Source organism: Zea mays, chromosome 5, assembly GCF_902167145.1.
Source record: "Zea mays cultivar B73 chromosome 5, Zm-B73-REFERENCE-NAM-5.0, whole genome shotgun sequence".
NCBI lineage: Eukaryota > Viridiplantae > Streptophyta > Magnoliopsida > Poales > Poaceae > Zea > Zea mays.
The window spans coordinates 8,312,717-8,383,015 of record NC_050100.1 but is presented as its reverse complement, the minus strand read 5'-3'; the positions used below and the strand labels follow the sequence as shown (position 1 = coordinate 8,383,015).

The following is a 70,299-nucleotide window of genomic DNA, read 5'->3' as shown; positions in this document are numbered from 1 at the left end:
TCCGAGAATTCCCGAGGGTGAAGAGTTGGAGTCTGAGTCCCCTGGTGCACCGGACAGGTACTGTTCACTGTCCGGTGCGCCAGACCAGGGGTGCCTTCGGTTGCCCCTTTGCTCCTTTATTGAATCCAAAACTTGGTCTTTTTATTGGCTGAGTGTGAACCTTTTACACCTGTATAATCTATACACTTGGGCAAACTAGTTAGTCCAAAGATTTGTGTTGGGCAATTCAACCACCAAAATTATTTAGGACTTAGGTGTAAGCCTAATTCCCTTTCAATCTCCCCCTTTTTGGTGATTGATGCCAACACAAACCAAAGCAAATATAGAAGTGCATAATTGAACTAGTTTGCATAATGTAAGTGTAAAGGTTGTTTGGAATTTAGCCAATATTACTACTTACAAGATATGCATGGAATGTTCCTTTCTTATATAACATTTTGGACCACGTTTGCACCACATGTTTTGTTTTGCAAATTCCTTTTGTAAATCCATTTCAAAGATCTTTTGCAAATAGTCAAAGGTAAATGAATAAGAGTTTGTAAAGCATTTTCAAGATTTGAAATTTTCTCCCCCTGTTTCAAATGCTTTTCCTTTGACTAAACAAAACTCCCCCTAAAGGATATCCACCTCTTAGTGTTCAAGAGGGTTTTGATATACCATTTTTGAAATACTACTTTCTCCCCCTTTTGAACATAATAGGATACCAATTGATAAATACTTTTGGAAAGCACTAAGTTTTTGAAATTGGTGGTGGTGCGGTCCTTTTGCTTTGGGCTCATTTCTCCCCCTTTTTGGCATGAATCGCCAAAAACGGAATCAATAGAGCCCTCGAAGTGCTATCTTCCTCTTTGGTCATAAATAAATGGGTTAAGATTATACCAAAGGAGAAGTCCTTTTCTTTGATGCTCATTTCTCCCCAAAGAATAGAGAGCTGCTTGGAGTGATGGCGAAGCATGAGTTACGGAGTGGAAGCCTTTGTCTTCGCCGAAGACTCCAATTCCCTTTCAATATACCTATGACTTGGTTTGAAATAGACTTGAAAACACATTAGTCATAGCATATAAAAGAGATATGATCAAAGGTATGCAAATGAGCTATGTGTGCAAGCTAGCAAAAGAAATTTCTAGAATCAAGAATATTGAGCTCATGCCTAAGTCTGGTAAAAGATTGTTCATCAAGAGGCTTGGTAAAGATATCGGCTAATTGATCTTTAGTGTTAATGTAAGAAATCTCGATATCTCCCTTTTGTTGGTGATCCCTAAGAAAATGATACCGAATGGCTATGTGCTTAGTGCGGCTATGCTCGACGGGATTGTCGGCCATTTTGATTGCACTCTCATTATCACATAGCAAAGGGACTTTGGTTAATTTGTAACCGTAGTCCCGCAGGGTTTGCCTCATCCAAAGCAATTGCGCGCAACAATGACCTGCGGCAATGTACTCGGCTTCGGCGGTGGAAAGAGCGACCGAATTTTGCTTCTTTGAAGCCCAAGACACCAAGGATCTTCCCAAGAACTGGCAAGTCCCCGATGTGCTCTTCCTATTGATTTTACACCCCGCCCAATCGGCATCCGAATAACCAATCAAATCAAATGTGGATCCCCGAGGGTACCAAAGCCCAAACTTAGGTCTATAAGCCAAATATCTCAAGATTCGTTTTACGGCCGTAAGGTGTGATTCCTTAGGGTCGGATTGGAATCTTGCACACATGCAAACGGAAAGCATAATGTCCGGTCGAGATGCACATAAATAAAGCAATGAACCAATCATCGACCGGTATACCTTTTGATCCACGGACTTACCTCCCGTGTCGAGGTCGAGATGCCCATTGGTTCCCATGGGTGTCTTGATGGGTTTGGCATCCTTCATCCCAAACTTAGCAAGAATGTCTTGAGTGTACTTCGTTTGGCTAATGAAGGTGCCCTCTTGGAGTTGCTTGACTTGGAATCCTAGAAAATACTTCAACTCCCCCATCATCGACATTTCGAATTTCTGTGTCATGATCCTACTAAACTCTTCACATGTAGACTCGTTAGTAGACCCAAATATAATATCATCAACATAAATTTGGCATACAAACAAGTCATTTTCAAGAGTTTTAGTAAAGAGTGTAGGATCGGCCTTGCCGACTTTGAAGCCATTAGCAATAAGGAAATCTCTTAGGCATTCATACCATGCTCTTGGGGCTTGCTTGAGCCCATAAAGCGCCTTAGAGAGCCTATAAACATGGTTAGGATACTCACTGTCTTCAAAGCCGGGAGGTTGCTCAACATAGACCTCTTCCTTGATTGGTCCGTTGAGGAAGGCACTTTTCACGTCCATTTGATAAAGCTTAAAGCCATGGTAAGTAGCATAGGCTAATAATATGCGAATTGACTCAAGCCTAGCTACGGGTGCATAGGTTTCACCGAAATCCAAACCTTCGACTTGGGAGTATCCTTTGGCCACAAGTCGAGCTTTGTTCCTTGTCACCACACCATGCTCGTCTTGCTTGTTGCGGAAGACCCATTTGGTTCCTACAACATTTTGGTTAGGACGTGGAACTAAGTGCCATACCTTGTTCCTTGTAAAATTGTTGAGCTCCTCTTGCATCGCCACCACCCAATCCGAATCTTGGAGAGCTTCCTCTACCTTGTGCGGCTCAATAGAGGAAACAAAAGAGTAATGTTCACAAAAATGAGCAACCCGAGATCGAGTAGTTACCCCCTTATGAATGTCGCCGAGGATGGTGTCGACGGGGTGATCTCGTTGGATTGCTTGGTGGACTCTTGGGTGTGGCGGCCTTGGCTCTTCCTCATCCTCCTTTTCTTGATCATTTGCATCTCCCCCTTGATCATTGCCATTATCTTGAGGTGGCTCATCTTCTTGATTTTGCCCTTCATCAACTTGAGCCTCATCCTCATTTTGAGTTGGTGGAGATGCTTGCATGGAGGAGGACGGTTGATCTTGTGCATTTGGAGGCTCTTCGGATTCCCTAGGACGCACATCCCCAATGGACATGTTCCTTAGCGCTATGCATGGAGCCTGTTCTTCATCTATCTCATCAAGATCAACTTGCTCTACTTGAGAGCCGTTAGTTTCATCAAACACAACGTCACATGAGACTTCAACTAGTCCAGTGGACTTGTTAAAGACCCTATATGCCCTTGTGTTTGAGTCATAACCAAGTAAAAAGCCTTCTACAGTTTTAGGAGCAAATTTAGATTTTCTACCTCTTTTAACAAGAATAAAGCATTTGCTACCAAAAACTCTAAAATATGAAATGTTGGGCTTTTTACCGGTTAGGAGTTCATATGATGTCTTCTTGAGGATTCGGTGAAGATATAACCGGTTGATGGCGTAGCAGGCAGTGTTGACCGCTTCGGCCCAAAACCGGTCCGGTGTCTTGTACTCATCAAGCATGGTTCTTGCCATGTCCAATAGAGTTCGATTCTTCCTCTCCACTACACCATTTTGTTGAGGTGTGTAGGGAGAAGAGAATTCATGCTTGATGCCCTCTTCCTCAAGAAAGCCTTCAATTTGAGAGTTCTTGAACTCCGTCCCATTGTCGCTTCTTATTTTCTTGATCCTTAAGCCGAACTCATTTTGAGCCCGTCTCAAGAATCCCTTTAAAGTTTCTTGGGTTTGAGATTTTTCCTGTAAAAAGAATACCCAAGTGAAGCGAGAATAATCATCCACTATTACAAGACAATACTTACTCCCGCCGATGCTTATGTAAGCAATCGGGCCGAATAGATCCATGTGGAGTAGCTCAAGCGGCCTGTCGGTCGTCATGATGTTCTTGTGTGGATAATGGACTCCAACTTGCTTCCCCGCCTGGCATGCGCTACAAATCCTGTCTTTCTCAAAATGAACATTTGTTAATCCTAAAATGTGCTCTCCTTTTAGAAGCTTATGAAGATTCTTCATCCCAACATGGGCTAGTCGGCGGTGCCAGAGCCAACCCATGTTAGTCTTAGCAATTAAGCATGTGTCGAGCTCAGCTCTATCAAAATCTACTAAGTATAGCTGACCCTCTAACACACCTTTAAATGCTATTGAATCATCACTTCTTCTAAAGACAGTGACACCTATATCAGTAAAAAGACAGTTGTAGCCCATTTGACATAATTGGGAAACAGAAAGCAAGTTGTAATCTAAGGAATCAACAAGAAAAACATTGGAAATAGAATGGTCAGGAGATATAGCAATTTTACCAAGTCCTTTGACCAAACCTTGATTTCCATCCCCGAATGTGATAGCTCGTTGGGGATCTTGGTTTTTCTCATATGAGGAGAACATTCTTTTCTCCCCAGTCATATGGTTTGTGCACCCGCTGTCGAGTATCCAACTTGAGCCCCCGGATGCATAAACCTACAAAACAAATTTAGTTCTTGACTTTAGGTACCCAAACTGTTTTGGGTCCTTTGGCATTAGAAACAAGAACTTTGGGTACCCAAACACAAGTCTTGGAGCCCTTGTGTTCGCCCCCAACAAATTTGGCAACTACCTTGCCGGATTTGCTAGTAAGCACATAAGATGCATCAAAAGTTTTAAATGAAATGGCATGATCATTTGATGCATTAGGAGTTTTCTTTCTAGGCAACTTGGCACGGGTTGGTTGCCTAGAGCTAGATGTCTCACCCTTATACATAAAAGCATGGTTAGGGCCAGAGTGAGACTTCCTAGAGTGAATTCTCCTAATTTTGCTCTCGGGATAACCGGCAGGGTACAAAATGTAACCCTCGTTATCCTGAGGCATGGGAGCCTTGCCCTTAACAAAGTTAGACAAATTTTTAGGAGGGGCATTAAGTTTGACATTGTCTCCCCTTTGGAAGCCAATGCCATCCTTAATGCCAGGGCGTCTCCCATTATAAAGCATGCTACGAGCAAACTTAAATTTCTCATTCTCTAGGTTGTGCTCGGCAATTTTAGCATCTAGTTTTGCTATATGATCATTTTGTTGTTTAATTAAAGCCATATGATCATGAATAGCATCAATATCAACATTTCTACATCTAGTACAAATAGACACATGCTCAACAATAGATGTAGAGGGTTTGCAAGATTTTAATTCTACAACCTTAGCTTGTAATATGTCATTTTTAGTTCTAAGGTCAGAAATAGTAGCATTGCAAACATCAAGATCTTTAGCCTTAGCAATTAAATTTTCATTCTCTAATCTAAGGCTAGTAAGAGATACATTCAATTCATCAATCTTAGCAAGCAAGTCAACATTATCATCTCTAAGATTGGGAATTGAAACATTACAAACATGTGAATCAACCTTAGCATTTAAGATAGCATTTTCATTTCTAAGGTTGTCAATCATCTCACGACAAGTGCTTAGCTCACTAGATAATTTTTCACATTTCTCTATTTCAAGAGCATAAGCCTTTTTAACCTTAACATGTTTTTTGTTTTCTTTAATTAGACAATCCTCTTGTGAATCCAAAAGGTCATCCTTTTCATGAATAGCACTAACCAATTCATTCAATTTTTCTTTTTGAGCTATGTTAAGTGAAAGGGAATTAGGCTTACACCTAGTTCCTATATAATTTTGGTGGTTGAATTGCCCAACACAAATCTTTGGACTAACTAGTTTGCCCAAGTGTATAGATTATACAGGTGTAAAAGGCTCACACTCAGCCAATAAAAAGACCAAGTTTTGGATTCAATAAAGGAGCAAAGGGGCAACCGAGGGCACCCCTGGTCTGGCGCACCGGACTGTCCGGTGTGCCACCGGACAGTGAACAGTACCTGTCCGGTGCACCAGGGGACTTAGACTCCAACTCTTCACTCTCGGGAATTCTCGGAAGCCGGCGCGCTATAATTCACCGGACTGTCCGGTGTGCACCGGACATGTCCGGTGCTCCAAGGAAGCTCGGCCTCCTGAACTCGCCAGCCTCGGGTTCGCGCGGCAGCCGCTCCGCTATAATTCACCGGACTGTCCGGTGTGCACCGGACTGTCCGGTGTGCCAGCGGAGCAACGGCTCCCTGCGGCGCCAACGGCTCCCTGCGGTGCATTAAATGCGCGCGCAGCGCGCGCAGAAGTCAGAATCGCCCATACCGGTGCACCGGACATCAAACAGTACATGTCCGGTGTGCACCGGACACCCAGGCGGGCCCACAAGTCAGAAGCTCCAACGGTCGGAATCCAACGGCAATGGTGACGTTGCAGAGGCACCGGACTGTCCGGTGTGCACCGGACTGTCCGGTGCGCCATCGAACAGAGGCTGCCAGCAACGGTCACTTTTGGTGGTTGGGGCTATAAATACCCCAACCACCCCACCATTCATTGCATCCAAGTTTTCCAACTTCTAACCACTTACAAGAGCTAGGCATTCAATTCTAGACACATACAAAGAGATCAAATCCTCTCCAATTCCACTCAAGCCTTTAGTGACTAGCGAGAGAGATTTTGCCGTGTTCTTTTGAGCTCTTGCGCTTGGATCGCATTCTTTCTTTCTCTTGTGCTCTTGTGATCAACACTCGACTGTAACCGAGGCAAGAGGCACCAATTGTGTGGTGGCCCTTGCGGGGAAGTTTTGTTCCCGGTTGATTGAGAAGAAGGAAAGCTCACTCGGTCCGAGGGACCGTTTGAGAGAGGGAAGGGTTGAAAGAGACCCGGCCTTTGTGGCCTCCTCAACGGGGAGTAGGTTTGCGAGAACCGAACCTCGGTAAAACAAATCCGCGTGTCACTCTCCTTATTTGCTTGCGATTTGTTTTGCGCCCTCTCTCGCGGACTCGTTGATATTTCTAACGCTAACCCGGCTTGTAGTTGTGATTATTTTTGTAAATTTCAGTTTCGCCCTATTCACCCCCCCTCTAGGCGACTATCAATTGGTATCAGAGCCCGGTGCTTCATTAGAGCCTAACCGCTCGAAGTGATGTCGGGAGATCACGCCAAGAAGGAGATGGAGACCGGCGAAAAGCCCACTACAAGCTACGGGAGCACTTCATCGGAAGAGTCCCGCACCAAAAGGAGGGAGAAGAAGAAGAGCTCCTCCAACAAAGGGAAGGAGAAGAAATCTTCTTCTCACCACAAAGAGAAGAAGGAAAAATCTTCTTCCCACAAGCCGCATCGGAAAGGCGATAAGCACAAGAGGATGAGGAAGGTGGTCTACTACGAGACCGACACTTCATCAACTTCTACCTCCGACTCCGATGCGCCCTCCGTCACTTCTAAGCGCCAAGAGCGCAAGAAGTATAGTAAGATCCCCTACGCTACCCTCGCATTCCTAAACATACACCTTTACTTTCCGTCCCATTAGGCAAACCACCAACTTTTAATGGTGAAGATTATGCTATGTGGAGTAATTTGATGTGATTTCATCTAACCTCTCTCCACAAAAGAATATGGGATGTTGTTGAGTATGGTGTACAGGTACCATCAATAGGGGATGAGGACTATGACACGGACGAAGTGGCCCAAATCGAGCACTTCAACTCCCAAGCCGCAACCATCCTCCTTGCCTCCCTAAGCAAGGAGGAATACAACAAAGTACAAGGATTGAAGAACGCCAAGGAGATTTGGGACCTACTCAAGACGGCGCACGAGGGTGATGAACTCACCAAGATCACCAAGCGGGAAACGATCGAGGGGGAGCTCGGTCGCTTCCGTCTTCGCCAAGGGGAGGAGCCACAAGACATGTACAACCGGCTCAAGACCTTGGTGAACCAAGTGCGCAACCTCGGGAGCACAAAATGGGATGACCACGAAGTGGTTAAGGTTATTCTAAGAGCTCTTATTTTCCTTAACCCCACTCAAGTACAATTAATTCGTGGGAATCCTAGATATCCACTAATGACCCCCGAGGAAGTTATCGGGAATTTTGTGAGTTTTGAATGCATGATTAAGGGCTCCAAGAAGATCAACGAGCTTGACGAGCCTTCCACCTCCGAGGCGCAACCAGTGGCCTTTAAGGCAACGGAGGAGAAGAAGGAGGAGTCTACACCAAGTAGACAACCAATTGACGCCTCCAAGCTCGACAATGAGGAGATGGCCCTAATCATCAAAAGCTTTAGGCAAATCCTCAAGCAACGGAAGGGGAAGGACTACAAACCTCGTTCCAAGAAGGTTTGCTACAAGTGTGGTAAGCCCGGTCACTTCATTGCAAAATGTCCTATGTATAGTGACAGTGACAGGGGCGACGACAAGAAGGGAAGAAGAAAGGAGAAGAAGAAATACTACAAGAAGAAGGGCGGCGATGCCCATGTTTGTCGGGAGTGGGACTCCGACGAAAGCTCAAGCGACTCCTCCGACGACGAGGACGCCGCCAACATCGCCGTCACCAAGGGCCTTCTCTTCCCCAACGTCGGCCACAAGTGTCTCATGGCCAAGGACGGCAAAAAGAAGGTAAAATCAAGGTCCTCCACTAAATATGAAACATCTAGTGATGAGGATGATGACAAAAATGAGGAGGATAACTTGCGCATTCTTTTTGCTAACCTTAACATGGAACAAAAGGAAAAATTAAATGAACTAATTAGTGCCATCCATGAAAAGGATGATCTCTTGGACTCCCAAGAGGACTTCCTAATCAAGGAGAATAAGAAACATGTTAAGGTTAAAAATGCTTATGCTCTAGAAGTAGAAAAATGTAACAAATTATCTAGTGAGCTAAGCATGTGCCATGACACTATTGCCAACCTTAGAAGTGAAAATGCTAAATTAATTGCTAAGGTAGATTCTCATGTTTGCATTGATCCTAGAAATGATAATGTTGATTTACTTGCTAGGATTGATGAGTTAAATGTTTCCATTGCTAGCCTTAGAAATGAGAATGAGAAACTAATTGCTAAGGCTAAGGATTTTGATGTTTGCAATGCTACTATTTCCGACCTTAGAACTAAAAATGATATGTTGCATGCTAAGGTTGTTGAACTAAAATCTTGCAAACCCTCTACATCTAATGTTGAGCATATTTCCATTTGTACTAGATGTAGAGATATTAATGTTGATGCTATCCATGATCACCTAGCCTTAATTAAAAAACAAAATGATCACATAGCTCAACTAAATGCTAAGATTAGAGAGCATGACTTAGAAAATGAAAAATTTAAATTGGCTAGAAGCATGCTCTATAATGGGAGACGTCCTGGCATCAAGGATGGCATTGGCTTCCAAAGGGGAGACAATGTCAAACTTAATGCCCCACCTAAAAATTTGTCTAACTTTGTTAAGGGCAAGGCTCCCATGCCTCAGGATAACGAGGGGTACATTTTGTACCCTGCCGGTTATCCCGAGAGCAAAATTAGGAGAATTCACTCTAGGAAGTCTCACTCTGGCCCTAACCATGCTTTTATGTATAAAGGTGAGACATCTAGCTCTAGGCAACCAACCCGTGCCAAGTTGCCTAGAAAGAAAACTCCTAATGCATCAAATGATCATGCCATTTCATTTAAAACTTTTGATGCATCTTATGTGCTTACTAGCAAATCCGGCAAGGTAGTTGCCAAATTTGTTGGGGGCAAGCACAAGGGTTCCAAGACTTGTGTTTGGGTACCCAAAGTTCTCATTTCTAATGCCAAAGGACCCAAAACCGTTTGGGTACCTAAAACAAAGAACTAAACTTGTTTTGTAGGTTTATGCATCCGGGGGCTCAAGTTGGATACTCGACAGTGGGTGCACAAACCATATGACAGGGGAGAAAAAGATGTTCTCCTCATATGAGAAAAACCAAGATCCCCAACGAGCTATCACATTCGGGGATGGAAATCAAGGTTTGGTCAAAGGTTTGGGTAAAATTGCTATATCACCTGACCATACTATTTCCAATGTTTTTCTTGTAGATTCTTTAGATTACAATTTGCTTTCCGTATCCCAATTATGTAAAATGGGCTACAACTGTCTTTTTACTGATACTGGTGTTACTGTCTTTAGAAGAAGTGGCGATTCAATAGCTTTTAAGGGAGTGTTAGAGGGTCAGCTATACTTGGTAGATTTTGAAAGAGCTGAACTCGACACTTGCTTAGTTGCTAAGACTAACTTGGGTTGGCTTTGGCACCGCCGACTAGCCCATGTTGGAATGAAGAATCTTCACAAGCTTCTAAAGGGAGAGCACATTTTAGGACTAACCAATGTTCATTTTGAGAAAGACAGGATTTGTAGCGCATGCCAAGCAGGGAAGCAAGTTGGCACTCATCATCCACACAAGAACATAATGACGACTGACAGACCACTGGAGCTCCTACACATGGATCTATTCGGCCCGATCGCTTACATAAGCATCGGCGGGAGTAAGTACTGTCTAGTTATTGTGGATGATTATTCTCGCTTCACTTGGGTATTCTTTTTACAGGAAAAATCTCAAACCCAAGAGACTTTAAAAGGATTCTTGAGACGGGCTCAAAATGAGTTCGGCTTAAGGATCAAGAAAATAAGAAGCGACAATGGGACGGAGTTCAAGAACTCTCAAATTGAAAGCTTCCTTGAGGAGGTGGGCATCAAGCATGAGTTCTCTTCTCCCTACACGCCACAACAAAATGGTGTAGTGGAGAGGAAGAATCGAACTCTATTGGACATGGCAAGAACCATGCTTGATGAGTACAAGACACCGGACCGGTTTTGGGCCGAAGCGGTCAACACCGCCTGCTACGCCATCAACCGGTTATATCTTCACCGAATCCTCAAGAAGACATCATATGAACTCCTAACCGGTAAAAAGCCCAATATTTCATATTTTAGAGTTTTTGGTAGCAAATGCTTCATTCTTATTAAAAGAGGTAGAAAATCAAAATTTGCTCCTAAAACTGTAGAAGGCTTTTTACTTGGTTATGACTCAAACACAAGGGCATATAGGGTCTTTAACAAGTCCACTGGACTAGTTGAAGTCTCTTGTGACGTTGTGTTTGATGAAACTAACGGCTCTCAAGTAGAGCAAGTTGATCTTGATGAGATAGGTGAAGAACAGGCTCCATGCATCGCGCTAAGGAACATGTCCATCGGGGATGTGTGTCCTAAGGAATCCGAAGAGCCTCCAAGTACACAAGATCAACCATCCTCCTCCATGCAAGCATCTCCACCAACTCAAAATGAGGATGAGGCTCAAAATGATGAAGAGCAAAATCAAGAAGACGAGCCACCTGAAGATGATAGCAATGATCAAGGGGGAGATACAAATGATCAAGAAAAGGAGGATGAGGAAGAACCAAGACCGCCACACCCAAGAGTCCACCAAGCAATCCAACGAGATCACCCCGTCGACACCATCCTCGGCGACATTCATAAGGGGGTAACTACTCGATCTCGGGTTGCTCATTTTTGTGAACATTACTCTTTTGTTTCCTCTATTGAGCCACACAGGGTAGAGGAAGCTCTCCAAGATTCGGATTGGGTGGTGGCGATGCAAGAGGAGCTCAACAATTTCACGAGGAACGAGGTATGGCATTTAGTTCCACGTCCTAATCAAAATGTTGTAGGAACCAAATGGGTCTTCCACAACAAGCAAGATGAGCATGGTGTGGTGACAAGGAACAAAGCTCGACTCGTGGCCAAAGGGTATTCACAAGTCGAAGGTTTGGATTTTGGTGAAACCTATGCACCCGTAGCTAGGCTTGAGTCAATTCGCATATTATTGGCCTATGCTACTCACCATGGCTTTAAGCTCTATCAAATGGACGTGAAAAGTGCCTTCCTCAATGGACCAATCAAGGAAGAGGTCTATGTTGAGCAACCTCCCGGCTTTGAAGACAGTGAGTACCCTAACCATGTCTATAGGCTCTCTAAGGCGCTTTATGGGCTCAAGCAAGCCCCAAGAGCATGGTATGAATGCCTAAGAGATTTCCTTATTGCAAATGGCTTCAAAGTCGGCAAGGCCGATCCTACACTCTTTACTAAAACTCTTGAAAATGACTTGTTTGTATGCCAAATTTATGTTGATGATATTATATTTGGGTCTACTAACGAGTCTACATGTGAAGAGTTTAGTAGGATCATGACACAGAAATTCGAGATGTCGATGATGGGGGAGTTGAAGTATTTTCTAGGATTCCAAGTCAAGCAACTCCAAGAGGGCACCTTCATTAGCCAAACGAAGTACACTCAAGACATTCTTGCTAAGTTTGGGATGAAGGATGCCAAACCCATCAAGACACCCATGGGAACTAATGGACATCTCGACCTCGACACGGGAGGTAAGTCCGTGGATCAAAAGGTATACCGGTCGATGATTGGTTCATTGCTTTATTTATGTGCATCTCGACCGGACATTATGCTTTCCGTTTGCATGTGTGCAAGATTCCAATCCGACCCTAAGGAATCCCACCTTACGGCCGTAAAACGAATCTTGAGATATTTGGCTTATACCCCTAAGTTTGGGCTTTGGTACCCTCGGGGATCCACATTTGATTTGATTGGTTATTCGGATGCCGATTGGGCGGGGTGCAAAATCAATAGGAAGAGCACATCGGGGACTTGCCAGTTCTTGGGAAGATCCTTGGTGTCTTGGGCTTCAAAGAAGCAAAATTCGGTCGCTCTTTCCACCGCCGAAGCCGAGTACATTGCCGCAGGACATTGTTGCGCGCAATTGCTTTGGATGAGGCAAACTCTGCGGGACTACGGTTACAAATTAACCAAAGTCCCTTTGCTATGTGATAATGAGAGTGCAATTAAAATGGCCGACAATCCCGTCGAGCATAGCCGCACTAAGCACATAGCCATTCGGTATCATTTTCTTAGGGATCACCAACAAAAGGGGGATATCGAGATTTCTTACATTAATACTAAAGATCAATTAGCCGATATCTTTACCAAGCCACTTGATGAACAATCTTTCACCAGACTTAGGCATGAGCTCAATATTCTTGATTCTAGAAATTTCTTTTGCTAGCTTGCACACATAGCTCATTTAAATACCTTTGATCATATCTCTTTTATATGCTATGACTAATGTGTTTTCAAGTCTATTTCAAACCAAGTCATAGGTATATTGAAGGGAATTGGAGTCTTCGGCGAAGAAAAAGGCTTCCACTCCGTAACTCATACTTCGCCATCACTCCGAGCAACTCTCTATTCCTTGGGGAGAAATGAGCATCAAAGAAAAGGATTTCATCCTTGGGGGAGAGAGTAAAAGCTCAAAAGCAAAAGGACCGGACTTCATCTTTGGTATAATCTTAACTCATTTACTTTTGACCAAAGGGGAAGAACTTACTTCGAGGGCTCTAATGATTCCGTTTTTGGCGATTCATGCCAAAAAGGGGGAGAAATGCCCCAAAGCAAAAGGACCGCACCACCACCACCAAATTCAAAAACTTAGTGCTTTCCAAAAGTCTTTATCATTTGGTATCCTATTGTGTTCAAAAGGGGGAGAAAGTAGTATTTCAAAAATGGTATATCAAAACCCTCTTGAACACTAAAGAGGTGGATCTCTTTTAGGGGGAGTTTTGTTTAGTCAAAGGAAAAGCATTTGAAACAGGGGGAGGAAATTTCAAATCTTGAAAATGCTTTTGCAAACTCTTATTTATTTACCTTTGACTATTTGCAAAAGATCTATGAAATGGATTTACAAAAAGAATTTGCAAAAACAAAACATGTGGTGCAAACGTGGTCCAAAATATTAAATAAGAAAGAAACATTCCATGCATATCTTGTAAGTAGTTTTATTGGCTCAATTCCAAGCAACCTTTACACTTACATTATGCAAACTAGTTCAATTATGCACTTCTATATTTGCTTTGGTTTGTGTTGGCATCAATCACCAAAAAGGGGGAGATTGAAAGGGAATTAGGCTTACACCTAGTTCCTATATAATTTTGGTGGTTGAATTGCCCAACACAAATCTTTGGACTAACTAGTTTGCCCAAGTGTATAGATTATACAGGTGTAAAAGGCTCACACTCAGCCAATAAAAAGACCAAGTTTTGGATTCAATAAAGGAGCAAAGGGGCAACCGAGGGCACCCCTGGTCTGGCGCACCGGACTGTCCGGTGTGCCACCGGACAGTGAACAGTACCTGTCCGGTGCACCAGGGGACTTAGACTCCAACTCTTCACTCTCGGGAATTCTCGGAAGCCGGCGCGCTATAATTCACCGGACTGTCCGGTGTGCACCGGACATGTCCGGTGCTCCAAGGAAGCTCGGCCTCCTGAACTCGCCAGCCTCGGGTTCGCGCGGCAGCCGCTCCGCTATAATTCACCGGACTGTCCGGTGTGCACCGGACTGTCCGGTGTGCCAGCGGAGCAACGGCTCCCTGCGGCGCCAACGGCTCCCTGCGGTGCATTAAATGCGCGCGCAGCGCGCGCAGAAGTCAGAATCGCCCATACCGGTGCACCGGACATCAAACAGTACATGTCCGGTGTGCACCGGACACCCAGGCGGGCCCACAAGTCAGAAGCTCCAACGGTCGGAATCCAACGGCAATGGTGACGTTGCAGAGGCACCGGACTGTCCGGTGTGCACCGGACTGTCCGGTGCGCCATCGAACAGAGGCTGCCAGCAACGGTCACTTTTGGTGGTTGGGGCTATAAATACCCCAACCACCCCACCATTCATTGCATCCAAGTTTTCCAACTTCTAACCACTTACAAGAGCTAGGCATTCAATTCTAGACACATACAAAGAGATCAAATCCTCTCCAATTCCACTCAAGCCTTTAGTGACTAGCGAGAGAGATTTTGCCGTGTTCTTTTGAGCTCTTGCGCTTGGATCGCATTCTTTCTTTCTCTTGTGCTCTTGTGATCAACACTCGACTGTAACCGAGGCAAGAGGCACCAATTGTGTGGTGGCCCTTGCGGGGAAGTTTTGTTCCCGGTTGATTGAGAAGAAGGAAAGCTCACTCGGTCCGAGGGACCGTTTGAGAGAGGGAAGGGTTGAAAGAGACCCGGCCTTTGTGGCCTCCTCAACGGGGAGTAGGTTTGCGAGAACCGAACCTCGGTAAAACAAATCCGCGTGTCACTCTCCTTATTTGCTTGCGATTTGTTTTGCGCCCTCTCTCGCGGACTCGTTGATATTTCTAACGCTAACCCGGCTTGTAGTTGTGATTATTTTTGTAAATTTCAGTTTCGCCCTATTCACCCCCCCTCTAGGCGACTATCATTAAGGTTGGCAAAAAGGGAACGCAAATTATCTTCCTCATCACTAGCATTGTCATCACTAGAGGATTCATATTTAGTGGAGGAATTAGATTTAACCTTCTTTTTGCCGTCCTTTGCCATGAGGCACTTGTGGCCGACGTTGGGGAAGAGGAGTCCCTTGGTGACGGCGATGTTGGCGGCGTCCTCGTCGTCGGAGGAGTCGCTTGAGCTCTCGTCGGAATCCCATTCCCGACAAACATGGGCATCGCCGCCCTTCTTCTTGTAGTACCTCTTCTTCTCCTTTCTTCTCCCCTTCTTGTCGTCGCCTCGGTCACTGTCACTAGATATAGGACATTTAGCAATAAAATGACCAGGCTTACCACATTTGTAGCAAACCTTCTTGGAGCGGGACTTGTAGTCTTTCCCCCTCCTTTGCTTGAGGATTTGGCGGAAACTCTTGATGACGAGCGCCATTTCCTCATTGTCAAGTTTGGAGGCGTCGATTGGTTGTCGACTTGGTGTAGCCTCCTCCTTTTTCTCCTCCGTTGCCTTGAATGCAACGGGTTGGGCTTCGGATGTGGTGGCATCGTCAAGCTCGTTGATCTTCCTCGAGCCTTCGATCATGCACTCAAAACTTACAAAATTCCCGATAACTTCCTCGGGGGTCATTTTGGTATATCTAGGATTGCCACGGATTAATTGAACTTGAGTAGGGTTAAGGAAAATAAGTGATCTTAGAATAACCTTAACCACCTCGTGGTCATCCCACTTTACGCTCCCGAGGTTGCGCGCTTGGTTCACCAAGGTCTTGAGCCGATTGTACATGTGTTGTGGCTCCTCCCCTTTGCGAAGCCGGAACCGACCGAGCTCCCCCTCAATCGTTTCCCGCTTGGTGATCTTGGTGAGCTCATCACCTTCATGCGCGGTCTTGAGTAAATCCCAAATCTCCTTGGCGCTCTTCAACCCTTGTACTTTGTTATACTCCTCTCTACTTAGCGAGGCGAGGAGTATTGTTGTAGCTTGAGAGTTGAAGTGCTCGATTTAGGCCACCTCATCCTCATCATAATCCTCATCCCCTACGGATGGTACCTGCGCACCAAACTCAACAACATCCCATATGCTTTTGTGGAGCGAGGTTAGATGAAATCGCATTAAATCGCTCCACCTAGCGTAATCTTCACCATCAAAAGTTGGTGGTTTGCCTAAAGGGACAGAAAGTAAAGGTGTATGTTTGGAAATGCGAGGGTAGCGTAGGGGGATCTTACTATACTTCTTGCGCTCTTGGCGCTTAGAAGTGACGGAGGGCGCATCGGAGTCGGAGGTCGATGTTGATGAAGTGCCGGTCTCGTAGTAGACCACCTTCCTCATCCTTTTGTGCTTGTCTCCTTTCCGATGCGGCTTGTGAGAAGAAGATTTTTCCTTCTTCTCTTTGTGGTGAGAAGAGGAAGACTTTTTCTCCTTCCGTTTGGAGGAGTCCTTCTTCTTCTCCTTCCTCTTGGTGCGGGACTCTTCCGATGAAGTGCTCCCGTGGCTTGTAGTGGGCTTTTCGCCGGTCTCCATCTCCTTCTTGGCGTGATCTCCCGACATCACTTCGAGCGGTTAGGCTCTAATGAAGCACCGGGCTCTGATACCAATTGATAGTCGCCTAGAGGGGGGGTGAATAGGGCGAAACTGAAATTTACAAATATAAACACAACTACAAGCCGGGTTAGCGTTAGAAATATAAACGAGTCCGCGAGAGAGGGCGCAAAACAAATCCCAAGCGAATAAGCAAGTGAGACACGGAGATTTGTTTTACCGAGGTTCGGTTCTTGCAAACCTACTCCCCGTTGAGGAGGCCACAAAGGCCGGGTCTCTTTCAACCCTTCCCTCTCTCAAACGGTCCCTCGGACCGAGTGAGCTTCTCTTCTCAAATCAAAGCCGGGAACAAAACTTCCCCGCAAGGGCCACCACACAATTGGTGCCTCTTGCCTTGATTACAATGGAGTTGTGATCTCAAGAACAAGTGAGAAAGAAAAGAAGCAATCCAAGCGCAAGAGCTCAAATGAACATGGCAAATCACTCTCACTAGTCACTAGGGCTTTGTGTGGAATTGGAGAGGATTTGATCTCTTTAGGGCTTGTTCGGTTAGCTCTCAATCCATGTGGATTGAGCGGGATTGGATGGGTTTGAATCCCAAACAACTCAAACTTCTTCACAATTTTTTCCAATCCCATCCAATCCATGTGTATTGGGAATAACCGAACAAGCCCTTAGTGTGTCTAGAATTGAATGCTAGAGCTCTTGTAGTAGTTGAGAAGTGGAAAACTTGGATGCAATGAATGGTGGGGTGGTTGGGGTATTTATAGCCCCAACCACCAAACTTGACCGTTGGCTGGAGGCGTCTGCTCGATGGCGCACCGGACAGTCCGGTGCACACCGGACAGTCCGGTGCCCCTGCCACGTCAACACTGCCGTTGGATTCTGACCGTTGGAGCTTCTGACTTGTGGGCCCGCCTGGGTGTCCGGTGCACACCGGACATGTACTGTTTGATGTCCGGTGCACCGGTATGGGCATGTCTGACGTCTGCGCGCGCTGCGCGCGCATTAAATGCACCGCAGGGAGCCGTTGGCGCCGAAGAGAGCCGTTGCTCCGCTGGTACACCGGACAGTCCGGTGCACACCGGACAGTCCGGTGAATTTTAGCGGAGCGGCTGCCACGCGAACCCGAGGCTGGCGAGTTCCGGAGACCGCGCTTCCTTGGAGCACCGGACATGTCCGGTGCACACCGGACAGTCCGGTGAATTATAGCGCGCCGGCTTCCGAGAATTCCCGAGGGTGAAGAGTTGGAGTCTGAGTCCCCTGGTGCACCGGACAGGTACTGTTCACTGTCCGGTGGCACACCGGACAGTCCGGTGCGCCAGACCAGGGGTGCCTTCGGTTGCCCCTTTGCTCCTTTATTGAATCCAAAACTTGGTCTTTTTATTGGCTGAGTGTGAACCTTTTACACCTGTATAATCTATACACTTGGGCAAACTAGTTAGTCCAAAGATTTGTGTTGGGCAATTCAACCACCAAAATTATTTAGGACTTAGGTGTAAGCCTAATTCCCTTTCAGTCCCCGTTCCGGCGGGGGGTCACGATCCACAGCTCGAGCAAGTCCGCGGGGCGCAGGCCAGGCTCGACGAGGGAGCAGGAGCGCTCGAGTCGATCCGCCGGGACGTCGGGCAGGTATGGGCGGGCCAACCCCCGGCCGGAGAAATACGTCACCTGCCCCAGGGTTTCCAGCACCGCGTCGCCAACGACGTCAGGGTCAGGCCGCCACCCGCATCCAGCGGGGTCGGTCAGAACCTGACAGCCGCAGCGATGCTCCTCCGCGCGATGCCGGAGCCATCAACCACCGAGGGTCGGCGAATCCAGGGAGGGCTCAAGAATCTTCTGGAAGGCGCTGCGGCCCGACGGGCCGAGAGCTCCGCCTCCCGAAGGCAGGGATACCCCTCGGAACCTCATGCCGCGACTTCCCGATTCATGCGGGAAGCCTCGGTCTACACCGGGCGCACGCGCAACACCGCGCCTGTGGCCCCGGGCCACCTCGGCAACGAGCACCATCGTCGCGACCGTCGGGCCCACCTCGACAAAAGGGTGCGCCGAGGCTACCACCCCAGGCGTGGGGGACGCTACGACAGCGGGGAGGATCGGAGTCCCTCGCCCGAACCACCCGGTCCACAGGCCTTCAGTCGGGCCATCCGACGGGCGCCGTTCCCGGCCCGGTTCCGACCCCTGACTACTATCACAAAGTACTCGGGGGAAACGAGATCGGAACTGTGGCTCGCGGACTACCGCCTGGCCTGCCAACTGGGTGGAACGGACGACGACAACCTCATCATCCGCAACCTCCCCCTGTTCCTCTCCGACACTGCTCGCGCATGGTTGGAGCACCTGCCTCCGGGGCAGATCTCCAACTGGGATGATTTGGTCCAAGCCTTCGCCGGCAATTTCCAGGGCACGTATGTGCGCCCCGGGAATTCCTGGGACCTTCGAAGCTGCCGGCAACAGCCGGGAGAGTCTCTTCGGGACTACATCCGGCGATTCTCGAAGCAGCGCACCAAGCTGCCCAACATTACCGACTCAGATGTCATCGGCGCGTTCCTTGTCGGCACCACCTGCCGCGATCTGGTGAGCAAGTTGGGTCGCAAGACCCCCACTAGGGCGAGCGAGCTGATGGACATCGCCACCAAGTTCGCCTCTGGCCAGGAGGCGGTCGAGGCCATCTTCCGAAAGGACAAGCAGCCCCAGGGCCGCCCGTCGGAAGAGGCTCCCGAGGCGTCTACTCCGCGCGGCGCCAAGAAGAAAGGCAAGAAGAAGTCGCAAGCGAAACGCGACGCCGCCGACGCGGACCTTGTCGCTGCCGCCGAGTACAAGAACCCTCGGAAGCCCCCCGGAGGTGCTAACCTCTTCGACAAGATGCTCAAGGAGCCGTGCCCCTACCATCAGGGGCCCGTCAAGCACACCCTCGAGGAGTGCGTCATGCTTCGGCGCCACTTCCACAAGGCCGGGCCACCCGCAGAGGGTGGCAGGGCCCGCGATGACGACAAAAAGGAAGATCACCAAGCAGGAGAGTTCCCTGAGGTCCGCGTCTGCTTCATGATCTACGGAGGGCATGCGGCGAATGCCTCGGCTCGGCATCGCAAGCAAGAGCGCCGGGAGGTCTGCTCGGTGAAGGTGGCGGCGCCAGTCTACCTAGACTCGTCCGACAAGCCCATCACCTTCGACCAAGCTGACCACCCCGACCACGTGCCGAGCCCGGGGAAATACCCGCTCGTCGTCGACCCCATCATCGGCGACGTCAGGCTCACCAAGGTCCTGATGGATGGGGGCAGCTGCCTCAACATCATCTACACCGAGACCCTCAGGCTCCTGCACGTCGATCTGTCCTCCGTCCGAGCAGGCGCTGCGCCCTTCCACGGGATCATTCCTGGGAAGCGCGTCCAGCCCCTCGGATGGCTCGACCTTCCCGTCTGCTTCGGAACGCCCTCCAACTTCCGAAGGGAGACTTTGACGTTCGAGGTGGTCGGGTTCCGAGGAACCTACCACGCGGTATTGGGGAGGCCATGCTACGCGAAGTTCATGGCCGTCCCCAACTACACCTACCTGAAGCTCAAGATGCCGGGCCCCAACGGGGTCATCGACGTCGGCCCCACGTACAAACACGCGTTCGAATGCGACGTGGAGTGCGTGGAGTACGCCGAGGCCCTCGCCGAGTCCGAGGCCCTCATCGCCGACCTGGAGAACCTATCCAAAGAGATGCCAGACGTGAAGCGACATGCCGGCAACTTCGAGCCAGCGGAGACGGTTAAGGTCGTCCCTCTCGACCCCAGTGGCGACACCTCCAAGCAGATCCGGATCGGTTCCGGGCTCGACCCCAAATAGGAAGCAGTGCTCGTCGACTTTCTCCGCGCAAACGCCGACGTCTTTGCGTGGAGTCCCTCGGACATGCCCGGCATACCGAGGGATGTCGCCGAGCACTCGCTGGATATTCGGGCCGGAGCCCGACCCGTCAGGCAGCCTCTGCGCCGATTCGACGAGGAGAAGCGCAGAGTGATAGGCGAGGAGATCCACAAGCTAATGGCAGCAGGATTCATCAAAGAGGTATTCCATCCCGAATGGCTTGCCAACCCTGTGCTTGTGAGAAAGAAAGGGGGGAAATGGCGGATGTGTGTAGACTACACTGGTCTCAACAAAGCATGTCCAAAGGTTCCCTACCCTCTACCTCGCATCGATCAGATCGTGGATTCCACTGCTGGGTGTGAAACCCTATCCTTCCTCGATGCCTACTCAGGGTATCATCAAATCCGGATGAAAGAGTCCGACCAGCTCGCGACTTCTTTCATCACGCCCTTCGGCATGTACTGCTATGTCACCATGCCGTTCGGTTTGAGGAACGCGGGTGCGACGTACCAGCGGTGCATGAACCATGTGTTCGGCGAACACATCGGTCGCACGGTCGAGGCTTACGTCGATGACATCGTAGTCAAGACAAGGAAAGCTTCCGACCTCCTCTCCGACCTTGAAGTGACATTCCGGTGTCTCAAGGCAAAAGGCGTCAAGCTCAATCCCGAGAAGTGTGTCTTCGGGGTGCCCCGGGGCATGCTCTTGGGGTTCATCGTCTCCGAGCGGGGTATTGAAGCCAACCCGGAGAAGATCGCAGCCATCACCAGCATGGGGCCCATCAAGGACTTAAAAGGTGTACAGAGGGTCATGGGATGTCTCGCGGCCCTGAGCCGCTTCATCTCACGCCTCGGCGAAAGAGGTCTGCCTCTGTACCGCCTGTTAAGGAAGGCCGAGTGTTTCGCTTGGACCCCTGAGGCCGAGGAAGCTCTCGGGAACCTGAAGGCGCTTCTTACAAAGGCGCCTATCATGGTACCCCCAGCTGATGGAGAAGCCCTCTTGGTCTACGTCGCCGCGACCACTCAGGTGGTTAGCGCCGCGATTGTGGTCGAGAGGCAAGAAGAGGGGCATGCATTGCCCGTTCAGAGGCCAGTTTACTTCGTCAGCGAGGTACTATCCGAAACCAAGATTCGCTACCCACAAGTTCAGAAGCTGCTGTATGCAGTGATCCTGACGAGGCGGAAGTTGCGACACTACTTCGAGTCTCACCCGGTAACTGTGGTGTCATCCTTCCCCCTGGGGGAGATCATCCAGTGCCGAGAGGCCTCGGGCAGGATTGCGAAGTGGGCGGTGGAAATCATGGGCGAGACAATCTCGTTCGCCCCTCGGAAGGCCATCAAGTCCCAGGTATTGGCGGACTTCGTAGCCGAATGGGTCGACACCCAGCTGCCGACGGCTCCGATCCAACCGGAGCTCTGGACCATGTTTTTCGACGGGTCGCTGATGAAGACGGGAGCCGGCGCGGGCCTGCTCTTCATCTCGCCCCTCGGGAAACACCTACGCTACGTGTTGCGCCTCCATTTCCCGGCGTTCAACAATGTGGCTGAGTACGAGGCTCTGGTCAACGGGTTGCGGATCGCCATCGAGCTAGGGGTCAGACGCCTCGATGCCCGCGGTGACTCGCAGCTCGTCATCGACCAAGTCATGAAGAACTCTCACTGCCGCGACCCGAAGATGGAGGCCTACTGCGATGAGGTTCGGCGCCTGGAAGACAAGTTCTACGGGCTCGAGCTTAACCACATCGCTCGGCGCTACAACGAGACTGCGGACGAGCTGGCAAAAATAGCCTCGGGGCGAACGACGGTTCCCCCGGACGTCTTCTCCCAGGATCTGCACCAACCCTCCGTCAAGATCAACGACACGCCCGAGCCCGTGTTCCATCTGGCTAGCTCCGCCAGATAGGCAATGATGGCGCCCCGCTAGCCCTGTGACGACGGCGGCTCTCAGCACCCTTACGGAAGCAGGGGGACGTCAGCAAGGACCCAACCGCTCCGACAGCTGTCCCTCCGCCAGGCTCCGTTGCTCCTCCGACAGCCACGACATCACACCAGCAGGGTGCCAAGACCTCTCCGGCTGCCACATTGGCATGTACTTAGGGCGCTAGCTCTCCCCCCCGCTAGACACGTAGCACTCTGCTACACCCCCATTGTACACCTGGATCCTCTCCTTACGCCTATAAAAGGAAGGACCAGGGCCTTCTTAGAGAAGGTTGGCCGTGCGGGGACGAGGACGGGGCAGACGCTCTCTTGGGGCCGCTCGCTTCCCTCACCCGCGTGGACGCTTGTAACCCCCTACTGCAAGCGCACCCGACCTGGGCGCGGGACGAACACGAAGGCCGCGGGATTTCCACCTCTCTCACGCCCGTCTCCGGCCACCTCGCTTCCCCCCTTCGCGCTCGCCCACACGCTCGACCCATCTGGGCTGGGGCACGCGGCACTCACTCGTCGGCTTAGGGACCCCCGGTCTCGAAACGCCGACAGCATGCAAGCATGCAGGCCATCTAATAGGGATTTTTCTTTTCCCTTTTTTTCTCAGCTCGTACGACTCATTCTTTTTCTCTGCGCATGCACGTTTGTGTGTGGTAGTGCGGGTCAGCGGATGCATGCATGCAGCGTAGCCACAGGAAGAGAGAGTGGTGGGACCCACGTATGGCTGTTTTGACCGGTGGGGCAGAAAACCAATAGCAGGGACGCGGCACTAACTTCCGTCGCCTCCTATTCCTAGGCTTGCACTTTTTTTGGTGAGTTGTTACTAAATGCGCTTGCTCTGCTGGAGCTCGTGGCGTCGTCGATCAGCATTCAAATCTGGATGCCTAGCTAGCGCGGCCTGACCATCTTCTGGTGAGAGCTAGCTACCACGGGTGCGGGTGTTTCTGGCACAGACGCAGCACCATGACGAAGACAACAAGTTGGTGGCGCACAGATCACACCAGTGGATCAAGAAAACATACCACTCGATTGCGTAGAGGAGAATCGAAGGCTATCGCGTAGGACAGTTCGGCTAGGCCAAGGACCTGCCGACATGACGAAGAGTTGATGCAGATCTGATCTCGCAGCAACGTTGAGGTAGAGCGTGCTGATAACGTGTTAAGAACTACGTTACCACGGATCACCAGATCTGCTGCCTTCCCTCCCGTCAGCAGTAGAAGCGCAAGAAGATGTAGAGAACCCGTCTCCCTTCTCATAAGCACGACAGAGAAAACACACGAGACACTGGATATAGGGTTGGGCCTCTGACCTCTTTCTCTTCTCTGTATTATGAGGGGTGTACAGGTTCCTTATATAGAGACGTGAGACCCCTCGGGAGCAAAGCGGATATTTGCCTACATAACCCTAACTAGGGTTACTTAATAGATAGATCGTGCGCTGTGTCCCTGTGTGTCGGTGCTGGTGGAACGAACGAACGAACCGCACCCATCGCTCGTCCGCAGTTTGTTGCGCACCCACCGCCTACTAGCTAGTTTCGTCGTCTTCATATGAGTGTGACCCTAATACTCATTCAACCAGTGCCTAATAATTTGCGTGGTATTCTTTGCTTCCAATTTATATCGAGGTGCTTCGATGCAAAGACACGTTCTTCTCTCGCATGCCCTCGCTACCCTAAGGCTGTTCTCAATAGAAGTTTTATAGAAGTTTCATAAATATTTAATGATATGCCACGTCAGTATTTTAGATGACATGACATAACATTTAACATGAATGAGTTTTATGGAATGAAATTAGTTTCATAGGAATGAAACCATGTCAACCGTTTCCAAGGCCTTGAAAACTGTGTGATACCTTCATTGAGAGTGGTTCATTTCATCTTGACATAATTTACTAACATATATTGATCATTTAGTTGCAGCATTTAATTAGTATGTTAATCTATAAATTAGTGAAATGAAATTTTGTATTGAGAAATATTGTTTCATCTTTTTATTTCATGACACTCTTGATGATGTGGCATTGTTGGAAAGAGTGCTATGAAATCCGCATGCACAATCTCATTTAATATAGAGTCTCTTAGGAGTACCTGGGGGCTAATTAAAAAATACAAGTGACAGACATTTTACGAATAGTCTGTCTCTACACGATTCTCGATACATATTGACATATTATCTCTTAATTGCATTTAGGGTAAATATAGTGACGTTTAATGTAGAGGCTCTTGAGGTGTTTAAAGTTGCTATTTGCAAAAAAAAATCGTGGAGTCGTCACTCCACGAAGAGACGCCTCTGGCTCGTAACCCAAGTACCACCCTTTCCACTTTGCTAATTTGTCGTCTGTTCTATTGATCCGATGTTGTACAAACGTATTTACTTCTGTATTTATTAATATACTACATTTATAGATACTTTATCGTATAATAGAGTCTCTTAGTTGTTTTTTTGTGTTTGGAGAACCGTTTTGGTGTCTCTCCACTATACATGCCCTTAGAGCATGGCTGTCTCAAATAATTAGTTGATGTGGAGCCGAGAGAATAATAAAAATAGTAATTTATCTCACACTAGTATTTCGTCTCACACGTAATACACTTAGTTTTTTTGGAATAAGTGAAAATCTCCTATCTATTTGCTTGTCGCTAGCTATTCTCGTTTTCTCAACATTTTCTATCCACATAGGAAAGAGACTAAATGTAGCTAGTGAAATAGCTAGCCATCGGAGACACTCTTATGGTCTAGTATCTCAAGTTTGTATCACGTGGTCTCTTAATTATCTTTTATACTTAAAAAATCGAACCGCTATGTCTAATGGTTGTATATGCCCTAATTAAGCTTCGTGTCGCAGTTCGATCGGCCGGACGCTATCGTATCGATCGTGCATGCCTTTTTTTCCCACGGCTAATCTTGTCACGACACTTGGGGATCCTACCTAAACACACCATCTCGGCACACTTCCAAAAGGAAAACAATACCCCCAGAGAGAGAGAAAAAAATGCGAGGCCTGTGAGTGGACCGCAGGTACGTGTCGGCGCGACGGCGCGTGACGGGAACGGAACCTGGTTGGCTCGTCAATTGCCCGGGTGGGCCATCATCGGAAGACGGCGGCCGGGATCGGGGTCGGGGTCGGCCGGTCGGGGTCGGGGCGCCGGGCACGACCGCGATTGCGCGCCGCCTGCGCGCGCGTGCCAGGGACGACGACGCACGGCGGCCCAAGCGCGGCCCACGTGGCGGTTGGCGCAGCGAGGAGGCGATGGCCCCGCACGCGCCTCGACGTACGGAACTGCACCCTCCCCGGTACCCGCCCTGCCCCGGGGCCGGACCCACACACCTCCTTTCTTTTTCTCCAGCAGCAAACATTTTGAGGGGTATAGCCGTATAGGCGTATAGCGAAGAACAAGGCTGCTGAATTGTCTCTTAGAACAGATTCTAACTAAGCGCATGTCTGTTTCCCTCCTATGAGAACTAATTTATGGCTAGTTTGGAAACCATATTTTTTACAAGATTTTCATTTTCTAAAGATAAATTAGTTTATTTTATATTGTGAAAATAAGAATCCCTTGGTAAAAGAGATTTCTCAAACTACCTCTTAGTAAATCTATTTTTCCAATGGTTTTTTTATTTTCCCAATATAAAATAAACTAATTTCACTCGGGAAAAAACAGAAATCTCTTGAAAAAATGGAGTTTCCAAACTAGTCCTAAATCACTATACCACAACACCAAATTAGTGTCTGACGACCGTCGCTATAAATAGAGAATTAGCATCAAATTGTTAGTCGGTATACATGGCCACAGATGGTGAGTCGGCATATGTCTCAATTCCAACCGAGTGTTAGTCGTTATATTTATATGTGAATAATGTCGCGTTGTCAGTCGGCAATTCATACATATAACATTGCACTGTCAGTCGCCATAAAAAATATGTGCAATTTAGGCCGGTTGGCGCACAAAGCCCAAAACCCTATTACTTCCCGAGCAGCGGCGACCAAAACATCCAGCCGCCGCGCGCAGTCTCCTCCCAGACCCATCTGCGCGCCGTCGTCTCCTCCCCAGTCGGCCGGCCGCGCGCAGTCTCCTCCCCAGCCCATCCGCGCGCCGTCGTCTCCTCCCCAGTCGCCCGGCCGCGCGCAGTCTCCTCCCCAGCCCATCCGCGCGCCGTCGTCTCCTCCCCAGCCGGCCGGCCGCGCGTCGTCCCGTCCCCAGCCACGCGCGCGCACTCCGCCGTCCCGTCTGGTACTTTGCGGCCAAGTTCTTCGGGCCCAAGCGCCCACCCGCGGACCCCGGGATGCTCATGTATGTTCAACCTCTTCCAGAAGGGCGAGCCAATGGTGAGAACGCCCTCGGCCATCTTGCGAGATTTCGGTTCGAAGACGCGTCTTAGGTCGATCGCGGTTTGCTCGTCAGTGGGTTTAGGTTCTGTAGTGCGGGTAGTTTGGTTTTGTTTGCTCTGATGTTAAGGTAATTTTAGGATTTAATTGTTTGACCTTTCCTTTGGTTGTTGTGATCCGGAAGCTGTAGTTGTTTGGTGTACGGTGCTGTTCGTAAGAGGAATTGACTGCTTAGCGGATGCTTAAGCGTTTGTTTTTACTTGTTCGGGTGCAAGGGAGATACTTTCAGGCCTAGTGATGACCTCGTACTGGTGTTCTGCATCATCAACATTCCTTTTATTGTGAGAAAAAAGGATAGCGCTTTGAGTGTGTTAATTGGATATCAGGAGGCTAAGCTGATTTTTGCTAATGATTTTTTTTAGAAATAGTATAAACCCTAGAAGTTTTGTGAACTTTGGTCATGACATGCTGCTGCTGAATTCAACAAGTTGTGTGAACATGTAGGTACAGTGCTATTGGTGACTTTGTGTTTTGAATTTTTGTAGTGTTTAAGATAGGGTTTTGACTTTTGAATAATCTATTTGGGATGGAGGAGGGGTTGTTCGTTATGTTTATGCTGGAATGGAAATATCTCCTAGTTGTTTAGATTAATTTTGCTAATGAGGATGCACTTATTTGGCACGAGGCAAACATACCATATGCAGTCTGGGGACCTACCAGTACTAGAACACGGTCATTAACATACTATCCGTCAGAGGTAGGCTACTAACTACAGTACATTAAACATTATTTCATGCATTTATGGTCTATTTCTTTTGAATTTTGTGTATGTACTGTTACAGGCTCTCAAGCATAATGGCTCTTTGTATGCTCATGTTTACTTCGCCCGTTCGGGTTATCCTGTGGACCCTACAGATCCAAAATATGAGCAGAAATCTTCGTTTGGGAGGACCCATCGTATGTATTATTTTTTTTTCCAACATGATCTTGCTTTATATGATCTCTCATACTTATTGGTTAAGCAATACGAAAATAAATTAGTTAACTCATGAAATCCACCTAGTTTCCTTGGAATAACTTGATGCTATAGGACATTCACTGACTGAACCAGAAAAAAATTGCAGGGCTGAAAATTACACTGCTGTTAACCAACATGCCTATGCATTCACCAATATTCTATTTTCATCAGGGACCACAGGTAAGATGATGTTTGATAATTTTGTCAGTTCTGAGATGTCTCGCCCATATGCAATTATTAGGTATACAGTTGCATACTGCAAACTGGCCAATGGCAGATCCAATTTATGATAACAAGTTGATCAATTAGTGCATTTAAAAATATTTTTGTACAGAAAATTCTGACAGTTCTCCATATTCAGGGGAGCCCAAAGCAATTCCATGGACACATATAACACCCCTAAAGGCAGCTGCCGATGGATGGTGTCACATGGATATTCGTAAGTATAGGCTCATTACCTGATATGTGTGTAGGTTCTGAAAGGCTAAAAATACCCAATGGCATCATTTGGTTCAACTGTGCTAATGATACATACTTTGCTTTTACTATAACTGTATAACAGCAACATCCAAATTTCATGTGATGGTCGACGAGGAGCTCAGTTTTAGAAGTTTTGGACTAAATGGTGAAGCACTCGCATCACTTTCTGATATCTCTGTGGTTGAAGTCAGGACGAAAGCTCGTGGGAGACCAAATTCATATTGCAAGATAATAAAGGCTTGATCTTAGCACTGAGTTTCTTTAATCTTGATTTATTCATGGTTAGTGCATCTGAGTTCTTTTGACAATTGCATAGGGATCTAAATGCTTACATCTGGGGATAGATGACAAGAGGGAAGTTGTCGGCACTACTGGTAAATGTTCTATTTTCTCCTTGAAACAGAGTAGTGCCTGTATATTTGTAATAGTACATAGTGTTAGATGGTAACAGTCTATTCAAGTCCCTGGTTGTGACTGTTAGTTATATATTTATGATGTTATGAGGGCTAGTTATCAGGCCTTTCAATTTTGCAGTCGTTGTTCGGGAGCTTTTTTACAATCAACCAGTACGGAGGAAACAAATGCAATCTAGGTATGTGATAATTGTTGCTACTGTTTGTGTGCAGAGATGTCTTTGTATTCACAGCTTTGCTCAATATATTATTTGATTGATATGTAGCTGTATAATATCTTTTTAGTGAGAAAAGAGAACTACATCATGTGAAGAAGTGTGTCCTTCAAATTGCGCTTATTCATCCACAGATTTCACTCAGACTGCTTGATAATGACAGGTTATCTACTGTGCTACGCTTGATGTATTAATTTCTACATTTATTACAAATTTACTTTTATGTCACATATTGACATGCCTGTTTTATTAACACAGCGAAGATGAGCTGCTATACACAGAATTTTCTTCATCCCCTTTGCCTCTTATATCAAAAACTTTTGGGGATGATATCTCCAGATGTCTCCATGAGATAACTGCCTCTGACCAGGGCTGGACTCTTTCAGGTCATATATCTGGGCCTGCAGATGTGTTTTGTACGAAGGTAAAATTGTTGTTTAAGCTATTTCCTGTTGAAGCTGAAGTTTGATGATGTGTTTTCAGCTAGTTCAATTCTCCTTTTCAGGATGCCCAATACTTGTGTATCCTCCTCGCCAACCCACTGTTATATACTTGCTATTTGCTATCTTCAAATTCTTGGAGACATCCTTGACTTTTCAAAGATATCAACTCAAGATTTGTGAATAGGAACCCGATTTATAATATGATTTTCAAATATATCAGCTCATCGAGTGATGGAATATGATTTTTTGAATTCACCTTTTGTCTTTTTTTAAACAACATATCTTATTTTCATACCAGAGCATAGCATGGATTCCCGTGTGTGGAATATTAGTGCAATTTTGATATCATTGACATCAAACATTTATGTTAGGAGCCTAACATTATGTCCTACTGCGTTCATGTACTGCTTGCAAATTCTGACACTTCATATCTGGATTCCATGGATATCGTCAAGACCTTTTTGATCTCTTTTGACTGCATGACCACATAAATCAGGAACCTCATAGTATTTCAATTAAAATTAGCTTATACTTGTTTATGCGTTCAACTATTGTATATTTAGCTTAATCATGGAGCAATGGTGGTATCTATTCTATAGTTTATTTTGGAATGGATTTCTAAGTAGTCTACTAATGATTTGGGTTTTAATTTTGTCAGGAGGGAGGTCCTAGAGGTAGTAAGTCACTTGTTTACTCGATGATGACAATAGCAAGCAGATCGCGGTGGTGCCTATGGATGCTACAACAAGAAAGATCAAAAGTTCTTTTGGATGGGTGCAGCTACATATTTTGTTTTGTATTTTTTCCAAAAGAGAAATTTGCAAGTGAACTTAAAATTGTGAAACCAACATGTGGTTGTACTAGCTAGTATCTCTGAGCTTTCACAAGCCAAACTTAGTGTTGTTGTTGCTTATTTTGATCTTTATTACAACAAAAGCAAACTTGTGAACTTTATGTATGAATGCAGTATAATTGTTATTGTCATGAATGAAAACATGAGCTATATATGTCAACATGAGCTATGTATGAATGCAGTACACTTGCTATGTATGAATGCAGTACAATTGTTATCTGATGTTGATGATAATTGGAAATTGCTAGTAATATATTTTTTTAGGCTCATATAGTCGTAGCGTTTGATTGTTAGTCGGTAAAAATACATATATCGCATCAGACAGTGTGTCGGTATAAGTTTTAACAGACTGTCCGTCGGGATAAATATGTTAGTCGGTATATCTTTTTAACGTCTAACGGTCCGTCGGTATAAACATGTCTGTCGCTATACGTTTATGCCGACGCCACTTACAGCGTCAGAAAGTGTTAGTCGGTATAACTCTATAGCGACTGATAGTACGTTGCTATAACGGTTTATACCGACTGTAAGTAAGTCGTTATTGCTAGGTTGTGGTATAGTGAATTGAATTATGGTAGAATGATAAAGGGTAAAATATCACTTTGAGATCATAAACAAGCTAAAATATGCTACCCGATAGTTCGATGCTATCTTATTTCAGCTTATTTGTGGTCTTAAAATGATATTTTATTCTTTCATCATTCCATATAATCCAGCTTATATAATTTAGTAAGTAAATAAACAAGACCTAAATATGGCTTTTCCTACTAGTAATGCAGAAGTTACAAAACCTAGGGAAACCTTTTGATTTCTCTAAAGGAGCGTGTATAAATCAGCATAATCGAAACAGGACATGTTTTATGGAAAGGCGTTGCATAATCGATCTGAGATTATATGTCATGCTTGTAGGTTTATGTGGTTTGGGACATGTCTAACTTAAGGGTGCATTTGGTTTATTAGCTGTAAACTGTCTACTGTGAGAAAAAAGTGAAACACGTTTGGTTCAAAGTGTTGTGAGTTGTGCACTTTAAACAAACTGTATATTGTTTATATGCATTCTGTTTAGCTATATATCTTAATCAATATATCTAATTTAAAACCGATTTTACATTTGTGTTTCTAATATTTTTTAATTCCATTTGTAATAACTTTTATTAAATATTTGTAGTTTATTTATTATAACATTTAATTATTTTAATTCTATTTTAGTTTCAGTTAATTATGTCTATTTATTAATATAACGAACTTTGATAAACAATAAAAGCAGGGTCCAAACTACTTCTAAATTTATACTACCTAAAAACTGTTTTTTTTTCAGAGTAACTGCGGAAAAGATGAACCACTTTAGTTCAACTTCCTTAACTCCTGTAGTTCAACTTCTGCTTTTTCAAAACACAAGCAGGTTTCAAAAACAGAACCAAATACATCCTAAGGACGACAAGAAGATACTGATTAGGCCCTGTTTGGGAACAAAGTTTTTGAAAACCACAGTTTTTGAAATACTATACTATACTTTAGTTATGACAATACCGTAGTTTATAATACCGCAGTTTTGAAAACTGAGGTGCAGAGCTAAGTTTAGAATGCCTTAAAACAACTATAGTATTTGCAATACTTCAGTTTTGAAAACAGAGATTTTACCCAGCTTGCCAAACACCATTATGTATATAATACTGCAGTATTTGAGAATACTGCAGTATTCTTCCAAAACTGCAGAAAAACTTTGTTCCCAAACACCCCCTTAATGGTAAGATAGCTATCAAGCTTTTTACCAAGCCACGCCAAAAGTCTTGGTGAAGATCGACTTGCTCCAGAGTGCTAACGAATGATGGTTAGGGTCGTCCTGCGATTTGATCTGTATAATGATCATAGCTTTTGGTTCTTGTTGTAGTTTCTTTTAATTAGTTTGGCGTCTATTCTGTTCTGATGATGTAAGGTGTGCCATTCTCTCGTGGCTTATTAGTGTGATAATCTTTTTTTTTTCTCTGAGCAAGCTTTAGTGTATCTCGATCTGCTGCCTGAAGTCTCTTAATGCTGCTGTATTTCCGTTATCCTATAAGTGTTGTACCTCCAATCCCCTTTTTTCTAAATCTAAATAAACCTTAAGAACTGATTTGGTAATCATGATCACAAGAGGATTTTTATGGGGAAGAAATTCCCTTGGTATTCTAATATGAATAATAAGAAAATTCTTCCTCGTAGATTCTCTCGTGTGATCGTTGGTTACTAAACGAGAAAATACCCTATCAATTTATGAGAAGAGTTATGGGCCAACCGGTGGACCTACGAGAGATGTATGTTTCTCATGCATATTTATCATGTATTGTCTCATATTAATATTATTTATTGTAATATACTTTATTTATGACCTCAACATGCAAGTTCTTCTTATAGTGCTCTCGCTTCTATATTATTAACAACATTATTTTGAATACCAAATAAATATACTATTTTGGTGCTGGCGAAGACATAGATCGTCTATCTGTTCCGGTGTACCCGTTCTTTTCTATATAGTACTCTACCCGTTCTTCCACATATCAAGTGAGGTCGTATACACCATCAAAACAATACATAGTACTCTACCCGTTCTTTTTTATTTATCAACATTTAATTTAAAAATGAACTAGTGAACGACAAATATTCGAGAATAGATGTGATATTTATTATTGGACAGTAACCGATGATATACTAGCTAGTGTGATAAATGAGATATCTAGGCAAAAGATATGGCATAGATGGAGAACCATACAATAAGATGTGAGCTGTGCATTCTTTACCTTTAATTTAGACTTATAGTTTATTTCCTTAGTACAATTAATTTTATGTCTAAAAACTACACCGCCACGCAATGGTATGTGCAGCTAGACAACTAATAATAATACTACATCTGTTTTCGAATATTTATCGTTCACTAGTTTATTTTTACAATAAAACGCGATAAATAAAAAAAGAAGGGAGGAGAGTACAATATCGCTTCGCTCAAGTTATTGTGGGCTAAAATTTTGTGTGTCTTCTTATGGGTGCATGCAACATCAGCACAGGCCAAAAGAACTCATAACATGTGCCAACCTGGATAATTTTACCTACTCGCAGAATGAGACACCTATACGAAGGATACGCTAAAATTTAATTTCACATAGTGATATGTGGAACCGAATAATTTTAAGATTTAATTTATAGCTAAGCATATTGTGCTGGCATAATTATGAACTGGACACTCTTCCCATTCGATATACAGAATCTGTCTTTAGCAGAATTATTAATTGCAGCCAAAATTCGCAGCAGCAGCAGGAGCAGCAGCACACTACGGGCCTGTTTGGTTCAGCTTTTTTCTGACCAGCTTTTCTAAAAATCTGGCTGTGGGAAGAATCTAGCTGTGAGAAGAATCTGAGTATCATTACGATTACGTGTGGAGAAAGATAAAGTTGTTCATAGGGCTCAGGATCTAGAAAGTGATGGATTCTTACTATTACAATGACTCAACCGATTATGTGTTTATGTTGATTTTAGATGGTTTTTGACTCAACGAATTTTATAGAAGCTGGCTGAAAAGCTGAGCGTTTGACAGTCCGCAACAGCTTTTGGTGGCCAGAAGCTGCCAGAAGCCGAAACAAACAAGGCCTACAGATAGCAGATAGCACTGGCTCACGCACAACGCACTATCCAGCGCACCAGCGAGGTGGGTGGGGGTGGTGGTGCGAGTGCGAGTCCAACGCTCACGAGAAGCACGAAGAGAGCTGCGGGCCCCACAAGACCGCCACTGTCCATTGCGGCTGGCCTCTGACACAGCTCACACAGTCACACCTTTGACGAAACGGCAGCCAGCCCAGCCCAGCCCCACCACCACGGCACCGGCACCAGCACCAGCACCACCCTCCCGAACAAGAAAAAAAAGTTCCGAGACGAGGAAAAAGTCCAAGCGCAGGACAGGGACGGGCGCGATGGGCGGCCGAGATGGCCGCTGGCCCCACTGCCCCCGCAGCAGTATTCCTGGCACGCCCGGCCCGAGGAAGGAATACGAGAGGGACTGGCTTGCGCTGCGGGCTGCCGGCTGCGGCGCCCCCGTGGCCCCATCCCCCGGCTCGGCGCCCCGCTAAGTCGCTACTCGTACCCGTTTTTGTTTGTTAGTTTGTTTATATTATATATAAAATAAAAATATAAATCGTCGCTAACTCCACTCTGCCGAGCGCCGGGTCTCGCAGACGGACCACGGTCCACGGGTTGTAAAACCAACCAGGCTACCAGCCGAGGGCGAGTGCGTCGCTTTCCTCCTCCAGGCCTCCACCCTCGCTCTCGCTCGCTCGTCGTCACCACCACACCAGCGAGGCGCGGCGCGGCGGGCTTCGCTCGTCGAGGTTTGCGACCTTCTCCTGCTCCTTCCCTGGTTCTGCATCTGCATGCGCGCACGTTGCTCTCCCTCCCCTGCCGATTTGGTGCCGAGCTCTATCTAGCCTCGTGCTCATGGACGGGGTCCGGGCGCGAGGCAGCCGATTGCTTGGTGGCCTAGGGTTTCCCGTCCTCGATATTTTTCAGTGGTTGTAAGAGCCGCGGCGGGGGTGGCGGCGGCGGCGATGGCTCCTGGGCCATCCGCCAGCGGCGTCGTCGCGTGTAGGTTTTTAGGTGTTTGTTTGGGTTGGCTAGGCTTGTCATGTTGCCTAGTTTTAGCACTGATCTGGGCCATTCAAGCGCCACATGTTCCCGTGCTCGAATGCCCAATTTTAGCTTACCCGCCCCGCCGGTCGCCGAAATGCCGCCTTTCATGCGCCTCATCATTGCGGGAATCTGCCGAGCCGAGCTGCTACTACTTGTGTCATTGTTGTTATTCAGGCTGCAAGTCTAGGGTGGCTTGCTAGTCTTTTATGGCATGGAGTATGATTAGAGCCACCGGCGCGTATCAGCCTGTGTGTACGGAACGGAACGCTCGTGCTGGTCACCGCGAGAAATTGCTCTGTGCTGCTCAGCAGCTCAGGCAGTGGCTGATTTCAGTTAGTGGTTGCTTCGTTGCAGAGAGGCGCGCCGTCCATGGAGGCGATGGAGGAGGCCAACAGGACGGCAGTGGAGAGCTGCCACCGGGTGCTGGCGCTCCTCTCCAACCCGCACGGCCAGCTCGTCCCCAGCAGGGAGCTCGTGGCCACCACCGGGGAGGCCGTAGCCAGGTTCGGCTCCCTGGCGGCCAAGCTCTCCAGCTCCAACGGCAATGGCCTGCAGGGCCACGCTAGGGTCAGGAAGACCAAGAAGCCCCTGCCCATCTTCTACAGCAACCTCTTCCTCGAGAGCAGCTCTGCGGTGGCCGCCGCCGCGACTGTGGCCAAGACGCCCAGTCCGAGCCCGACCACTGGCCTCCAGCTGTTCCCGAGGTACCACCAGATGGAGGGCTCGTCGTGTAAGGATCCTGTCAGGATCCCTGCGCAGTTCCCCAAGAGGTTGCTGCTGGAGAACCTGGCTGCCGGTCTGGAGGGGTCGTCGCCGCCTGCCCCTCCGGTCCGGATGGTGCAGCCGGTGTCCGTTGCGCCTCCCGCAGGGATGCCCACCCCGGCATTGCCCGCCGCACACCTCCATTTCATCCAGCAGCAGCAGAGCTACCAGAGGTTTCAGCTCATGCAGCAGATGAAGATTCAGAGCGAGATGGTTAAGAGGAGCAATCTTGGTGAGCAGGGTGGTAGCTTAAGTGGCGGCGGGGGCGGTGGTAAGGGTGTGAACCTCAAGTTTGACAGCTCCAATTGCACGGCGTCATCGTCTCGCTCGTTCCTTTCGTCTCTGAGCATGGAAGGAAGTCTTGCGAGCTTGGATGGAAGCCGGGCCAGCAGGCCGTTCCAGCTAGTTAGTGGCTCTCAGACATCTAGCACACCGGAGCTGGGCCTGGTGCAAAGGAGAAGGTGTGCTGGGAAGGAGGATGGGAGTGGTCAGTGCGCAACCGGGAGCCGGTGCCATTGTTCAAAGAAAAGGTTGGAATTCTAGGTTATAGACTGAATAGCTGAGTACTAGCATTATAGTTTTCTTATTTGTTTTCTCAAAATCACCTTCTGTATGTAACTGTAGGAAGCTAAGGATAAGGAGGTCCATCAAAGTCCCTGCAGTAAGCAACAAGGTTGCAGACATCCCAGCTGATGAGTTCTCGTGGAGGAAGTATGGGCAGAAGCCAATCAAGGGATCCCCACATCCTAGGTACTAAATACTTTGCCATCTGTGACTCTTAATCTTTTGGGTGAATTTGAAATGTTTCTTACCAGAGTACTATGTGTGATCTGTATTTAATGACATCTGCTTGGCAATGCTACGGTATCCCCTTTACTCCATAGGAGGTAATAGCTCAAATAAATTCAAGCCCTTGTTTTTATTTTATTTTATATATTTTAAATTAATTAATCCATTGGCTTAATAATTTAGAAAATAAATATTGTCGAATCCCCAAATCATGGAGACAGTCAGACAGAAGCCACGGCCCACGGCTGCCCCTTCCTTTTTCCTGGTCCGTGGATAATCAGGAGAACAAGAAGCAGTTGTATTTATTAACACCGTAGCCCTATATATATTGAATTAAGAAAATGTTTATTGATAAATGTCTCAAGACCTTTTCCACTCATATTTAAAATTTCTACACACATAATTATTTTAAATCTCTATAAACGATTGTATTAAAATGGTTAAATAGTGAGCAAAAGTCGAGTGAGAAACATGTCATGCTAACTAATAAACACCATTAAACAAGTATATAATTAAAACATTATGTCACTTACACATGCAAATCAAGTACACGTCATGTTGGCACTGATGCGAATCACGCCCATGCAAATTCAAATGTATTAAGTCACATGTAAAGTTATTACATGCTAATAAAAAATATATCAAGTCCAAAGGTACTAAAGAAAAAATATCATATCTATCAGGGCACGCTTGCTTAGAGATGGCAATGGGTACCCGCTACCCGAAACCCGGTGGGTTTTTGCTCTATTAAGGTATGAGTTTGGGTCAATTTCTCTACCCATGGGTTTGTTAATGGGTTCAAATAGAAACCCAACGGGTACGTGGGCATGGGTTTGTTCTTCCACTACCCATACCCGCAAACCCATGAGTTTTTAAAACCCGCCTTAAAATCACCATTCCTTATAAATATGTCTCATAATATTATTAATTGAATATGTTCTAATTGAAATAAACTTCATGTAACAAATTTTAAGCTAAAATTAGTTATCACTTGTTCCTTTTATCTTAGCTTATTAATGTATTGATTGTTATTTACATGATGAATTATTTTTTATGTTGATGTTAGTGGGTATGGGAAACCCGTTGGGTACCCAAAACCCGCATGGGTATGGGTTTGGGCAAAATTTTATACCCGTCATGGGTATGAGTTTTTTAGCGAGCGTATTTTTCCTTCGCGGGTATGGGTTTGGGCAAATAATACCCAGCGGGTTTATACCCGTTGCCATCTCTACGCGGCTTGCTGCATGCATGTCAAATCTAGGGAAAATAATTTTTATGTATAAAACTTTCCTAATTCATCATACTTTACAAAATAAATAAATACATATTTCACCTAGGTGACCATAACCGTTCGATCAAAATAAATGAACGGCTCACAGTCATTTGGATGTATCGTAGCAAAGCTCTATCTGCTTATAACGTCACTAATTTATAGTGCGGTTGTACCCACTGATTTCATGCTATCTTATTTAAATACGACCACCAGTGCTGTTGAGCTCAGGTAAGTATCTCTCCCTTTTCATGTTCTGGAGTGCATGATCTCCCATGAAGGAGGCACCACAAAGGATTGTACTGATATGAAAAATATGAACAAGCATCCTCCCTAGTCTTATGCTGCTTATAGCATTGGGTCGTTTGGCTTCTAACCTAAGTTCTCAGTTTTGTTTCCTACTATTTTACAATAAGCATACTGACTACTGAGCATACATTTGGTTACAAACCTGTTGTAATTCTGGTAGCATGCCTGTTGCAATCCAAGAAAGGTCACAACTGGCAACCCCTTTTGGAGCACAGTTCACTCTCCTGTACCTTTGTCAAAATATGCAGATCACAGATACTCACAAAGCTCACCGGCCTTGCAGGGGTTACTACAAGTGTAGCAGCGTGAGAGGCTGCCCCGCGAGGAAGCACGTCGAGAGGTGCGTGGACGACCCTTCGATGCTGATCGTTACCTACGAGGGTGACCACAACCACAGCCGAGTTCTAGCCCAGCCAGCCTGATCTCTCTGGCTATCGATTATTCAAGATCGCTTCCGTAGTAGTCACCCTCCCTCTCTAGAGAAGGGAGGACAGCAACAGCAACAATGAGAGCCTAGTGTCTGTACATAAGTTCTGCTTCTAACAGTTGGAGGAGTGATTCGGTTAGCTAGCTCTTTCAGAAGAATCAGTGGTGACAGAAGGGAACTTATCGCGTCGATGGATGGAAGAAAGGGAGAGAGAGAGTTCCTCATCAGATACTCATACTCTATTTTTGTAGCTTCGGTTTATCTCTCTTTTTTGTTCATCCTGTGCTAGGGCCCATCCTGTGGGTTGTATGTCTGGGAATGGTGTTGGGGGGGATTGGATCGGAGAAGAAGGCATGTGGCAGGAAATTGCCTGTAAAAGTGGCTACACCTAGGAACAGAATGTACTATCGTCTTCAGCAGTGGTACAGCCTTGTTGACGCAGTGGTTTTTGTTTGGTCTGTCGCGTGTTGTTTGTTAGCGCGAGTGTGACGCTGCGATGCATGGTGTTGCCGGCTCTGTTCGTGCAGCAAGCCATTTGTACTGGCACGTGCACGTCTGAGTGTCTGACGATTTGAGAGGCCGGTTCCCTGCGGCTGTCTGAATTCTGACGATGCTTTTGGCAGTTTGACATCTTCATGTCGCGCGTTCAGACGTTCTGATTGTGGACTTGGTGGGATCAGAAAGGGTTCACGGGACTGCTACTTCTCTGTTGATGGTTCTTGATAGGAGCTCTCTTTTTTTGACGTCCCGCACGCGTGACATGAATACATGATAGACATGTCCTGTGTGATTGATAGGCTAGTTTAAGTAGAACATATATTACCATTTATTAGTTATGAAAATAAAATACAAATGTCAACAGATTACACATTCTCATCCACATCATCTACAAATAGCCACGAAGCTCACGATCTACCAGATCTCGCTTAATGACAACTCTGGAAGAAGATGATGAGGGATCAAGTAAGACTGACGTAGTATTAGCATGGCTGTGTTTAGGCTTCCATGACACAAGACGGATCAGCGTGCCATCAACAATCATATCCTTCGGTGCGTGGTTTGTCCGTAAGCCTCGTCGCTCTTTACGTTGTTTGCGTTGTTTGGCTGTATCAACTCGTGTGGTGTGGCCCCAGGTGATGCATGAGCATGACCGATGTTCCCCAGCCTAACCAACAACGTCGTGTCGCTGACTAAATTTAACTAACTTAGTTTTTAGAAAAAAGTATATTAACACGTACAAACTCACAATTGCCCTATAAACATACACTCCATAGAATATTTAATAAAACTAATTATATGTATTTTATTACATAAATCTTGTTATACAATAGAAAAGTTAGACTTGCCAAGCAAAGTTAAAGCAAAACATCATACAAAACATGTAGAATGTATAGCAGTCTAGTCCCTGCATATCATAAAAATATCACTGAGATTCGCGTTGGTCAAACATTCTTAAATTTAACTAGGCTCATTAGTAGAGAGTAGTTATGTATGTTTAAATACGTTTATTACAAAAATATACGCTACAATTATACAATGTTAATAATTAAATACCGTAGATATCAATATTTTCTAATATATAATTATCAAAATTTAAATTTTTTTTATCTTATCAGAAATTAAGTAGGAATGTCACTTAAATTTTTTTATGGGACACATAGGATACATAACTTATATGGTGGCCTTTTCCCCTTTATTATATATATGCATGATTAGTTAGAAGCAAAGCGTTGGAAATAGTGTGTATATACCGTATGTTTACCGGTTGTCTCTACAAATGTGTAACCTCTTAATTGGTAATGGTGAACTGCTGAGAAAAATTACCGAGATCTTTGGGTTTGTGAAGACGTGGAGGAATTGAATGGTGCCCTCTTGATTTGCTTATGTTTCTTCGTTATAAAAATTGGATCGCTTCAGAGAGATGATATCAACTCCAAACGACGATACGAATGGAGCTAGTAATATATTGTTGCCTTCCTCGTCCCCACGTGTATATCTGGCTGCATGTAGCATGCATATATAAGGGCACCATGACGTACGAATTCCATCTTGTTTGGTAGCACGGGCGTGTTTAGATTCTTTAGGCCTTGTTTGTGGTAGACTAGTTGGGTGCACGTGCGTTGCAACGGCATACAATAGCTCTTGAGTTTTATGTCTATAATCAAATAGATGATAATAAATTTAAACCATACGCCTGTATTGTATGGATTTAGTAATTATTTAAAACAAATTTTAACTTGGGACAGATGGAGTAGTCGTTAAACACTGAGCAGACAAATGCAATAATGACAGATTATTCACAAAACTTTAAGGATCTAAGATGAATCTTATTAAATGTGTGGTTCTAATTAACTTGTTACGTAACAAAATCAACTAAACCTAATTAAATAACAACCAAAATGAGTACTCAAATAAATACACAAACAAATTTTACATAACTAAGCAACAAAAAGTTACAAAACAACTGTAGCCAAAGAAGGCTAATATAAAAAGTTGTACAACTTCTAGTTTTAAAGAACAAGCCAAGAAAACATACCACACCACATATTGTAATGAAAATAGCATAGACTGCAACAGTGAAGGTGGATCAAAGAAAGTAACTATTTTTTTGGAAATCTATTTTAGTAGGTTTCTTTCTGACATACAATGTAGTTCTTCATCATTTGGAAAATTGTTCGGCTGGTAAGAACAACACTAATTATCACATTAAAGCTAGGTTTTGTCATGACAAAATCAGAAGCAATCCTGGTTGCATCAATGACATCAACAACTGGTATACTAATATCAACTTTCTTTGGAGCACGGGCATCATTTACTCCATCACCAAGTAACAATATGGTAAGGAAAAATAACATGTGTCAGTAACAAATAATAACTAAAATATTACAGACTTAACTGCTGAGTACTATGGTCAAATGAACAATAGGGCTAAGCTACCAATGATCATGTCATGAGAAATATGACATCCATACATAGACCATGGAGGCACCAAATCAAATGAAAAATGATGACAAACGACCACATATGGACATGTGGCCTTCCTCGGTAGCATGCTATAACTGTTTGACAAGATAGGCGCGCTTCGCCATGCTTATATTCAAGGCGTGTTGATCCAGGTGAACTACTTGACAATAGCAATAAAGTTGTCGACATTTTTATCTAGCATCTCCATAGTTGTAAATAAAGTTGTCAACATTTTAATGATAAACCATGCCCCAAAAAAGGAAAGCTGAGAGAATTTTCTCTGCAAAATACAACTAAATTTCTAAATCATTCCGGTTAAGGGATGTGTAAAACCACAAAAACTGAAACCATAAAGAGATATCTCCCTAGAAAACTAATCTCTTGAATATAGAAAGCATAAATTGTGTTATCTAAAAAGATTCCATTAGTTGTATGCAGACACAACTAATTATTTGAAGCTAACACAACCAATAGACATCTAGGGAGGAGCAAACAGTTTTGGCATTGCCAATGTCCAGTGCACAGAACATTGTAGTTGTGTTGAGTGCAACTGCAACTACATAGTATGTTGTATGCTAGCAGGCAGCAAACTAATAGTGTCATTCATACAAATCTATTGTTATACTAACAATCTTATGAGACACTGTGTTCAGAAAAACGAACTTTTAACTGAACAGGATGAAAAGTGACTGGCTACAGCTTACAATTGGTAACCTGAGCTTAAACCAAAAGCAAAGGCAAGTGGGAGTCTAGTGGATAACGAATGGTACCTGATTCAGAAGAGAAAATGCACTCTGTACAGGATAATGATCATCCATGAATGCAACTGCACAAAGCCCATTTCTATTGTGGGAGTGGACCTTGTATTCTGAAATGAAAAGAGATTGTACGTCACAACAGCGAGTGGAAATGAATAGCAAAAAAGTATTCAATATCTCTAAAGCAAACAGGGCCAGCCATAATGTTATGGTCGCCTAGCAGCTACTGCAAGATGCAAGCGCAATTGGTTCAAGCGTTGCTCGAATTTTCTTCAGATGACCAAAAACAACTTCAGCAATAGTAAGATCAGTTGCACACATTAGATGAACCAACAGACAACATTATTTTCCTCACACGCAGCACAAACAATCTCACTACTCTTTGATGGCCATCAAAACACCTGCGGATCTATAGCCGAAGGTTGCCCGTGGACAATTTAGTACGAACCATAGATCTTATAGAGATCCGAAAGCCGATCAGATCTGAGGTTACCTTCGTGCTGGACGGACTGCCGTTGGCCTGGCTGGGTGCGTTGAGCGACGGTGCGGGCAACGAAAACGATGAACTCGCGGGCGGCGCTGCGCTGGAAGTAGCCGAAGTGGCTGACGTCCATAGTGTTCGCGAGCACCAAATCACAGACTAATATACGTGTATTTGAAACCTGTGCAGGCATCTGCGAGCCATATAGACTGTGTAGTCTTAAATTTGTATTATAAATTTATCTAAGCTCCTTTAACACTTAATTAATTCTTGTTTCAAAAGATTCATTAGTCAAAGTCCGAGGCACAAAAATGATGATTCTAGCAGATGAATGTACTCTAAACCTCTCACATGAACACTGAAGCAAGCTGAAACACAAGCATATGCAAAAGCTACATGTCTCAGATACTATATACCTGATTTTTGCCCATTCACATTCTGAATCAGAGTTCTCTCTGGTTATCCATAGAGCGAAGAAAAAATATTTCCCTCTTATAATGGCTACCTATTGCTTGCACACATACTTGTCTTCTATTATTAGTCTATATAATAAACAGTAGGAGGCTACCCCTCATGTTTCCTTAAAAAATACGTAGTGAATTGTGAAACAAGCAGACCACAAACCTTTTGCAGAATCTTCTACAATCTCAAGGCGCTTCATCCAGCTAGTTATATTTTCATTATCAGCTCCCGTAGAATACCAAAAGTTCACCCTTATCTGTATATGTTTTCTCTATGACCATGGATGTTGTCATCTAACACTTCATGTTGTTGCCCAGGTTGATCATTGATAATTAATCACATTTGAGAGCTAAACTGGAGATATCTGGCATACACCAAATCAATAGTTCAACCAAATATAAGCTGTCAAGAAAAAAGGAAACATAAATTAGCAATAAAATAAAGAGCTAAATTTAATACAAGGTATCGAAAATATCAGGTACATGTTTCTCAAAAAAATTGAAAAGCAATGCAAATCTTTAGTCTATAAATGATTTTATGCCACATACTCATGAGACATATCAATCCCATCATTGAACAAAAAAAGAAAATTTTCAGCAGCAACAGGTGTAAACAATGATCTTTATTTTGTGCTTTTCTAGCTTTTTTCCTCACAAACATTTCTAGAGCTAGTTTGCCAATCAACCACACACACATGTGTACGATATTAGTGAAGTAAAGAAAACAATAATAGCATATCACCCACCACCCTCCCTCTTGATTCTAGAACATCCTCCTTTGTATCTCAGTAATGTTTTCAGCCAAATTTATTTTATCTCAAATAATCAAGCAAGCACAGAATTGACCATGGGATGGGTTGTCGCATGTCAGAGGGAACAAGGGAAGGATGATAGCTTGGCCATGTCATGTTAGCATAGTATAGGCAGTACATCACAAGCATAATAATAGAGATGGTAGATGAGCAAAGTGTTTCCTATATCCCCTCATGCAGATATAATTGTAGAAATGCCAATGACAGGGCATCTTGTCTTTCTCCCGAGCACGGCAAAGAGTCTTCTAAGGTGTTGCTGTAGAAAAAAGGGTGCCAGGCCTTTCCAGAAAATAGAGTTTGATCTATAGACAGAATCAATACAAGACCACACTGGAGTACTCGCTATGTAGAGGTCCGTTGCCAGCCTCCTACCCACCGATAGCCAGGATATGATGATGGTATTGCAGAATTCTACACCACACTTTCCATTCTAGTAGTTCAGTAGCTTGAGATCAGAATTCTAGAACTAACATGTTCCTCAGTTCAGCCTACCTGCAGCTGTTGTGCTCTTATTCATTCATCCACCAGAGCCCAGGAACTAACCAATGGCTCTATGCCTCTATAACTGGCATCACACGTGGAGCCTCCTTCACATACTCCATGGTTGAAAGGAATGTTTGTGGTGGCTGAAAATAAGATAAATCAAACCTGAGTATCCAGAGAATTTAGGATAAGTCTTATGTAGTGCTAATTTGCACCATTTGATCTTACAGGGGACACAAAACCAGAAGTGGAGCTTGGTTGTCGATGGCCCACAAATTGACCCTGTGAACACAAGGCGGTAGTACTGCACGGCCTAGGCGGTGAGCCCCATCGCGGCGGACACCACCAACACGACACACGTGGAGCAGCGCCAGGCTCGACGACCACCGCAACGCCTTGCCCAGTTCCGACGCCGGGAGAGACAAGAGGAGACGCTGCGGACGTGACAGGAGAAGCGGGAAAGATTGGTGGCGAGCGCGGGACTGCACGAGACATCTCTAGCGGCTACCGCCATGACAAGAGATGGATTGGATGCCCCTGCCAATTCGGTTGCGGTGGTCGCTGGTTCCTCCACCGCGGCAGCTGGTTCCTTCGAGGCAGCTGCCTTGCCTGAGAGTGTTCTTCGACCAGAGGGCCGCCCAAAGATGGCTGACATCGGCGTCGCCGTGTATGGAGTGCTGGTTGGTGGCTTGAGGCCTAGGGTTTTGTGAAATTGATGAGTAGCGCGATGATGGCTCGAAGGAAGGATAGCTCGCGGGACTGGAGGTAGCGACAGATCTGTTGAGGATGGTGGGCGGGGGGCGAGGACTGATATGGGGGGGTGCAGGCGCGTTGTCCGATTTAGGAGTAGGAGAAATGGCCGACCTAGGGGGAAGAGAACCAGGTGGTGCCAACCGCCACACACGTCGGGGGACTCCATCGCCACTGCGGTGCAGAGGAGTGGAGGGAACCCAGAGAGGTGGAGGCGCCATTGGGTGTGTGTTGATGAGGATCTGCCGTCGCGGTTGGGGGTTGCACGAGCGTGGGCGAGGAGCAGCGCATCGGGCGGCACCGCAACCAATCCCATCCGTGTCACCATCGATTCCGCTGGGAGGAATGGGAGATGAGGAGGTGGGAGGAGAGGCGGCGACCATGTCGTGGTGGAGCGGTGTAGGCTGGTCTAGGAGGCGAGGACACATGGAGCAGAGGCGGATGGGGAGACGGTGAGGGCGCAAAGCGTAGAGACAGAGGAAGGGAGTGGACACGGGGTGAGAGAGGGGAAGGACGACGCTTGACTCGGCGGCTCGGGGGCGAGGGCATCGCAGACGGAAGACAGAGGCGAGGCGGGGGCACGGAGGTGTGGACGCACTTGTTAGCTTCTTAATAGAGTAGTATAGATTAGACCAAATGATTATGATGTCAACACGATTTGGGATCCGTGTACCAACGGGTGCTTTGCCACGAAGCAAATCCAGTTTCCTCCCCACAAATAGAGCCCGCCCAGCGACGGGCGGATCGTGGACGTGGCCCGTTTCGTAAAGCCAAGGACTCAAATCTCCTCAACCAGAACCAGCGAAGCGTGCGTGGACGCGTCCTATTCTTCTTCCCTCCCCGACCTTTCCCCAACTTCTCCCTCCTTCAAATCCGATCTCCCCGCAAGGCCGCAATCATGCGCAACTCCACCGCCGCCCAGCCCTCTACTCCCTCCTCCGCCCCCGTCATGTCCGGCTCAGGCCCCGCTTACGTGGCGCCGGCCTCTTCCACCCCCGTCGGCGGCGGATACACCTACCCGGCGCCGGCCTCCTCCGGGGGCAGCGCCGGCTACGCCAGGATCCCGACCTACCCCGCGCCCCCGTCGTCGTACCCCGCCACCAACCCTCCCACGCCGCAGGTCTCCACCAACGCCCCGGTCCAGGACCCCACGGCGCCGCCGTCTCCGCTGGCCAAGGCGGGCGAGCTCGTCGCGCGGCTCCGCGAGCAGGGCCAGGCGCTGATGGCGGCGCGCCGGCCCTGGGCCGAGGTCTTCCGCGCGGCGGCCTTCTCCAGGCCACCGTCGCTCGGGGAGGCGCTCGCCCGGACGCGCCGCAACGCCGCCTACTTCCGCGCCAACTACGCGCTGGCCGTGCTCGCCGCCGTGGCGGCCTCGCTGCTCTGGCACCCCGGCACGCTGCTCGCGCTCGTCCTCCTCTGCGCCGCCTGGTTCTTCCTCTACTTCGCGCGGGCGCGGGTGAACCAGCCGCTCAGGGTCCTGGGGACGGAGTTCGACGACGGGACCGTGCTCGCCGCGCTCTGCGGGGTCACCGTCGTCGCCTTGCTCTTCACCAGCGTCGGCTGGAACGTCGTGGGCTCCGTCATGGTCGGGGGCGCGCTGGTCGGCGCGCACGCCGCGCTCAGGACCACCGACGACCTCTTCCTCACGGAGCAGGAGGCCGCCGGGGACGGGCTGGTGGCAGCCGGGCCCATCTTGCCCACCTATGTCCGCATCGTTTGATTCATTCGCGCAGCTGGGCGGTGTCATTCATCAATCTTGATGTTATTGCTTGCAGACAGTAGCAATTTTCCTTGTAATTACCATCACGATGATGTCTGATATTGGTTGTGGGTGTGTAAAGATCTATATTTGTTCAGAAAGACAACTGCGATATCGCGCACATTCTAGTTTCGATGCTTCAAGATCTGACTTGCATAGATCCGTCCTTCTACTACCCTGCAGTGCATGTCCAGCACCTTGGACCTTCACTGTATCTCTATGAAGTATCATGTCATGGCCTCACTGGTAAACTTGTGTTCTCGTCTGTAGTTCTGTGCAGTTATTCGTCATGCTGTTATTCGTTCTTATGTACTGTAGCAGTTAGTTGTGTCATCGGACATTTTGCTTGCTGTGACGGTTATCTATTTCTGAGCAGCAATTACAAGTCAAATCTCCGAGTTCGTTCCTTCTGCATAATTCCAGAGGCGAAAGGGTGGTGGGATTCCATTTTCAAATGCTATTCACTTTTTGTAAACAGTTTTACAGGCAAAAGGCTGATTCAATACTGGCTGATCATCTCTCTATACTATAGCCTCTAATGCATCAACGCTCTGATATTTCGATCTACTAGCAGCAATACGTACGTACTATTGTCCTGGTTTTGCTGAATTTCTCTATCCTGCACAAACGAACAGCTTGTCGTCAGGGCAACAGTTGTTTCATAGGCTAACATCTAACCCAGCAAATCTCAGCTGCGACGGCATCACTAAAAACTTGGTTAACTGAGGTGTTTAAATCCACTAAAAGCTGGTTTTGGTAGCTAACTAGTACGCTTATGGTATCCGGGCTTCAACAACAGATGGTCAAAGTCAACACCGCTGCGTCGGCTTTGCTTGGCACAAGGAAAAGTCAGAACAAAAGCCGCCTCGCTTGTATACATAAAATGAGTAAAAGAAAAGTCTGAAATGAGTAAAAGAAAACTGTTTTATCATACACGGCTAAACTGGTTGGGGATGGAGGACCGAGGACAAGAGCGGACGACGGACGGAAGAGTGCAGCTCAGGCTCCACAGCGGAGCGGAGCCACCCTTGCAAGCTGATCAGGAGGGCTCCGGAGGCACCGCGACGGTGCCGGGCGCCAAATAAGGGTGGCGGCGGCGACGGAAGCCCAGCTCTATGACGAACTCCTTGGCTGGCGCACCCACCAATGCCTCCACGGGCTCTGCCGGCTGTCTACGATGCCACAGTTCCATCAGCCCATGCAGCGTGCTCGAGGGGCAGATTGGCTCGCCGTGGCAGATGATCTCCACCTGCAGTTGGTTTACAGGGATCAGAGAATAGGACGGGATCAATCGGAATCCCTGTCGTCTACACCAGAATCACTAGTGCCTTCTTCTTTGCATGAACTCGAAGCACTAGTGCAAAGAAGAACAGGAAAGATACTAAGGGGTTCAAGTATATGGACGTCATCAGTCCATGGTTACTCTCTAGGTCTCTAGGAGATTTCCAACTGAAATTGATACGCAGAAGGAACGCGAAATAGATGACAAAAAAGACTAATTTGCAGTTGCAGGGGACAGGACAACACAATCCGTCGGGCGGTCGGGCCTGTTCGAGTTTTGCAGCATTGGCAGGGGCGGCCCAGTACAAGCGAGCGAATAGGCCCAGCCGCGTCTCCGCCTCCACTCCGCCAGCCGCCAGCCAGTAGCCGCGTGCCCGCGTCGCGTCCAGCCGCCGCTCGCCCGCTCCGCTCACCGTCTCTGCCTCCTCTCGCGCAGATCCGCCCCTGGCCAAGACCATCGCGTCCCTCTTCCTGGACTCCGGGGAGTCGTCCTTCGCCAACTCCTCGGCGCGGACGACGCGCCACGTGGACTGCGCGTCCGACAGCCAGTCCACCGAGTCCGAGGCCCCGGCGGCCGACGACTTCGCGGACGCCATCGTCCGGGGGCTCCGCTCCGACGACCGCCTCCTCTTCGAGCCCCACGGGCCCTCCAGCTCCATCCTCGAGAGGAAGCCTCCGGCGGCGCCTGCCCTGCGGCCGCGAGCGGCGGCGTCCTCCTCTCGTCCTTCGTTGACGGCGTCGCGGTGGCGTTCGACTCCGCCGACCCGTCAGATGGTGATGGTGTCAGGCGGCGGGGGTAACGCGTGGGCGAAGGAGATGACCCTCCGCCGCAGGATAGCCAGCATGTGCGCTCCACACCCTTAAGCAATCTCTCTGAGAAAAGGGATTCTTTTCTATCAAGCTGCTAACGTCCATTATTTGTATGGATTTGGGTTCAGATTCAACAAGACGCAGGAACACTTCCCTACTCTGAAGGACTACAACGATTATCTGGAAGAAGTTGAGGATATGAGTGAGTTGTTTCCCATGTTCGTTAATCTATTATTCTTGAATTATACAGTTGGGAAAAAACTTAGCAGGTTTGAATTTTCTTGTCAAGCTTTCAACCTGATCGAAGGGATAGATGTCGAGGAGATTGAAGCAAAAATTGCAAGATACCAACAGGAAAATGCGGAGCAGATATACTTGTCCAGAGCTAAAAGGGTGTGTTTTGTCATGATCCGTGTTATAGTCTTATGGAGTACCAAAATTCCTGTTGAAATGTTTTACTCTAACATTTGACATACCCATATATCTGATTGAGAAAATTTATCTTCCATGTAATAATAGTGTGTTCCTTTGTAGGCAGAAGATCTTGCGGCAGCACTTAAAGCAAGCAGGATGAACCCCGTAAAGGCCGAGGCCAATGATACGGTCAGTAGATATCTTCGAGATATATGTTTCCTTAGTAAATTAACTGTGAAGGTTATAAAATATGGGTTTTCTTTAGCTTAGAAATCCGATAGTCTGATAGCTGGTTGTGTAAGTACACGAGCAATCCCATCATGCTGGTGTTACTGGTAAGTTACTTGCATCGGAAATATTTGGCACTAGTATTTAGCATGTCAACCAGGCAAACTTCTAGTAAACATCATGAGGATATGGTAGTGATGAAATGCTGAATCATGAAGTGACAGCTTTCAGATTTATCACCTTGACATCTTATCAACATGTTCTATTGGAAATTGTGATCATAATCACAGTATTGGATGTGGATGTATGCTTTGCACTAGAAAATAAAATTAATTATGCAGGAGTGGTGATTTAGTGGTCAAAGGGGCAATTGAGTTTTAGGGTACGCAAGAATTTGCTATATATATAGAATTCTAGATGCATAACAGAATGGATGTAGCGAAAAAGTCAAAGCGGCTTAGAATTTGGAACGAGAGGGAGTACTATTTTTTTCTTGAGATGTTGATGCATTGATGCTGTGTTGGTGTAAATGCCAACACTTGGTGCTCTTGCAATCTGTAACAGGCTGCTGGGAGTTCTCAGGGTATTAGTGGCGGGGCAGGAGTTCAGGGCCAGTATGCACCTGCCGCTGTTCTTGGGGGAGTGGCTCAGCCCCGCCCCACAGGTATGGCGCCCCAACTAATCGGCAGTGGGTCGGATCCCCTGCAAGGAGACGACGAGGAGACCAGGAGACTACGCGCAGAGCGAGCAGCACGGGCTGGCGGATGGACTGCTGAATTGAGCAAGAGAAGAGCGCTTGAGGAGGCGTTTAGCGCCATATTCATCTAGGATTAGATCAAAAGGCAACACATGGTCTGCATTGGCATTGGTAAAACCTGCACTAGTTCTGCAGGGCAAAGAATAAGAACTACTCAATCAGATGCCGCCATGCAAAAGTTAAAATGTGTCTCTATCCATGGCAGGGCTACTCTAAAACTAACTAAATATATTACTAGTGGTCTTTCACATTTGCATGGTTGGTCTTATTGTGACCGGCAAGTCAGTAAGTGGGCAGCCGAGCCTTTTGTTCTGGTACTAGCAAAAATGGAAGTGTAGCGACATCTGAGTAATCACCTCGTTTTCATTAGCTAGATCCAGCTTCTTCATGATGTACCTCTGTACAGAAGAAATCTGCAAACTGCGGTCTCTGAAACAAAGACAAAAAATTAAACCAGTGAAAAGAAATAAATGTCAGGGAACAGAACACGCCTTAGTACTGAGGGAAAAAAATCTCAGTGCACACATAACAAGTTAAGAATGGTCCAAAGAAGTTCATAACATATCTGCGCCCCGGTACGTTGAACAAATATACCAGAGCTCAAACTAATCAGGAGATGCGGAGATGGTAACATTACTACGGCCATGTACATTGAACAGCCTGGAGCAGACTGATTGGGCAAAGAATTGGACAACTCTAAACTATGAACAAGAGCTTCCGAGCATGATAACAGTCAAATGAAATTACAGGACTAAATGGAACTCACTTGATTCTCATGTAACTCTTTGATAACTGAGGCAGTTGTGGATCTTCTTTCCTGAAAACCAGTTAGCGTTTTGACTAAAAACTCAAAAATGACATATGGTTATCATCACAATCATTAGTTCATTATGAATACTTAAAAAACGACTTTCCTCAGCTTCTAAGAATGCAACAGTTCATTATGAATACTTACTGGTTAGGCAAAGAAATTAACAAGAACCACACCGGAGTAGTTATTGGATCACGCACATCGCTTGCAGAACCAAGCAAACATTGGTACGAATCATCGTCTGCTGTTGTTTTGTCTTTCAATGGTGAAGATTCTGGAGAACTGCCGTTATCTTTCTCTTTAAGATTTGAGTTATTTGAATGTTCTCTCACAGTTGTCCCAGGAATAACCACTTTGTTGTCTGCCTCTGCTTTCCTTGTAGGGAGTTCGTCCTCTTTCTTTTTTATTTGCTCTTCATTGACAGCATGGATTTTGGGAGTTGACCTAGGTATTTTTGAATACTTACGGAGCTCATCCTTGTCAGCTGTCGTGCCATTCTTTCTATTTTCAGAAGATGGTTTACTTGAAACATCTACATCTGTATTTTGCTGTTTTGCGGCATAATGATGTGTCAGAACAAGCCATTTTTAAAAGAGACACGTAACTTTGACATGAAATAATGTGATGGTACTGATATCAGATTGTTCATCATATTTACCTGTTTTCTGTTTGCTGATGTTGCTGCCCTGGTCGACTGTTTTGCCGAAGTTTTCCTGGTCTTCTTTAGATCTTGATTTTCAGTTTTGTTTGCAGCTGATGCTACATTGGTAGATTGTGATGCACAACTTTTATCAGTCTTCTGATCTCGATTTTCAAATTTAGTTGGTAATTGCATGGTTCCATTATTGATGGGAGAAGCTGCACTAGAAGCTACTGTCTTTCTTTTAGCTTTGGTTCTCTTTCCAGTCAAACCAGTCCGCTTTACTACGCTCCTTGGAGTGTCAACCACCAAGGAAGAAAGGGACCTTTGTTTTCTCTTTGCTGGCAATGTTGTTAGAGACTTTGGAGAATCAGCATTTATCTTTTTAATTGGAAATACCTTATTCCTGATATCTTGAAGGTTGTGGTCAGGCCTTCAAACAAGAAAATGATCATGGTTAGGTAGCACCAATTCATAGTTGATCAGTCGATGCACTAGACATATATAAGAAGCTGCAGCGCTATGGCCAAAAATTCTGTTTCACTCAATAAAAAAGGGGGCACTTGAGACAAAAAAAATATTCGAAAAAAACTACAGTGCAAAACATAGGCAGTGAGCATGAGCATAAGAAATGGTTTTCAATCAGATATTATATGCCAACAACAGAGCATGTCATAGTCAAACTATTAATAGAACACGGACTAAACACTGCTTCAATAAATGTTATATGCGAATATGCGATTTAAAAGGAAACAACACTGTAGAAGAAAAGTTAACCTTTATACTCCAAGTACTCTAAACGTTAAACCTAAAAGTCCAAGCTATAGTTATGACAGAGCTCACTTGTCTGAAACTCTGAATTGCATGTATCCTAGGCAAAAAGAACTACATATGAGCTTTATCCATTACGATATTCTCTGTAATACTTTCTCTGCACTTTGACCATCCCTCGATCTTGGTGCCATTACTGGCCGAATTTGTCAGAGAAGTTTTCGAGATACGAAGTTTTACTATTCATTTGCAATAGCATGATGCATAGGACTTCACATCATACTAATGCTTCATCTTAATGGTTGTGCTTGTACAAGAAGTTAAAAGCAGAAAGCATTGCCAGAATGGGGTAAGGAGAAAGGAGAAACTATGTTTTACAGAAGAAACTCACAAGTTAGAAAACTAGTTCACCTGAGTTTCTCTTCAGGATCGCAGCCAAGATCAATGTTGCAGACTGGGCAACAGTCAGCGTCGTCATCATTTATTTTCTCCACAATGCAGTCCCGGCAAACTGTCAGAGACATAGTAATAGGAGAAATTCTAATAAGACAAACCAGATTCAGAAAGAGGTTTAAAGCAACTGATAGCGGTAGCAACACGTGAACTTCTTTCACAGTAACTAGTAACTTGCAATGTTTGTCACAAACTCTGCAAACTCCTGCCTATAATGTTGTGGCAAACCACAGATTACAAGAAGCTGCTAGCACAACGCAGCAAGGATTTCAGCAACATAGAGGAATCAAAGAGAGCAAAACACAACACGATGCAGGTTAAGCAGCCGAAACGACGATTGCCGTGCGGCGACTAGCTCCTGCCCAGTGAAGTGTTTCCTTTGGTCTCTGGTTGCTACTACAAATCTAGAATATGTGCTGTAATGTGTTCCACCATGGTTCACATCTATGATACATTCATGGTGCAGCAGCATTGCCTGACTTAATATATTCAATGAAACCAAGAAATGTTTTATCGATCAAAGAATGCTGCAGAACTGCAGATCAAACCATATAGCATGAACACTGCAACTAATTTCCTTATACAAGTCCCAACTCTTCAACAAATAAATACTACGGACTAGAAGGCAGTGATCACAGCATCCAACTGAGATCCAATTCCCATTCTATCAATAATAAGCATGAGTACTCCAGCTGATCGGAGACCACGTTTCTAATCAGAAGCAGGCCAGAATGGCACCCTTCTTAAACTTCCCGACCGTTAACGAACAGACAGGAAGCTTCTAGAATGCCTCGATGCATGACACCCATACATTCTGCAACAAGTGCCACCGCTTTACAGCCTTTTCCCATGGCACTAAAAGCTCAGCGGTCCGCAAGCGTTCGTCCATGCACCGAAACTTGTTCGATCACCCCGTCAGGGATCGTGAATGGGAGACAGAACCACGAGGATGTGTGCCACCGGCGGTCACCGCCGAGGGTATGCTCAGGGCCAAGATAACTTGCGGCACGCTTCCGGCGTCCCAACGGTTGTTCCGAGTCAAGACAGCGAATAGCCTGCAGCGGCGTTGATGAAACCTGGGAGCCGCCTGAGTGCCGCTGCTTCGCAGCATTGCCAACTCGGCAGACAGGCATGGGAAGAACCGAGCACACTGGAACGAGGTAAGGTACACAGCGGTGGCGAGAAACCGAACGCTGGGAGCCGCCTGAGTGCCGCTGCTTCGCAGCATTGCCAACTCGGCAGACAGGCATGTCAAGAACCGAGCACACTGGAACGAGGTAAGGTACACAGCGGTGGCGAGAAACCGAACGCGGGCGCGCCGTAGACGGGAGCTCGGGGCCGTCCCGGGTAGCTCCCGCGGCAGCTGGCGCGTAGCTCAGCGCCTCAGCGTCGACAAAGCAGACGCGGTTCAGGAGAAAGCCCGCGCCTTTTGGACCTCGTGCAGATCAAGGGGGGCGCAACGGGACACCTCGGGATCGTCAACAACGAGCAGAGAGAACACTAGATGCACCGTGGCGACGTGGGAAGAAGAACCATCACCGGGAGCGCTGGGCACGAAACCCCGGCTCCCGATGAGCTCCTACTCTCCAATGGGCAACGGCAACGCCGGCCACGGGGAAGCAAACGCGAACGCGGCGGAAGGTGACCACCACCACGTACGAGATGGACGCGCGCGACGAAAGGCACGACCACAATCCACGCGAAAGGCGGCGCGTTCGCCACCCTCCTGGGACCAAAGAACTCGCATCGGACGCCAGCCCGATCGCCGGGAGAATCTGAACGAGAGAACAAGAAGAATCTGACACCAAAGCGAAGGACGCAAACGCGCGGAGATGAGCTCCCGCGAGTCCGCGACCACGAGGGGGCGGCGCGGGTGGGGAAACCATGCCGGCCTCCAGCGCGGACGCGGATAGAGAGCTCGAACGAACGAACGAACGGGACAGAGACGGCCAGGAAGGGAGAGAGGAGAGGGAACTTACATGTGTGGAGGCACAGGGCTACGGCGGTGGCCTCCCTGAGAAGTCCCCGGCAGAGCGGGCACGTCATGCACGCGGCAAGCGCCTCCCGCCGCACGCGGGCCAACCGCCTCGCGGCCCTCATCCCTTAGGCTCGTCCTGGGCGGCCGCCGAGCAGCAGCTCCTCCCTCCTCCTCTTCCTCCTCCGGACCCGTGGGATGCACGGGTTCGGCTGCGTCGGAGCCTCGGCCTCAGGAAGACGCGGCGCGGGGAGGCGTATCTGAGGACAATCCACGGACGTGCGGCGGTGTTGGTGGCTTCTCTGCTGCGGAATCGGACAGCGGCGGCGGCGGAGCTCCGGCGAGGCGCGGGGTGCGCGAAGGAGAACGGGCTGAAGAGTCGTGTGTATAAATAGAGGGGTAGCCGTGGATTTCGTGTGGGCGTCGCCGGGTGCCCGTAGCGCAGCGGCGCAGCCCCAGGCCCCACGGGCCAGTCGTCCAGGAGCTAGCTCTGTCACGCGCCACGTAGGAAGACATATGTTGGGCACTTTTTTTTCCTCCATGCGAGAAAACGATCTCACTCACCGCCTTTAGCAACCATGTTTCTCAAAATCATAGTTTTATAATACTATGTTTTATAATTATCATGACAATACCGTAGTTTTATCAGCTCCAAAAATATCATGTTTTAAAAAAACATTGTTTTAAATACAACATTATAAATTATGATATCAGTTAAAAGCTAATCGTGCCATGAAAACTTTGAGTTGAAGTGGAGTTTTCAATACTCCAAAAATATCATATTAACTAGTTTATCATAATTTTTAAAACATAATTTTTAAAATTGCAACCAGACACCTCATCACATAAAATACTACGGTATTATTCAAAACCATTGTATCGCATTGAAATTGTAAAATATACTTCACTTCCAAACATTCTCGAAAATTTTCAGCTAACTCGCCGTCACACCTAACAAATTTCTCCTTTAACCCCCTCGGTTCAGAATTTGAGTTTCTAAACTAACTTTTAACATAACATGGTTCAAGGGGTACTTCATCCGTTTTTATTTGTAGTTTTATACGCCATGTTAGCTTTGTTGTTAGTCAAGCTACTACTACTATTATTGACCACCTCCACCTGTTAAAAAAATCCTTGTGGAAATATAATATGTAAATTATAAATTATGAAAGTAGTTTTATATTATCTAATAAAGATAGAAAAAACAGAGGAAGTAATAATAAATTCTGATGTGCCAGAAAATGGGTACTAGAATGTATAAAACAACTAGTTCCCTCTAGGGATGGCAATGGGTACCCGAAACCCGATGAGTAAAAACCCTATTAGGGCACGGGTATGACGGATTTTGATACACATGGGTATTTTATTGGGTCATTTGTTATGCCCATCGGGTACGGTGGGCGTGGGTATGTTCTCTGTTGCCCCCATACCCGCTACCCGATAGGGAACCCGCTAATATATGACACGTGGGTCCGGATTTATATGTCTCATATAAAATGAATTTGCTCTCGCTATTTGCTAACCCTAAGAATCAATGCTATGTTTTGTGTGATTTGAAGGCATGACGTTGCCATTTAATGTTGAATATTGTTGAACCTGTGATAAAATTATGTTGGGTTCGATACATTTGTTATGCTGGTACTTATTATTGCGATTCAAATGATCATGTCTATCATAATGTTAATGGGTATGAGTATGACGTAATTTTGTACCATGATGGGTAGTGGGTATGAATATGGGTCAATTTTTCCTAGTGGGTATGAATATGGCTTCGTGTGCCCACTGGGTACCTTACCCACTGGCATCCCTAGTTCCCTCGCATGGGTATAGTAGATAGATTATCCAACGTCCTGCACGTAGCTTTCGCTCCCCTTGCTCACAAAACACACCAATTTCATGGTGGCATTTCCTTTTGGACACCTTCTACGTTTGAGTTGGCGGCAATCGTATACGTACGCTGGCAGTTTCATTTTTCTTTTCTTTTACCAAGACCTGATAAACCGCCGCCGGTGAGGTTTCACGTGACTACAGTAGCATTGTGGCAGCTCTCCTTTCTTCATGCCTTTTCTTCCGTGGATGGAGGTCGGAGGAGAGCAGGTTGTTTCAGTTTCAACTCAGTCTTGTGTCTCGGACTCGGGGTTGCTCTGTACCTCGACGTCAGCCTGCCGGTGATGTTACTCATGTTTTCTATCTAAAACATTATTTTATACTTACTGTATCAATGCTAAGAATGTGAGCTGAATTTTTTAGGTCACCACAAGTACGGTCTGAAAATAGAAGCTCCAAACAGTGTCCATCATGAAATGATATAGACGGTACTAGCACGACCTAAAGTCAGACATAGAATGGGCCTCAAATTTCGGGCTACCGGACCCTGGCTCAGCCCGCAGCGTGGAAAAGGCTTGGACCGGTCTAGCCCGATATAGCCCACAATGTTTAATTCCTTTAATTTGGTAATGTATGAGCTTTATGTGATTGTAATATTTAAGTTTTATATGGTCCAAAAATATGAGGCATGTCTGGGTTTGTATGTCTCGATGAAGGCTCGACGTGCTTTAGAGCTAGATTAGATCACTGTTTATATTCTTTGAACTGACACATCTTTTTTTTTGGGGATTCTCTGCCTAAAATCTGTTTGGCCCGAAGTACCATGGGTCTCGGCCGTGCCGCTTAGCTCGGTCCAATTCTTAGCACTAGACTCTAGTATTGGTAAGCTGGTGCATAATTACTAGGGCCGGAAAAAAAGAAGCGCTACAGCAGCAGGCAATATGTCGTGCTGCTCTGGCGTCTGGGTACTGAGCAGTGACCATGGGCCATGGCCACATCTGATTGCGCGCACCCGCGGCCTGTAGCTGCGTCCGAAAAGCAGCTTTCTGAAACCGCTAGCCCTAGATGATGGGGCGGCTTTGGTTTCTTCTGATAAATATTACTCCCTCCGTTTCTTTTTAGTTGTCGCTGGATAGTTAATTTTTGCACTATCTAGCGACAACTAAAACGAAACGGAGGAAGTAGTATATAGTAAGTATTAAGAAATAGATGCACAAGGAGCCCTCGCCCCTGGGTCGCATCAGGTCTTTGGTTTTAGTGGGGATAAAAAAGAACGTGTCAGCTCCCGTCGCTTTATGATGATGTCAATGGAAGAAGATAGGAGACAGCTTTTAGCTTTTATTTTAATGGCTAGTTTGAAAAAAATCTATTTTTTAAGAAAAATGAATTAATTTTCGATAAAAATGGAAATTCATTAGAAAAACAGGGTTCCCAAACTAGCTCTAAAGAACAGAATTGGTAGGAGTTAGCCGAGTAATTTGAGAGGATGATTTCGGGTAGTACTTCAAAAATCTGCTACAGTATGAGATTACTCTAGTTTGGCTCACAACACAGGCCACTGACGAAACGAAATGTGTATGAGGGCTCCTTCGGTTAAGACTGTCTCCAGTAGTATCCCCTAAATTTCATCCTCTAAAGAAATATTCTCTGTCATTTACAGAACACTCTAAAAAAATTTTACCCTCTAAATTTTCTTCATCTCCAGCAACGTTCTCTAAATTTCGTCCTCTATATCCATAGTATAACAGAATCCATAAACTACAATATTTATTCAATGTTTTTCTTTTATTTCACTAGGAATAATCGTACAAAGACGTAATTAATTTTATTTTCTCAGTATCTACTCCAACCCACTAGAACGAGTGAGGACCATCATCTAACATCGTGCCAGAGAAGAAAAGGCGAATGAAAAAAAGAACAGAGTAGCGCTACACCGGCTTGAGCACATCGTCGAGCACCATCTGCGTGTCATCCTCGGCATCGCCTGCGTTGCCTGCTACACGAGAGCTGATTCAAACTTCGGCTGCTACACGAGTTCGAGGATGGAGCAGAGGATGGAAGCTTCAGCATGACCTCGACGGCGAGCGGCGGTGCCTGTATGGCCTTGGGCATCCCCGACGGCGCTGTGCCTGCGGGCAGGGAAGAACAACATGACGAGCGCGTTCCATACCGCCTTGAGCTCGTGTTCGGCGACTCGACGAAGTGCACGGTCGCTGAAAGGGAATTAGGCTTACACCTATTTCCTAAATGATTTTGGTGGTTGAATTGCCCAACACAAATAATTGGACTAACTAGTTTGCTCTAGATTATATGATCTACAGGTGCCAAAGGTTCATCTACAACTATACTAAATCGACTGTCCGGAATACCGTAGATTATTCCGGACAGGAGAAGCTTTTTGGAAAAACATACCAAGCGCGGACCGTCCGGGCCCTTACGGCGGACCGTCCGCAACACCAGGATGACCCTCGGACAGAACCAATGCAAAAATCCAAGTCTGCACTACGGACAGTCCGGAGGAAAAGCAAGGACCATCCGTGACCTCGCGCGGACCGTCCGGCCTCAGGCGCGGACCGTCCGGTAGGTGAGGAACCGAAAAACCCGAAGGTGACGGGTTCGGAAAAATGAATTATAGCGTCCTCGCGGACCGTCCGGGTGCACGACCGGACCGTCCGCGACTGGCTTTATCTGACATCTGACGACGCATTAAATGTAATATAGTCGTTGATATAGCCGTTACTGCTGACCGTTGCGTTTTCAGTCGTTGATCTACAGGCGCGGACCGTCCGGACCAGGCGGGCGGACCGTCCGCGGTCGGCAGAATGGAGCAATGGCTAGGAAGTAGTTGGTGGCTATAAATACAACCCCAACCACCTCCATTTATAAGTGCAATCAACCCCAAGTAAGGGTTTTGGTGATTTAATGACAAAACAAATAAGGGTACTAACAGTTTTTGTTCTCAGTGTTTGATTAGAAGGAAACAGGAACTTAAGGAAGCAACAAGGACTTCATGCAACGGACGTATAAAATTTATGTAAAATCTTGTGTTGCATGATGTAATTCTCCCTTGTTCTTTTCCGCACAGGTACATGTGTTTGCTATAGCTCAACTCCTCTAATTCAAAAGCTATTTTTGAAAACCAAAAATTACTTTAACATTATTTGGTTGACCATGGTTTGGGTTGAGAAACCTAGAGTGTTCTTGCTGAAAAGCAGCTGAACTTCAACTGCAGCTGAGCTTTCCAGCTGAACTTAACTTCAGCTGTGATGAGCTTCTTCAGCTGCAGCTGAGCTTTTCAGCTGAGCTGGACTTCAGCTGAGTTGAACTTTCAACTCCAGCTGAACTTCAACTTCAGCTATGGACCTCTCTGACCATACCCAGCTGAACTTGCCCCCGGGCAGCTGAGCTGGGGTTTTCTCTCCAAAACTCTCTGGTCTAGACCAGCTAAACTGGTCCTGGGGGGCAGCTCAACTGGTCTCTGACCCTCTGACTTCTGATCTGCAGTCTGCCAGTTAGACTGGCAGTCAGGTCGCCAGGGGTGTCAGGGGGCGGTTCAACCGCCCTAGGGGGCGGTTCAACCGGTCCTGGCCTGTCTGACCCGCCTGCAGGTCAGTCTGCCAGTCAGTCTGGCAGTCAGACTGGCAGACAGACTGCTGACCTGTCAGGGGGCGGTTCAACCGCCCTAGGGGGCGGTTCAACCGGTTTTCAGCGGGGTTTTTGGTCAAACAACTAGTTTTTGAGCCGTGACTATAAATAGACCCCCCCTCTCTCTCTCTTCTTTATACGGCTGAACACTCACTCATTTATTGCTCACCTAACTTGAGACAAAGCACTCATCTCTCCATCTCTCTCACACTTAAATCTTCCTCAAGATTCAACCTTGTTGGAGGAGCTCTTGGGTGTGAGGTTTGTGCTTCTGCTCACGATTTGGTTTTCCTCTCCCATCTCTTTTACAAATACTTGAGCTTGTGCAAACTCCTCTTGTGCGTTCTTGGTGTTCTTGAAACCCTAGGTTTCAAGATCTTTTGAGGTTGCTTGGGAGTCTCCAAATTTGTGGACGACCCTAAGAAGTTTGTATCACCCGCTCTTTGAGCTAAGATAAGAAGAGATTGCCTTGACCTTTGTGGTCGACTTTTGGAGGATTAGGGTTGAAAAAGACCCGGCCCTTTGTGGGCTCCTCAACGGGGAGTAGGACACCTTTGTGGTGTGGCCGAACCTCGGATTAAATCTTGTGTCTTGTGTTCTTGCTTGTTTTAACTTGAGATATTTTTACTTGCAAGATTGACATAAAGATTTTTCCGTAGAGTTTATCTAGAAGTAAAATAGCCTTTACATATTCATCTTTTCATCCTCACTTAGCTATATCTTACTTCTCTCAAGAACTTGCGAATTACTTTTTCGAGTAGATTTTAGTCTAAAGTTTATAAAACAGTTGGATTGGTTCAGAGTGGTTCAACTTGCGCACGTAGCTGTTGAACCGGCCTGCACTAGTCGAACTGTGTATCTAACAATCTTTCGAAGTTTGTTGTGAAAATATTCAGATTAGCCTATTCACCCCCCCTCTAGGCTACTTTCAATTGGTATCGGAGCTTCGTACCTCGTTTTACGCTTAACCGCGTGAGGAAACGATCATGTCTACTCAACGGGACCATGTGGATCCTCTCCTCGAGGAAATCCCCATCACATCTTCCGGTGAGGAAGTGGACCCCAAGGTCCTCGACCTCGCCATGAAGATTGCTGAGAGAATGTTCCTCAAAATGAAAGAGGAAGATGCTAAGAAAAAGGCCGAAGAAGAAGAATCAAGAAGAAAGGCCGAAGAAGATAAAGGTAAGGGAACATTTGATTACAATGACGATCTAGTGGATCTTTTGGTGTCTAAGGTATTGAGCAAGGTAAGTCTCAACACCGAAGGATCATCTACCAAAAGCAAAGGTAACGAATTTAGCAAAGTTCAATTCGATTACTCTAGAAATTATATTCCCAACTTCTCTTCCGCCCCACTTGGAAAGTTACCAACTCTTAGTGAGTTGAACTATGACGAGTGGGCCGACAAGATGAAGTCGCATTTAATCGGTGTGCATCCTAGTCTTTGGGAGATTGTTAATGTAGGTATGTATAAGCCCGCCCAAGGAGAAGAGATGACTCCGGAGATGATGCAAGAGGTTCATCGCAATGCTCAAGCAGTGAGCATAATTAAAGGAAGTCTTTGTCCGGAAGAATACCGGAAAGTTCAAGGAAGAGAAGATGCCCGTGACATTTGGAATATTCTTAAAATGTCACATGAAGGAGATCCCAAAGCTAAGAGACATAGAGTTGAACCTTTGGAAAGTGAGCTTGCAAGATATGATTGGACAAAGGGTGAGTCGCTTCAATCACTCTTTGATCGGTTGATGGTGTTGGTCAACAAAATAAGAGTACTTGGAAGTGAAGATTGGAGTGACTCCAAGGTCACAAGATTATTCATGAGAGCATATAAAGAAAAGGATAAGAGTCTTGCGAGGATGATAAGGGATCGTGATGACTATGAGGATATGACGCCTCATCAATTATTTGCAAAAATTCAACAACACGAGTCCAAAGAAGCCCCCATCAAGACAAGAGACTCTCATGCCTTGATCACAAACGAACAAGACAACCCCAAGAAGAACAAAGACCACAAAGCAAAGAAAGTGGTCGAGACCTCAAGTGATGAAGATAGCTCAAGTGATGAAGACACAGCTATGTTCATCAAAACATTCAAGAAATTTGTAAGGAAGAATGACAAGTTCCAAAGGAAAGGAAAGAAGAGGGCATGCTATGAATGTGGCCAAACCGGTCATTTCATAGCGGATTGTCCTAACAAGAAGGAACAAGAAGCCAAGAAGGAATACAAGAAGGACAAGTTTAAAAAGGGAGGCAAGACCAAGGGATACTTCAAGAAGAAGAAATATGGTCAAGCCCATATTGGTGAAGAATGGAACTCCGATGAAGAGAGCTCTAGCTCCGAGGAAGAGGAAGTGGTGGCAAATGTGGCCATCCAATCTACATCAAGCGCGCAACTCTTCACCAACCTACAAGACGACTCCTACACTCCAACTTGCCTCATGGCAAAGGGAGATAAGGTAACCTTATTTAGTAATGATTTTTCAAATGATGATGATGATGATCAAATTGCCATGAAAAATAAAATGATTAAAGAATTTGGCTTGAATGGATACAATGTTATCACCAAATTAATGGAGAAGCTAGATAAAAGAAAAGCAACTCTTGATGCTCAAGAAGACTTGCTTATCCTTGAAAAGGAAAGAAACCTAGAGCTTCAAGAGTTGATTCACAATAAAGATGAAATGCTAGATGTCTTGACTAAGGAAGTCTCTTTAGTCAAGATAACTATAGAGAATAAAGATAAAGAAGTAATTAACATGAAAACCTCTATAGCTAATCTTGCAAATGAAAAGAATGCACTTGAAACAAGCATGTTAAGCTTGAATGTTCAAAATCAAGAACTTCAAGTGCAACTTGAAAATTGCAAGAACATCAATGCCTCATCTTTAGTATTTGAATCTAAGTCTAGCTCAAATGATAACTCTTGCAAACATTGTGCCAAATATCATGCTTCTTGTTGTCTAACTAACCATGCAAGGAAGAATAGCCCACAGGTGAAGGTCAAAGAAATTTTGAAAAGATGCTCTAGCAATGATGGGTTAAAGAAAGTTGAACCCAAGTACAAGTCCCTTAAGCCCAACAATGGAAGAAGGGGGCTTGGGTTCAACTCATCCAAGGAAAACCCTAGCACAGTGCATAAGGGGTGGAGATCCCCCAAGTTCATAGAGGGAACCACCCTATATGATGCCTTGGGGAGGATTCACTCCTCAAATGACAAGTCACCTCAAGTAAAGGTAAACTTGAGTTCCACAAAGAGTAAGATGAAGGAAGTGGGATCCTCAAGTGGACAACCATTTAATGCTCCCATTTCTCACTCTTATCTTTGTGATTATATGTTGACTTGGGATTTAGGGAAATTGGTTGTCAAATATGTGGGTGCCTACACTAAAAGAAAAGTCATGAAAAGAAGTGTATGGGTACCCAAGGCTATAACTAACACTGTAGGACCCAATTCAATTTGGGTACCTAAAAGCATAGCCTAAACTTGTTTTGCAGGTCTACTCCTCTGGTGGGTCAAGTTGGGTGCTTGATAGTGGATGTACAAATCACATGACCGGGGAGAAAGACATGTTTCATTCATTGCAACTAACTCAAGAAGCACAAGAAATTGTGTTTAGAGATAGTGGCAAGAGTAAGGTGATTGGTATTGGTAAAATTCCTATCTCTCACCAACAATCACTTTCAAATGTTCTATTGGTAGATTCTTTAAGCTACAATTTGTTGTCCGTTTCACAACTTTGTGGAATGGGTTATAATTGTTTATTTTCTGATGTGGATGTGAAAATCCTTAGAAGGGAGAACTCCTCAGTTGCCTTTACTGGTCGCTTGAAGGGCAAGCTTTATCTTGTTGATTTCACAACAAGTAAAGTGACGCCTGAGACTTGTTTAGTGGCAAAGTCCGACAAGGGTTGGCTATGGCATCGCCGGCTAGCCCATGTCGGTATGAGGAATTTGGCCAAACTTCAAAAGGATAATCACATCATTGGGCTAACAAATGTTGTATTTGAGAAAGATAGGGTTTGTGGCGCATGCCAAGCAGGAAAGCAACATGGAGTCCCACATCAATCAAAGAATGTGGTCACAACAAAGAGGCCATTGGAGCTTCTTCACATGGACCTCTTCGGACTTGTGGCCTACATTAGCATTGGTGGTAGTAAGTATGGTTTAGTCATTGTTGATGATTTTTCTCGATTTACCTGGGTTTTCTTTTTAAGTGATAAAGGTGAAACTCAAGAGATATTGAAGAAATTCATGAGGAGAGCTCAAAATGAGTTTGAGCTCAAAATCAAGAAAGTGAGAAGTGATAATGGGACGGAATTCAAGAACACAGGTGTCGAAGAATTCTTAGGCGAAGAAGGAATCAAACATGAGTTCTCGGTTCCTTACACTCCACAACAAAATGGTGTTGTGGAAAGAAAGAACCGAACTTTAATTGAAGCAACTAGAACCATGTTGGATGAGTACAAGACACCTGACAACTTTTGGGCAGAGGCAGTCAACACTGCCTGTCATGCAATCAACTGTCTCTATCTTCACAAGATCTACAAAAAGACTGCTTATGAGCTTCTCACTGGTAACAAACCTAAAGTTGATTATTTTAGAGTATTTGGTTGTAAGTGTTTTATTCTTAACAAGAAAGTCAAGAGCTCAAAGTTTGCTCCTAGAGTGGACGAGGGCTTCTTGCTTGGTTATGCATCAAATGCACATGGATATCATGTTTTCAACATGTCGGCGTTTCGAGACAGGGGGGTCCCTAAGCCGACGAGTGAGTGTGCTGCGTGCCCCAGCCCAGATGGGTCGAGCGCGTGGGCGAGCGCGGAGGGGGGAGAGGCGAGGCGGCCGGAGCCGAGCGTGAGAGAGGTGGAAGTCCCGCGGCCTTCGTGTTCGTCCCGCGCCCAGGTCAGGTGCGCTTGCAGTAGGGGGGTTACAAGCGTCCACGCGGGTGAGGGAAGCGAGCGGCCCCAAGAGAGCGCCTGTCCCGTCCTCGGTCCCGCGCGGCCAACCTCTTCTGAGAAGGCCCTGGTCCTTCCTTTTATAGTCGTAAGGAGAGGATCCAGGTGTACAATGGGGATGTAGCAGAGTGCTACGTGTCTAGCGGAGGGAGAGCTAGCGCCCTAGGTACATGCCAATGTGGCAGCCGGAGAGATCTGGGCACCCTGCTGGCGTGATGTCGTGGCTGTTGTAGGTGCGGCGGAGCCTGATGGAGGGACAGCTGTTGGAGCGGTCGAGTCCCTGCTGACGTTGTCCTGCTTCCGTAAGAGAGCTAGGGGCCGCCGTCGTCATAGAGCTTGTGGAGCGCCATCATTGCCCCTCTGGCGGAGCTGGCCGGATGAGACGCCGGTCTTGTTCTCCGTGACCCGAGTCGATTCGGGGTGGGATGATGATGGCGCCTCCTGTTGACGTGGCGGTCTGTGCCCTAGGCAGGGCGACGTGGGGTTTCCTCCGAAGCCGAGGTTGAGTCTGCCTTCTGTTGCCGTGGCCGAGCCCGAGCCAAGGGGTCGGTCGAGGCGGAAGTCGTTCGGCCGAGGCCAGGGCGGAGTCCGAGCCCTGGGGTCGGGCGAGGCGGAGTTTTGTCGTCTTCCGGGTCTTAGCCCGAGTCCGAGCCCTGGGGTCGGGCGGAGCGGAGTTCGCCGTCTTCCGGGTCTTAGCCCGAGTCCGAGCCCTGGGGTCGGGCGGAGCGGAGTTCGCCGTCTTCCGGGTCTTAGCCCGAGTCCGAGCCCTGGGGTCGGGCGGAGCGGAGTTCGCCGTCTTCCGGGTCTTAGCCCGAGTCCGAGCCCTGGGGTCGGGCGGAGTGGAGTTCGCCGTCTTCCGGGTCTTAGCCCGAGTCCGAGCCCTGGGGTCGGGCGGAGCGGAGTTCGCCGTCTTCCGGGTCTTAGCCCGAGTCCGAGCCCTGGGGTCGGGCGGAGCGGAGTTCGCCGTCTTCCGGGTCTTAGCCCGAGTCCGAGCCCTGGGGTCGGGCGGAGCGGAGTTCGCCGTGGCGCCTTTGTCGAGGCCTGACTGCCTGTCAGACTTACTCTGTCGAGTGGCGCTGCAGTCGGAGTGGCGCAGGCGGCGCTGTCTTTCTGTCAGACTGGCCAGTGGAGCGGTGGAGTGACGGCGGTCACCTCGGCTCTGCCGGAGGCGCGTGTCAGGATAGAGGTGTCAGGCCTCCTGTGCGTTAAATGCCCCTGCAATTTGGTCAGTCGGTGTGGTGATTTAGTCAAGGTTGCTTCTGAGCGAAGCCAAGGCCTTGGGCGAGCCGGTGATGTGTCCGCCATAAAAAGGGGGCCTCGGGCGAGACGGAAGTCTCTCGAGGTCGGCTGCCTTCGGCCGAGGCTAGGCTCGGGTGAAGCGTGATCGAGTCACTCGTGTGGACTGATCCCTGACTTAATCATGCCCATCAGGCCTTTGCAGCTTTATGCTGATGGGGGTTACCAGCTGAGAATTAGGCGTCTTGAGGGTACCCCTAATTATGGTCCCCGACAGTAGCCCCCGAGCCTCGAAGGGAGTGTTAGCACTCGCTTGGAGGCTTTTGTCGCACTTTTTTGCAAGGGGACCAGCCTTCCTCGGTTGCATTTCGTTCCGGTGGGTGCGCGCGAGCGCACCCGCCGGGTGTAGCCCCCGAGGCCTCGGAGGAGTGGTTACACTCCTTCGAGGTCTTAATACTTTGGCTGGTCTGGTCGTTCCCTCATGCGAACTGGCCGTAGCCCGGGTGCACGGTCGGGGCCCAAGCTCTCGGGCTGGTATGTTGACGCTGTCAACGATTTGGCCGGAGCCGGTTTTTGCGAGAGCAGCCCCTGAGCCTCTACACAGGGCGAGAGGACGATCAGGGACAGACTCGGCTTTTTACATACGCCCCTACGTCGCCTTTCCGCAAGGAGGAGGGGGGGAGTGCGCCATGTTACCCTCGATGGGCACCGAACATGGTGTCTCCGGTGAGCTGCAAGCGGGTAATCCGAGTGGACGTCCGTGCCCCGTTCGTTGGGGGTCGGCTAGGGGCCCAGAGGCACGCCCAAAAGTACCTGCGGGTGATTTGCCGGACCCGGTCCCCTGGCGACGGGGTCCGAGGGCTCGATGCCTCCCTCCGATGGGATTCCGTTACAAGATCGTTCCCACTGGTCTCGGAAATGTCCTAGGGTACCTCGGGAGCGCAGCCCGAGCCTCGGTTATGTATCGAACGTACCCCTGGTCATCCCTCGCTCGGTGTCTGAGGCGACTGTGAACCCTTCGGGGGCTAGCCTTCGAACCCCTGATCAGTAATGGGTGCGGAGCCCGAGTAGCCTGAGGCGGCCATGAAGCCCTTCGGGGGGCTGGCCTTCGAACCCCTGACCAGTAGTGGGTGTCGGGCCCACGCGATCTGAGGCGACTGTTGAACCCTCGGGGGGCCAGCCTTCGAACCCCTGATCAGTAATGGGGGGCTCGGAGCCCGGTTCCTTCGCGGAGAAGGATCCCTTTCGGGGTATTCCCCTTTCCCGGTCCCTGTTGCAAGAGATAGAGAAAGAGGAAAACGGAAAAGGATACAAAATCGGACGACGTGGCGTACCTTTTCTGACGCGGTTATTACGGCGAAGGTGAAGCGTCGCGCGCTCCTCCTGCCAGAAACTTCGCGTGTCTCGCCGCGGAGTTAATGCGACGGGGTGAGTGGTTGGCGGGGCGGCCGTTGCGCGCGTGCGATCCGTTCGAGGAATGGGTCACGGGTGCACCGTCTTCACGCCGTGAGAGGAGGCTCCCTTGCTGTCTCAGGATGGGACGTGAGCCTGGCCGACGACGTGACTGCTGTGCCCGCCCGCCTGCCACCGCTATTACTGCTGGCCCACCTTTGGTCGCTTTGACCGACGCGCCAGTCTGGCGCTGTTGGGTCGCCTCGAGTCGTGGCACAGGCTTCGCAACCGAAGAGGCGCGATGGTGGCACAAGTGGCGGTGCGGTTGCTTGCATGCAGCAACTGGCGTGCCGGTTGCTCGACGCGTGGGCCTGGGTTCCAGGCTGGCGTGTCGGAAGTCGGAGAAGCGCGTCCATCTGGCGCGGTTGCATGCCGCCTGCATGACTGCCCGCCCCTTCCGCCCGTTGGTCTGGGCGAAAATGGGGGGTCGCCTGTAACCGCTGGACGGTCGCGCGCACCATGCGCGGCGGTTTGGCTTCTTCTGCCCTGAGCCGGCTTGCATGACGTGCGGGACCCAGCCCCCGAGTCGCAGGGGAGGGCCTTGGAGCGTGTTGGAGAAGACTCGGCCCGCGGCGCTTGGGGGCGCACGTAGGGGGAGTTGGCTCGAGAATGGGAACCTGGTTGGCCGGAGCCTAGCCGTGTTGTCCGTCAGCGGGGCCGACGCCAAAGTCGATCAGTCGAGGCCTCGGATCGGGCTGGCGCCCTTGGGAGCCGGTTGACCGAGGCCCCAGGGGTAACCTGTTGAGCCGCCTGCTCGGGCCGGATTCCCGGAGGAGCCCCTGGACCGCGGGGCCGCCCGAGGCTGGGTCGGGCTTTGCTGAAGACGTCGTCGATGCCGAGGGTGCTACAGCTCCCTTCGGCGTGAAGACCCGAGCCTGCAGGATCCGATCATCTTGTAGCGTGTGCTTCCTGCGGCCGCCGAAGCCAGAAGAAAACACCCTCGCTGCACTTGCGAAGCTGCGCCTTTTTTCCTCCCGTTTCGAGCATCTGGACTTCGTCGGTAACAGGGATGTTTGTGTGAGCAAGAGCTGCTTTTCGCGGAAGGGACGAGTGAGGTATCCGTATCCCAGAGGCGTGGGAATCCCTCGGCTCGGTCGGCCTTGCCGCTTACGCGTACTTTCACCCGTCCATGAGGCCCTGTCCCCGACTTAGTCGAGAAAACCTGAAGGACTGCTTCGGCAGGAGAGCTTCCGAACGTGATGACTCGTTCGGTCCATGGAGTCGCTTTATCCGAGCGCAAGTTACTTATCGCAGAAGGGGACGAGTGAGGTATCCGTATCCCGGAGGCGTAGGAGTCCCTCGGCTCGGTCAGCCTTGGCTGCTTACGTGTACCTCGTCGTTTCCAGGATCCGCTTTCCGAAGTAGTCAAGAAGCACGAAAGAAATCCTGCTAAAAAGAGATCCTTTTTCGAGGAAAAATTCGACGCAGAGGGGGTCTCCCCCCTTTTAGCCCCCGAGGGAGGGTCGGGTTTTGCCGAGGCTAGGCCGACCCTTCCTTGACAACTAAACTTTGCGTAGGTGCGAGGTATATGAACAACTTGAAAACATCTTAAGGATAGAAGCGACGTAGCTGTTTGATGTTCCAAGCGTTGCCGTAGATCTCGCCTTGATTGCTGGCCAGCTTGTATGTTCCGGGCTTCAGAACTTTGGCGACGACGAATGGCCCTTCCCAGGGGGGCGTGAGCTTGTGCCTCCCTCGGGCGTCTTGTCGCAGCCGAAGCACCAGGTCGCCCACCTGGAGTTCTCGGGACCGGACCCCTCGGGCGTGGTAGCGTCGCAGGGACTGTTGGTACCGCGCCGAGTGTAGTAAGGCCCTGTCCCGAGCTTCCTCCAACTGGTCCAGCGATTCCTCTCGGCTGGCTTGGTTGCTTTGTTCGGTGTAGGCCCTCGCCCTTGGGGAGCCGTATTCCAGGTCAGTGGGCAAGATAGCTTCAGCCCCGTAGACCAGGAAAAACGGCGTGAAGCCCGTGGCATGACTTGGCGTCGTCCTTAGGCTCCAGACCACCGAGGGGAGTTCCTTCATCCATCGCCTGCCGAACTTGTTGAGGTCGTTGTAGATCCGAGGCTTGAGCCCTTGTAGAATCATGCCGTTGGCACGCTCTACCTGCCCATTCGACATGGGATGAGCCACGGCGGCCCAGTCCACCTGGATATGGTGATCTTCGCAAAAATCCAAGAATTTTTTGCCGGTGAACTGGGTGCCGTTGTCGGTGATGATGGAGTTCGGGACCCCGAAGCGATGGATGATGTTGGTGAAGAATGCCACCGCCTGCTCG

General features: G+C 47.3%; 5 protein-coding genes across 5 annotated transcripts; 4 read left to right on the top strand and 1 right to left on the bottom strand.

The window, feature by feature from the left end:
* Positions 1-28,689: 28,689 nt before the first annotated feature.
* On the top strand, positions 28,690-29,459 carry LOC103625895 (DNA mismatch repair protein MLH3). Its single transcript, XM_020537603.1, has 4 exons — positions 28,690-28,762; positions 28,869-28,961; positions 29,057-29,222; positions 29,304-29,459. The coding sequence occupies exons 1-4, from the start codon at positions 28,752-28,754 to the stop codon at positions 29,388-29,390; spliced, it is 357 nt and encodes a 118-aa protein (XP_020393192.1). The 5' UTR covers positions 28,690-28,751; the 3' UTR covers positions 29,391-29,459.
* Positions 29,460-34,287: 4,828 nt separating this feature from the next.
* On the top strand, positions 34,288-38,745 carry LOC100284463 (uncharacterized). Its single transcript, NM_001371997.1, has 4 exons — positions 34,288-34,449; positions 35,102-36,039; positions 36,134-36,259; positions 38,161-38,745. The coding sequence occupies exons 2-4, from the start codon at positions 35,117-35,119 to the stop codon at positions 38,297-38,299; spliced, it is 1,188 nt and encodes a 395-aa protein (NP_001358926.1). The 5' UTR covers positions 34,288-34,449; positions 35,102-35,116; the 3' UTR covers positions 38,300-38,745.
* Positions 38,746-45,784: 7,039 nt separating this feature from the next.
* LOC100283796 (prenylated Rab receptor 2) lies at positions 45,785-46,895 on the top strand. The gene has a single exon (NM_001156695.2). It carries the CDS (start codon positions 45,912-45,914, stop codon positions 46,731-46,733), a length of 822 nt encoding a protein of 273 aa, NP_001150167.2. The 5' UTR covers positions 45,785-45,911; the 3' UTR covers positions 46,734-46,895.
* A 750-nt stretch (positions 46,896-47,645) lies between these two features.
* Positions 47,646-55,055, bottom strand: LOC100285109 (uncharacterized). The gene is made up of 7 exons (NM_001367334.1): positions 54,917-55,055; positions 52,896-52,995; positions 51,732-52,146; positions 51,218-51,621; positions 51,029-51,079; positions 50,619-50,691; positions 47,646-48,021 (listed from the first exon to the last, which is right to left on the bottom strand). The coding sequence occupies exons 1-7, from the start codon at positions 55,035-55,037 to the stop codon at positions 47,812-47,814; spliced, it is 1,374 nt and encodes a 457-aa protein (NP_001354263.1). The 5' UTR covers positions 55,038-55,055; the 3' UTR covers positions 47,646-47,811.
* Positions 48,554-50,574, top strand: LOC100284506 (CDK-activating kinase assembly factor MAT1 family protein). The gene is made up of 5 exons (NM_001157401.2): positions 48,554-48,898; positions 48,992-49,065; positions 49,153-49,256; positions 49,398-49,466; positions 50,070-50,574. The coding sequence occupies exons 1-5, from the start codon at positions 48,825-48,827 to the stop codon at positions 50,331-50,333; spliced, it is 585 nt and encodes a 194-aa protein (NP_001150873.1). The 5' UTR covers positions 48,554-48,824; the 3' UTR covers positions 50,334-50,574.
* Positions 55,056-70,299: the final 15,244 nt, after the last annotated feature.

Bases quoted from the DNA above. Each gene is read 5' to 3' on its own strand.
- LOC100284463 (NM_001371997.1), top strand. From the start codon at position 35,117: ATGGAGGCGATGGAGGAGGCCAACAGGACGGCAGTGGAGAGCTGCCAC. The intron at 36,040-36,133 runs GTTGGAATTCTA...ATGTAACTGTAG, and splicing joins TGCCATTGTTCAAAGAAAAG to GAAGCTAAGGATAAGGAGGT. The intron at 36,260-38,160 runs GTACTAAATACT...CCGGCCTTGCAG, and splicing joins AAGGGATCCCCACATCCTAG to GGGTTACTACAAGTGTAGCA.
- LOC103625895 (XM_020537603.1), top strand. The intron at 28,962-29,056 runs GTTATCTACTGT...TTATTAACACAG, and splicing joins AGACTGCTTGATAATGACAG to CGAAGATGAGCTGCTATACA. The intron at 29,223-29,303 runs GTAAAATTGTTG...TCTCCTTTTCAG, and splicing joins CAGATGTGTTTTGTACGAAG to GATGCCCAATACTTGTGTAT.
- LOC100285109 (NM_001367334.1), bottom strand. From the start codon at position 55,037: ATGAGGGCCGCGAGGCGGTTGGCCCGCGTGCGGCGGGAGGCGCTTGCC. The intron at 52,147-52,895 runs GTGAACTAGTTT...TCTTGTTTGAAG, and splicing joins GATCCTGAAGAGAAACTCAG to GCCTGACCACAACCTTCAAG. The intron at 51,080-51,217 runs GTAAGTATTCAT...ACTGGTTTTCAG, and splicing joins TTAATTTCTTTGCCTAACCA to GAAAGAAGATCCACAACTGC.
- LOC100284506 (NM_001157401.2), top strand. From the start codon at position 48,825: ATGGTGATGGTGTCAGGCGGCGGGGGTAACGCGTGGGCGAAGGAGATG. The intron at 48,899-48,991 runs GTGCGCTCCACA...ATTTGGGTTCAG, and splicing joins CGCCGCAGGATAGCCAGCAT to ATTCAACAAGACGCAGGAAC. The intron at 49,257-49,397 runs GTGTGTTTTGTC...GTTCCTTTGTAG, and splicing joins ACTTGTCCAGAGCTAAAAGG to GCAGAAGATCTTGCGGCAGC.
- LOC100283796 (NM_001156695.2), top strand. From the start codon at position 45,912: ATGCGCAACTCCACCGCCGCCCAGCCCTCTACTCCCTCCTCCGCCCCC.